This window comes from Lolium rigidum, chromosome 6 (genome assembly GCF_022539505.1).
Source record: "Lolium rigidum isolate FL_2022 chromosome 6, APGP_CSIRO_Lrig_0.1, whole genome shotgun sequence".
Taxonomy (NCBI): domain Eukaryota; kingdom Viridiplantae; phylum Streptophyta; class Magnoliopsida; order Poales; family Poaceae; genus Lolium; species Lolium rigidum.
The window spans coordinates 136,441,967-136,513,817 of record NC_061513.1 but is presented as its reverse complement, the minus strand read 5'-3'; the positions used below and the strand labels follow the sequence as shown (position 1 = coordinate 136,513,817).

General features: G+C 45.9%; 3 protein-coding genes across 4 annotated transcripts; all 3 read left to right on the top strand.

The window, feature by feature from the left end:
• The first annotated feature begins 18,384 nt into the window (after positions 1–18,384).
• Positions 18,385–19,492, top strand: LOC124663329 (LEAF RUST 10 DISEASE-RESISTANCE LOCUS RECEPTOR-LIKE PROTEIN KINASE-like 1.2). The gene is made up of 2 exons (XM_047201051.1): positions 18,385–18,475; positions 18,699–19,492. The coding sequence occupies exons 1-2, from the start codon at positions 18,385–18,387 to the stop codon at positions 19,490–19,492; spliced, it is 885 nt and encodes a 294-aa protein (XP_047057007.1).
• Positions 19,493–21,125: 1,633 nt separating this feature from the next.
• LOC124663328 (LEAF RUST 10 DISEASE-RESISTANCE LOCUS RECEPTOR-LIKE PROTEIN KINASE-like 2.1) lies at positions 21,126–27,515 on the top strand. The gene is made up of 3 exons (XM_047201050.1): positions 21,126–21,952; positions 25,574–25,600; positions 26,464–27,515. Exons 1-3 carry the CDS (start codon positions 21,217–21,219, stop codon positions 27,513–27,515), a joined length of 1,815 nt encoding a protein of 604 aa, XP_047057006.1. The 5' UTR covers positions 21,126–21,216.
• Positions 27,516–35,184: 7,669 nt separating this feature from the next.
• LOC124659030 (cysteine-rich receptor-like protein kinase 2) lies at positions 35,185–45,099 on the top strand. 2 transcript variants are annotated; one of them, XM_047196993.1, is made up of 6 exons: positions 35,185–35,401; positions 35,474–35,541; positions 35,659–35,780; positions 42,534–43,525; positions 43,731–43,766; positions 43,918–45,099. In XM_047196993.1, the coding sequence occupies exons 4-6, from the start codon at positions 42,577–42,579 to the stop codon at positions 45,003–45,005; spliced, it is 2,073 nt and encodes a 690-aa protein (XP_047052949.1). In that variant the 5' UTR covers positions 35,185–35,401; positions 35,474–35,541; positions 35,659–35,780; positions 42,534–42,576; the 3' UTR covers positions 45,006–45,099. The 2 variants fall into 2 exon arrangements, with proteins under 2 accessions (XP_047052949.1, XP_047052950.1); XM_047196994.1 differs by lacking the exon at positions 35,474–35,541 and having other exon boundaries at positions 35,587–35,780.
• The last annotated feature ends 26,752 nt before the right edge of the window (positions 45,100–71,851 follow it).

The window sequence follows — 71,851 nt, the reverse complement described above, 5'->3', positions numbered from 1 at the left end:
TATTTGATGTTCTTCTTTGGTTTTGTAAAGTTCATTTTGGAGTTCAATGGTCTTCGGTGGTTGGAGTTTGGCTTTCATTTCATATTATTCAAGCTATACAAGTGAAAAGGCAATAGTGACGATCTATGACAATCCGACTGTGGTGAGAGGTTGGTATGAACTCTATTTGTTTTCATTTTTGTACATATACTCATCCATGTGAGCATGCTTAGTTGGTTCATGTGAGGTATATGTCATTTAAGAGAGTCTAGTAGTTCATGATCTCTCATGATTAGCTCCAATTTATTAATATGAGTAGCATGTCATAAATATTTGCTTGCATTGCTTTATTCATAGATAGAAATGACATTGTGGTATCCTCCTCTAAATAATTCACTTGAATCAACTTGGCACATGCTCACGCATGCATATGACTGAACAAAAGTCAATCAAGCCTCGATGATTTACTTTACCTCAGAGTTCTTGTATCACTTTTATGCCTCCGTTAATTTATTTCGTCGCAAGCATGATTATGACGATTCTTCGCTCTCTTGATTGTCGCTTCCCGGTCTATTGCTAGCCTTCACTTGTACCGAGCGGGAACGCTGCTCGTGCTTCCAAACCCCCGAAAACCAAGTTATTCCAGAGTGTCCACCATAAATACCTATGCATGGCATTTCAAACCATTCCAAGTAAATTCTCATGTGCTACCTTTAAAACCTTCAAAATGCTTCTCAATTTGTGTTAATGTTTTATAGCTCATGAGGAAGTATGTGGTGTTTATCTTTCAATCTTGTCATTTACTCTGGACGGACTTTCACCAATGGACTAGTGGCACATCCGCTTATCCAATAATTTTGCAAAAAGAGCTGGCAACGGGGTTCCCAGCCCCAATTAATTAACTTTCATCAATAATTCTCTTCACATGCTTTGCCCTGATTTATCAGTAAGCAACTTAATTTGCAAATAGACACTCCTCCATGGTATGAGAATGTTGGAAGGCACCCGAGGATTCGGTTAGCCATGGCTTGTGTAAGCAAAGGTTGGGGGGAGTGTCATCCATAATGAAACTAAAATACATGTGTAAACAAAAGAGAAGAGGGATGATCTACCTTGCTGGTAGAGACAACGTCCTTCATGGGAGCCGCTCTTGGAAGTCTGGTTGATGAGGTAGTTAGAGTGCCCACTATCATTCGTTGACAACAACAAACACCTCTCAAAACAATTTTACTTCTGTCTTTAGAAAAATGATAAGCTCTAGCACATGTTAATCCCTGCTTCCCTCTGCGAAGGGCCAATCTTTTACTTTTATGTTGAGTCACCATCCTTTCTTTGAGCACTTTCTTGAGAGCACAACTGTCATTCTTAGTATAATATGCTTGTTCCAAAATGTGATTAATTGTGGTATAACTTTGATGCTTTTATCTTTGATAATCTCTACTTCTATCCTTTCCATGAACTTCAAAGGTGCCCGAGCATTTATGTTTTGCTGTACAAATACGGGCAAGCGAGATACCACTTTATCATATCCTTTTATGAACATTGCAATCCCGCTTGATAGACATGATTCATGATGCTTATTGTTAATTTGTTGGTACCTTTTCCATGATTGACATAGCTATTAGATGATTTTATTTGCATGTATCTTATTATGAATTGCTTAAGTACTTGCCATATCATGAGAATATTTACATCATATGAATAAATGTGTTCGTGAAAGTTCTTTTATCGCACTCAGTTGTTAACTGAATTGCTTGAGGACAAGCAATAAGCTAAGCTTGGGGGGAGTTGATACGTCCAAAACGTATCCACTTTCCCGAACACTTTTGCCATTGTTTTACCTCTAATTTGTGTATTTTGGATAAAACTAACACGGACTAACGTTGTTTTCAGCAGAATTGCCCTGGTGTCTCGTTTTTGTGCAGAAATTCAACTTTCAGGAAAATCCCCGGAATTTATGTCGAAGGGCTTATTTTTCCAGAAGATTCACGGAGCCAGAAGGGCAGGCCTGGGGGAGGCCCAGGGCCCCCACACACTAGGCCGGCACGGCCTGGAGGGGGGGGGGGCGCCGCCCTACTGTGTGGCCGCCTCGGCCAGCCTCTGACGCCCCCCTCTGGACTATTTAAGGGTTTCGATCTAAAATCGCGAGGGGAGAAGTCGAAGTCGCCAGAAACCATCCAGTACGCTGCCACCGTCGCGAAACTCCGTCTCGGGACCAGAAACTCCGTTCTGGCACTCCGTCGGGACGGGGAATTGGAGGAGATCATCGCCATCATCACCACCGACGCCTCTCCAACGACCAGCCATGTTTCCCCCATCCATGTGTGAGTAATTCCCCCGCTGTAGGCTGAAGGGGATGGTAGGGATTGGATGAGATTGGTCATGTAATAGCATAAGATTGTTAGGGCATAGTGCCTAGTATCCGTAATTGGTACTTTTATGATATTGTTGCAACTTGTTATGCTTAATGCTTGTCACTAGGGCCCGAGTGCCATGATCTCAGATCTGAACATGTTATTGTTTCATGATGATATGCATTGTTTTATGATCTTACCTGCAAGTTGTATACACGTATTGTTGTCCGGAACCCGAGGCCCCAAAGTGACAGAAATTGGGACAACCGAAGGGGAAGGCAGTGATAAGAGGATCACATGTGTTCACGGAGTGTTAATGCTTTGCTCCGGTGCTCTATTAAAAGGAGTACCTTAATTTCCAGTAGATTCCCTAGAGGCCCGGCTACCACCGTCTGGTAGGACAAAAGATGTTGTGCAAGTTTCTCATTGCGAGCACGTACGACTATATATGGAACACATGCCTATTGATTGATTAGTACTTGGATACCGCTTTATTACTATCTGCAAATGCCCTACCTTGATTGTTACATGAGTTTCTCTCATCCATCCAACGCCCGTTCATCCATCCCTGTGCCTACAGTATTTTAATCCTGCTGTTTACTATAACCACTACTACTGTCTTTGTTACTCTGCTGCTGTTATTTCACTACTGCTACTGCTATAAAACTGTTACTACTGATAAACTCTTGCGAGCAAGTCTGTTTTCAGGTGCAGCTGAATTGACAACTCCGCTGTTAAGGCTTACAAATATTCTTTGGCTCCCCTTGTGTCGAATCAATAAATTGGGTTTTACTTCCCTCGAAGACTGTTGCGATCCCCTATACTTGTGGGTTATCATTCACCCACACAACACTTGTCAAAACAATGAAGATTAATCGACTATATGAAGCGAAAGCACTAGACTAAATTCCCGTGTGTCCTCAAGAACGTTTGGTCATCATAAGTAAACAAACCGGCTTGTCCTTTTTGCTAAAAAAGATTGGGCCACTTGCTGCAATTATTATTCTCGCATTTTACTTACTTGTATTTTATTTATCTGCTATATCAAAACCTCCTGAAAACTTGTCTGTGAGCATTTACAGTGAATCCTTCATCGAAACTGCTTGTCAACTGATACGTCTCAAACGTATCCATAATTTCTTATGTTCCATGCTAGTTTTATGACAATACTCACATGTTTTATACACACTTTACATCATTATTATGCATTTTCCGGCACTAACCTATTAATGAGATGCCGAAGAGCCAGTGCCTGTTTTCTGCTATTTTTGGTTTCAGAAATCCTACAAAGGAAATATTCTCGGAATTGGACGAAATCAACGCCAGGGTCTTATTTTTTCACGGAGCTTCCAGAAGACCGAAGAGCATACGAAGTGGGGCCACGAGGGCCCGTAACCATAGGGCGGCGCGGCCAGCATGGGGCCCACGCTGGCCTATGGTGTGGGGCCCCTGCGCCGCCTCCAACTCTGCCCTTCCGCCTACTTAAACTCTCCGTCGCGAAAACCCTATTACCGAGAGCCACGATACGGAAATACTTCCAAAGATGCTGCCGCCGCCAATCCCATCTCAGGGGATTCAGGAGATCGCCTCCGGCACCCTGCCGGAGAGGGGAATCATCACCGGAGGGCTCTACATCACCATGCCCGCCTCCGGATTGATGTGTGAGTAGTTCATCCTTGGACTATGGGTCCATAGTAGTAGCTAGATGGTTGTCTTCTCCTCTTGTGCTATCATGTTTAGATCTTGTGAGCTGCCTATCATGATCAAGATCATCTATTTGTAATGCTACATGTTGTGTTTGTTGGGATCCGATGAATATTGAATACTATGTCAAGTTGATTATCAATCTATCATACACATATGTTGTTTATGTTCTTGCATGCTCTCCGTTGCTAGTAGAGGCTCTGGCCAAGTTGATACTTGTGACTCCAAGAGGGAGTATTTATGCTCGATAGTGGGTTCATGCCTCCATTGAATCCGGGACGAGTGACAAAAAGTTCTAAGGTTGTGGATGTGCTCGTTGCCACTAGGGATAAAACATCAATGCTTTGTCTAAGGATATTTGTGTTGATTACATTACGCACCATACTTAATGCAATTGTCTCGTTGTTTGCAACTTAATATCGGAAGGGTGCGGATGCTAACCCGAAGGTGGACTTTTAGGCATAGATGCATGTCTGGATAGCGGTCTATGTACTTTGTCGTAATGCCCCGATTAAATCTCATAGTAATCATCATGATATGTATGCATCTCTATTTGTCAATTGCCCAACTGTAATTTGTTCACCCAACATGCTATTTATCTTATGGGAGAGACACCACTAGTGAACTGTGGACCCCGGTCCATTCTTTTACATCTGAATACAATCTACTGCAATCATTGTTCTCTACTATTCTTCGCAAACAAACATCATCTTCCACACTATACATTTAATCCTTTGTTTACAGCAAGCTGGTGAGATTGACAACTGATACGTCTCAAACGTACCTATAATTTCTGATGTTCCATGCTTGTTTTATGACAATACCTACATGTTTTGCTCGCACTTTTATAATGTTTTTATGCGTTTTCCGGAACTAACCTATTAACAAGATGCCACGGTGCAGCTCTCGTTTTCTCGTTGTTTTTGGTTCCGTAAAGGCTGTTCGGGCAATATTCTCGGAATTCGACGAAACAAAGACACGAGTATCTTATTTTTCCCGAAGATTCCCGAACACCGAAGGGGAGACGAAGATGGGCCAGGGGGGCCCCACACAACAGGGCCGCGCGGGCTCCACCCTGGCCACGCCGGCCTATGGGGAGGGAGCCCTGGCGCCCTTCCGACTCCGCCTCTTCGCCTATAAGAGCTCTTTCGACCTAAAAACGCGATACCAATTGACGAAACTCCAGAAAGACTCCAGGGGCGCCGCCGCCATCGCGAAACTCCAATTCGGGGGACAGAATCTCTGTTCCGGCACACCGCCGGACGGGGAAGTGCCCCCGGAAGCCATCTCCATCGACGCCACCGCCTCCATCATGCTCCGTGAGTAGTTCCCCCATGGACTACGGGTTCTAGCTGTAGCTAGTTGGTACTCTCTATCCCATGTACTTCAATACAATGATCTCATGAGCTGTCTTACATGATTGAGATTCATCTGATGTAATCGGTGTTGTGTTTGTTGGGATCCGATGGATTGTTACATTATGATTAGTCTATCTATATAAGTTTGTGAAGTTATTGTTGTTGCAATCTTGTTGTGTTTAATGCTTGTCACTAGGGCCCGAGTGGCATGATCTTAGATTTAAGCTCTATACTTATTGCTTAGATTGTATCTACAAGTTGTTTGCACATGTCTATGTCCGGAACCCGAGGCCCTAGAGTGACATCAACTGGGATAACTGGAGGGGAAGGCTTAGATATGAGGATCACATGTTTTCACGGAGTGTTAATGCTTTGCTCCGGTGCTCTATTAAAAGGAGTACCTTAATTTCCAGTAGATTCCCTAGAGGCCCGGCTGCCACCGGCTGGTAGGACAAAAGATGTTATGCAAGTTTCTCATTACGAGCACGTATGAATATATATGGAAAACATGCCTACATGATTAATAATCTTGATGTTCTGTCTTAATGCTATTTCAATCCTATCAATTGCCCAACTGTAATTTGTTCACCCAACACTTGTTATTGGAGAGTTACCACTAGTGTAGATAGTCGGGAACCCCGGTCCATCTTTCATCATCATATACTCGTTCCTACATGTCATTGGAAGTAGTATCAACTATTTTCTCGGTGCCATTGCTCTCATATTACCGCTACTGCTCGCCGTGTTACTCGTTACTACTGCTCTCATATTACTGCTGCTTTCACATCACCCCCGTTACTAGTGCTTTTCCAGTGCATGACTGAATTGACAACTCAGTTGTTAAGGCTTATAAGTATTCTTTACCTCCCCTTGTGTCGAATCAATAAATTTGGGTTTTACTTCCCTCGAAGACTGTTGCGATCCCCTATACTTGTGGGTTATCAAGACTATTTTCCGGCGCCGTTGCCGGGAGGCATAGCTCTACTCATAAGTTCACCTGGGGAGTACACTCCACCTCTCTCTCTATTTTATTTTATTTTGTTTTGCTTAGTTTACTTTTGTCTAGTTTATTTGTGCTTAGTTTATTTCTGTCTAGTATTATTTTGCCTAGTTTACTTTTGTTTAGTTTGTTTTTGTTTTGTTTTACTTTTCTCATATACCCAAAAATCCATAAAAATTTGAAAAACCGAAAAATTAAAAACTGTTGTTATGGAAGAACCCACAACCTATTTGGAGCTTATAGAATTATATAATAATTATAGAGAATCAAGAACGGGAAAAGTTATGAGTGTCTGTGATAGAAAAATTGAATACAATTGCTAAAATCTTGCTTAAACGCCATGATATAAACTGTTGCTCTAAACAGGATACTAAACATCTTAAATTTCAATGTGGCTTTAGTGAGGAAGTTTTAATTAAGAACTATAATTGGAATAGCTATATTCATTTTGGGTTCGAAGAAGTAGAATAATTTGTTTTGTTTATGGGAGCCTCTGAGATAGAATCCTTCATGTCTAAAAATTATGAAACTTGTGCTGTTTGTAAGGACCTTAAAGATTATGTCTCTTCTATCCTTAATTTTTGCATAGAAAGTTACAGCAATAATCCTTATATCATTGATTATAAAGAGAGACTCATTAATGCACAAGAATGCACTCACAATTTGCAGGAACCAGTGGAAGAAGAAATTGATGAACCTGAAAGCTCATTGGATGAAAAAGAGGAGGAAATTGATGAACCCGAAAGCTCATTGGATGAAAAAGAAGAGGAGAGTGATGAACAAAAGGAGGAAGAATGGATTAGCTACCCATGCCAACCTTCTAATGAGAGTAACTCTTTATCTCTTACACTATTTGATTGTCCTCCATGCTTACCAAAGGAGGATGAATGTTATGTTCCTGTGGATTTTCTTGAAATATTCCCTATGAGTAAAACTTGTGAGAATAATTATGCTACTGTTATCTATGATAATCCATGCTACTTTGATAAATTTTATGATAGTGCTTTGTTTGTGCCTGATGTCGAAATGCATGGTACTAAAGAGTTCTGCTTAGCAAATGTTTATGATAAATCTCTAGATGATGGTCATATGTTACTTGATAATATTAATTGTACTACTAATGAAAATGGGATTGGAAAGGTCTTGACTTTATCTAGGAGTCCCATATCTCTTGAGATTGATCAATCATCTTGTTATATTATTGATAAAACTGGTTTAGAAAGTTTTGATCCTATTATTTTTGAACTTGATAAAAATTATGTGTTTGTGGATCATGAAAATTATGCTGCATGTGATAGTTATATTGTTGAGTTTATCCATGAAGCTACTGAAAATTATTATGAGAGGGGAAAATATGGTTGTAGAAATTTGCATGGTACTAAAACACCTCTCTATATGCTGAAACTTTTGAAGTTACTCTTGTTTTATCTTTCTATGCTTGTCACTTTGTTCTTCATGAATTTATTTGTGTACAAGATTCCTATGCATAGGAAGAGGGTTAGACTTAAATGTCTTTTGAACTTGCTTTTTGATGTTCTCTTTTGCTTCAGCTCTCATCCTTATGTGAGCATCATTAAAATTGCTGAGCCCATCTTAATGGCTATGAAGAAAGCACTTCTTGGGAGATAACCCATGTCTTTATTTTGCTACTGTTTTGTTGTGTCTTGGAAGTTGTTACTACTGTAGCAACATCTCCTTATCTTTATTTTATTGCAATGTTGTGCCAAGTGAAGTCTTTAATAGAAGGTTGATGCTAGATTTGGATTTCTGCGCAGAAACAGATTTCTATCTGTCACGAATTTGGGCAGGGCTCTCTGTAGGTAACTCGGAAAAATCCGCCAATTTACGTGCGTGTTCCTCGGATATGTACGCAACTTTGATTAGTTTTGAGTTTTCTCGATTTGAGCAACGGAAGTAACTCTTAAAAATTTGTCTTTACTTGGTCGTTCTGTTTTGACAGATTCTCGTCTCGTTTTTTGCATTGTCTCTTGTGGACTTTAAGTGAGGCTTTCTATACGTGGAGAGCTGTAGCTAATGTTTTATTGAGTTCTTGCAATGTGTCACTACAGGACTAAAGTGGATTAAAGTTTTTTGAGTACTAACCCCTCTAATGAAGTTTACGAGAAGTTTGGTGTGAAGGAAGTTTTCAATGGTCAAGAGAGGAGGATGATATATGATCAAGAAGAGTGAAAAGCCTAAGCTTGGGGATGCCCCCGTGGTTCATCCCTGCATATTTCAAGAAGACTCAAGCGTCTAAGCTTGGGGATGCCCAAGGCATCCCCTTCTTCATCAACTTATCAGGTCACTTCTAGTGAAACTATATTTTTATTCAGTCACATTATATGTGCTTTACTTGGAGCGTCTGTGTGTTTTTATTTTTGTTTATGTTTGAATAAATTCGGATCCTATCAATCCTTGTTTGGGAGAGAGACACGCTCCGCTTTTTCATATGAACACTCGTGTTGTTCGCTCTTACTTTTAATGTTCAATGACAAAAGTTGGAAGCTATTGCACTTATTGTTATTTGCTTGGAAACAGAAAATGCTTCATATTGTCTTGAATAATTTGATACTTGGCAATTGTTTTGAGCTCTCAAGTAGATCATGTTTAAGCTCTTGCATCATGTAGTTTAAACCTATTAGTGGAGAACTACCGTAGAGCTTGTTGAAATTGGTTTGCATGATTGGTCTCTCTAAGGTCTAGATATTTTCTGGTAAAAAGTGTTTGAGCAACAAGGAAGATAGTGTAGAGTTTTACAATGCTTGCAATATGTTCTTATGTAAGTTTTGCTGTACCGGTTCATACTTGTGTTTGCTTCAAACAACCTTTCTAGCCAAAGCCTTGTACTGAGAGGAAATGCTTCTCGTGCATCCAAAACCTTAAGCCAAAACCTATGTCATTTGTGTCCACCATATCTACCTACTATGTGGTATTTCCTACCATTCCAAGCAAATACTTCATGTGCTACCTTTAAACAATTCAAAAGCTATTATCTCTTATTTGTGTCAATGTTTTATAGCTCATGAGGAAGTATGTGGTGTTTTATCTTTCGATCTTGTCATTTACTTTTGACAGACTTTCACAATGGACTAGTGGCTTCATCCGCTTATCCAATAATTTTGCAAAAAGAGCCGGCGCGGGGTTCCCGACCCCCAATTAATCAACCTTCATTAATAATTATCTTCACATGTTTTGCTCTGATTCATCGTTAAGCAACTTAATTTTGCAAATAGACACTCCTTCATGGTATGTGAATGTTGGAAGGCACCCGAGGATTCGGTTAGCCATGGCTTGTGTAAGCAAAAGGTTGGGAGGAGTGTCATCCATAAATAATGAAACTAAAGTACATGTGTAAACAAAAGAGAAGAGGGATGATCTACCTTGCTGGTAGAGATAACGTCCTTCATGGGAGCCGCTCTTGAAAGTCTGGTTGATAAGGCAGTTAGAGTACCCATTACCATTCGTTGACAACAAAAAACACCTCTCAAAACTTTATTCGTATGCTCTTTATATGATTTCAAAACTTAAAAAGCTCTAGCACATGATTTAATCCCTGCTTCCCTCTGCGAAGGGCCTTTCTTTTACTTTGTGTTGAGTCAGTTTACCTACTTCCTTCCATCTTAGAAGCAAACACTTGTGTCAACTGTGCATTGATTCTTACATACTTGCTTATTTGCATTCATCATATTACTTTGTGTTGATAATAATCCATGAGATATGCATGTTGAAAGTTGAAAGCAACTGCTGAAACTTAAATCTTCCTCTGTGTTGCTTCAATGCCTTTACTTTGAATTTATTGCTTTATGAATTAACTCTTATGCAAGACCTTTTGATGCTTGTCTTGAAAGTACTATTCATGAAAAGTTTTGCTATATGTTATCTATTTGTTGGCAACTATAGATCATTGCCTTGAGTCATTGAATTCATCTCATATGCTTTATAATAGTATGATCAAGATTATGTAAGTAGCATGTCACTACAGAAATTATTCTTTTTATCGTTTACCTACTCGAGGGCGAGCAGGAACTAAGCTTGGGGATGCTTGATACGTCTCCAACGTACCTATAATTTCTGATGTTCCATGCTTGTTTTATGACAATACCTACATGTTTTGCTCGCACTTTTATAATGTTTTTATGCGTTTTTCGGAACTAACCTATTAACAAGATGCCACAGTGCCAGATCCTGTTTTCTGTTGTTTTTGGTTCCAGAAAGGCTGTTCGGGCAATATTCTCGGAATTCGACGAAACAAAGACCCAGTATCTTATTTTTCCCGGAAGATTCCAGAACACCGAAGGGGAGACGAAGATGGGCCGGGGGCCCCACACAACAGGGCCGCGCGGGCTCCACCCTGGCCGCGCCGGCCTATGGGGAGGGAGCCCTGGCGCCCTTCCGACTCCGCCTCTTCGCCTATAAGAGCTCTTTCGACCTAAAAACGCGATACCAATTGACGAAACTCCAGAAAGACTCCAGGAGCGCCGCCGCCATCGCGAAACTCCAATTCGGGGGATAGAATCTCTGTTCCGGCACGCCGCCGGGACGGGGAAGTGCCCCCGGAAGCCATCTCCATCGACGCCACCGCCTCCATCATGCTCCGTGAGTAGTTCCCCCATGGACTACGGGTTCTAGGCTGTAGCTAGTTGGTACTCTCTATCCCATGTACTTCAATACAATGATCTCATGAGCTGCCTTACATGATTGAGATTCATCTGATGTAATCGGTGTTGTGTTTGTTGGGATCCGATGGATTGTTACATTATGATTAGTCTATCTATATAAGTTTGTGAAGTTATTGTTGTTGCAATCTTGTTGTGTTTAATGCTTGTCACTAGGGCCCGAGTGGCATGATCTTAGATTTAAGCTCTATACTTATTGCTTAGATTGTATCTACAAGTTGTTTGCACATGTCTATGTCCGGAACCCGAGGCCCCGGAGTGACAAAGAATCGGGATAACCGGACGGGAAGGCTTAGATATGAGGATCACATGTTTTCACGGAGTGTTAATGCTTTGCTCCGGTGCTCTATTAAAAGGAGTACCGTAATTTCCAGTAGATTCCCTCGAGGCCCGGCTGGTAGGACAAAAGATGTTATGCAAGTTTCTCATTGCGAGCACGTATGACTATATATGGAAAACATGCCTACATGATTAATAATCTTGATGTTTTGTCTTAATGCTATTTCAATCCTATCAATTGCCCAACTGTAATTTGTTCACCCAACACTTATTATTGGAGAGTTACCACTAGTGTAGATAGCTGGGAACCCCGGTCCATCTTTCATCATCATATACTCGTTCCTACATGTCATAGGAAGTAGTATCAACTATTTTCTGGTGCCATTGCTCTCATATTACTGCTACCGTCGTCGTGTTACTATTACTATCGCTTCTCATATTACTCGTCGCTTTCACATCACCCCTGTTACTAGTGCTTTTCCAGGTACAGCTGAATTGACAACTCAATTGTTAAGGCTTATAAGTATTCTTTACCTCCCCTTGTGTCGAATCCATAAATTTGGGTTTTACTTCCCTCGAAGACTGTTGCGATCCCCTATACTTGTGGATTATCAACAACCTCACTGTTACGTTGGGGCAAAGTATTTTGATTGTGTTGTGCAGGTTTCACGTTGGCGCCGGAATCCCTGGTGTTGCGCCGCTCTACACTCCGTCACCAACGACCTTAACGTGGCCCTTGACTCCTACTGGTTCGATAAACCTTGGTTTCTTACTGAGGGAAACTTGCCGCTGTATGCATCACACCTTCCACTTGGAGTTCCCAACGGGCGTGTGCTTTACGCGTCATCATCAACACCTTCTGCTCCTCGTTGGGTTCGACACTCTTATTTATCGAAAGTATTACGATACACCCCCTATACTTGTGGGTCATCAAGACTATTTTCTGGCGCCGTTGCCGGGGAGTGAACTGGCTTGTCCTTAACCCTAGCAATAAAAATTGCTAACATATCAGCGACAATATTAAAAAGTATTGGGGACAAAGGATCTCCCTGGCGTATTCCTTTCCTAGTTTGAAAATTATGCCCAATAACATCATTAACGCTTATACCGACACTCCCACCTTCACAAATTGCTTTATTCTATCACACCAAATAGGATCAAATCCCTTCATACGTTGTAAAAAAGGCCATTTAACCTTACATACGCCTTTCGAAAGTCAATTTTAAAAATCAACCCATCTAGTTTTCTTCTATGCATTTCATGAATTGTTTCATGTAGAACTACCACTCTATCTAGAATCTGTCTTCCACGGATAAAAGTGGTCTGTGTAGGTCTAATTACTTTTTGGGCAACCTCATAAATACGGGTTGTCGCGAATTTTGTAAAATCTTAAAACTCACATTGAGCAAGCATATGGGCCTATATTGTTGAATCTGAGTTGCATTTTATTTTTTCGGTAGTAAAGTAATCACCCCAAAATTCAGTTTGTACAGAGGCAAATCCCCCTTCTGAAAGCTCTCAAATAAAACCATCAAATAATTTTTAATAACCCCCCAAAATTGTCGGTAGAACTCCGCATGTAAGCTATCTGGTCCAGGTGATTTATTATATTCCATCTGAAAAATCGCATCATGAACCTCCTCCATTGAGAAGTTTGCAATTAGCACTGTGTCCTCCGCCGACAACTGCGGAATATCCTCAGTTCAGCCTTCATCCAACGAGACCGAACTAGGATCTGGATTACCAAATAACTTTTAATAATACTCCGAAATGTAAACCCTTAGATTATCGTCCCCAACAATGGTACCCTCATCTTGTTCAAGTTGATAAATTTTCTTTTTTCTATATTTACCATTCGCTAAGAGGTGAAACTATTTGCTATTATCGCCCCTTTCCTGGATGTACTTTACTTTAGCCCTTTCACTACAAGGAATATGGTTAAATATGACCGTCCAAATTCGTCACTGAATGGTCACATTATTCGGCTTGTGATGTTCTGTGACGGTTTTGAAAATGTCAAAAGATGAGTGTCAGTAACGGTCAATAGTGACGGTCCCCTTGAGAATGTCACAAACGATTGTGACGTTTTACGAACGTCATAACTGTTATGACGTTTTGAAAACATCGTTGGCGCCGCTGCTATGCCACGTAGGCAATCCGACGTGGTAAAGATTGTGACGATTTGATAACATCGTTATTTGAAATCAGCCCGGTCCATTCAGTCTGTTGTATGGGCCAAGCCCAATAACGTTGAATTTTTTTTCCTTTGTTGGGCCAAGGCCTGTTACGAGCCCAATTTTTATTGGACTTTTTCATTTTTAATTTCCTTTTTTTAACCAATTGTTTTTGGGCCATGTTTTCGCTTCAATTACGCGGAAAGCCGAACAACGATCTTGTTTCGTCGCAATAGGCTGCACTAGAACGTCGTAATCCATCCCCGTTAGATTATGACGTTTTCGTTTAAGCGGCGAACGACGTTGTGCCCCAGAACGTCACTATTTTCTGACGTTTTGCCCCTCTCCAGCAGCGCACAACGGCGTGGCTCAAGAACGTCATAAAATTATGATGTTTTCCTACAACGTCACTATTAAAACGTCATATTGGACAGTTTTATTGTAGTGTTTGTGCCCACTTAATCTCTTCCTCTCGACGGAGCTTATTTCAATTTTCATTAGCTTTTTTTAACTCATTGCACTCAACCGGTGATAATGGTATTGTTTCCGCCTTAATATCCAAAGTGTTTATAATGTTCAACAGCCGTTCCTTCTCCCTCTTGTATTTTCCACTTAAATTCTTTGCCCAACCACGTAAAAATCGGCGCAAATGCCTTATTTTATTTTTCCACGTTTGAATTGGAGTCTTTCAATGGGGCCGGCTGCCCATTCATTTGCAATAAGCTCATAAAACCCCTCCACTTCTAACCATGCCAACTCAAGCGAGAAACGCAGTTTATTACCTACATGTGCATGTATCCCTGCATAAATCAAAAGCAGTGTGTGGTCAGATCCAGAGCGAGTTAAAGCCCGGGGAGTGACCAAAGGGTATTTATGTTCCCATTCAACACTTGCAAGTACCCTATCCAATTTTTCATATGTAGGATTTTCTCTTCTACTTGCCCAGGTAAATTGTCGCTCAGACAACGCAATTTCTCTTAGATTAAGATTCTCAATAATCGCATTAAAAATAAATGGCCAGCGGGGATTGAAGTTATTATTACTTTAATCCTCTGGTTTTCTCAAAATATTAAAACCCCCAGCTAATAACATAGGCATTGTTTCAGTTTCACAAGTCCTCACTAATTCTGCAAGAAACTCATATTTATTTTTCTCTTGTGCCGCACCATACACCAGCACAAGCAGCCATTGAAAACCATCTTTTTTTAGAGGTGATAGACAACTTCACACGGTAGTCTCCACTATCTACCCTATTGACCACCAAAGTGATCGTGTTAACACCTACAAGAATTCCTCCCGACCTCCCATGTGGCGGCAAACAAAATCATGCAAACTCTTTACCCGCTGCTAAATCTCGTAAAAAATGTACCGTAAAATTAGACCGTCCTGTCTCTAGCAAAGCGATGATATCTAGGTCATACCCCCTTATAGATTCTTTAACAAACAAATGTTTTACTAGATCTTTAAACCCTTCATTATTCCCCATCAGTCCTTTCAGATTTGTCATTATAATTTTGATGGTTTGATTCTAATACGGCTACTCCTTCTAACATTTTTCTTATCATACGATTTCTTTTTGCGTTGTTTTCTCTTCCTAGTAAGAACCTGAGGAATCTGCACATCGACATCACTCAGAAAGTTCTCCTCTGCTTCCAAATCATCACATAGGTCAGACGCACGTGAAACCACTAAATAAAGAGAAGCATTTTCATGGTTTTTTTCCGATTGATCATTACATTTTAACATAGTGAGCGAACTCTGTAACTCATAATCTTTTATTAACTTAGTTGACTTAATGCAGTCGGAATGAGAAACCCCCAATGACATTGATGGTGCATACTCCCCTTCCTCCGCTTACAAAGAACAATTTTTGTGGTCTCGTCAACTCCGAGATGCCCAGCTCGTTTGGAAAGGACCCTACCAAAATCATTTTTTTCATGGCTTATTACTCAAGACCATGCTTGGACTGCGGATAAGCTTGAGTGGCAGGTATGGCCCAACCGTGGGACATGCCAATTTTGTAAGCAACAAAACGAAACTGCATCTCATCTCCTCTTCAGTTCCAGATACTCTCTTAAGATATGGCGCTCGATAAAGGATGGGTTTGGGCTTATGAAGCTAAACCTAAAGAAGTAGGTGGCCTTCGGCGAGGTTAAGGATTTGTGGTCAGCGGTGTTGCAGCGCAATGGGTCACGGTAGAAGAATTTGACATCCATCATCATGCTAGTCTCGTGGGAGATTTGAAATGAGAGGAACGCTAGAGTCTCCCACAATAAGAGCTCCATGCCATCTCTAATCGTATACAAGATCAAAGGCGAGCTAAAGAATTGGGTCAAGGCCAGCGCCAAACACCATGGAGATGTAATCTCGAGAGAGTACGTAATCCCTTATATCGGTCACTATGGCCTTGGTTTGTTTTTCTTGTAAAAACTTGTGAATTTTTCTTCTTAATTAATGAGGCGAGGCAAATCTTTTTGCCACCATTTAAAAAAAAAAAGACAACTTCAGGAGATCTTGGTGTAGCTTTTGTTTGGTAAAAGTTTTTCCTTGCTCGTGTTTGTTGGCTTTGTTCTATTTTTTTTGGGTATTATATACTTTTTTCTGTATCAACAGTAATGAAGTCAGACACGCTTCCATTGACTAGTGAATAAGAGCATCCCCACTCGTCTCCCCGGTGAGGCCCCCAGGATCGTGTTTTGTCATCCGGACGGCGAAATTCGGCCCAGTCGCGCCCCCGGTTCCTCGTTTTCGTCCGGATTTGGGCCTAAATCCATCCGGCGAGCCCACGCCATCCCCGGCCCCCCGGGGAGCGCTCGGGGAGTCCGGACGAAACGAAAGCGCGGGAAATGCCGAGGAAACTTCCCGCGTGTCTGGTGGCCCCAACTTATCGGCGAGAGACACCGATCGTCGTTCTTATCGCATCGTCTTCCGCGCGCTGTAAAAGCCTGCCGCCGGTCAGTATCGCCGGCCGCGTAGCTTCCACGCGGCGAGTTAATGCCGTCGCCTCGGTTTCACGCGCGCCTACCTCTATTTATCGCCGAACTACCGCGTCGGCGTCCAGGTCCGGCGGGTCCACGTCGGTCTTCGTCAAGAAGGAGCCGGCGTCTCCGTCGACACCGGCGCACGTCCAGAAGGAGCCGGCGTCTCCACCGCCGGCTAGAGGGCGCAGCAGCGGCGCCCTCGTCATCCGCGACCAACCCTCCTCGCCGCAGCGCGGGCGGAAGAGGAAGTCGGCGAAGAAGGAGGCCGCCGCGGCCGCCGCCAACCAGCTCGCCGAGGAGGAGGCGAAGAGCGCGGAGGACGCCGCGGTGGCGGAGGCGATCGCCAGGTCGCTGAAGGACCTGATGCCCGCCGACAACAACCTCCCCATCGACGCCGCACTGGAGTGGTCCAGGCGCGACTGGGAGCGCCAGGAGGCGGAGCAGCAGCGGCGGCTGCTGGATCTGGCCGCCGCGCGTCAACTCGCCGCCCGCGCCGCCGCACCATCCGCCGGTAGGAACGCCGCGCCCAGGAATGTGGTCAAGCTCGAGGAGAGCAGCGACGACATCTACCGTCCGTCGCCGCCACGCGCCGGCGACGCTGGCCAGGGCACGAGCCGCTGGTACGAGGCGCCGCCGCCCCAGGACGACGCCGGCTCGAGCGACGACGACGACGGCGGCGACTACACGGCCTTCTACCGCCATTTCGGCATGTAGGAGGCCGCTTTTTAGTTTAAGTTTTAGTTTGTCAATCACCGAATTCAAATATATGTACGAATTCGGCCTATTTATGTACGAACTCGCCTCTATATGTTAAATATATTAAATTTCGCTTATGTTTGAACGAACTCGTCAATTTTGTCTGAATTCGCCGTATATGTTACATCCATTCTGGGCTCGCGGCTGGGAAAATGGGCCTCCCTAGGCCAAATTTTCCTCCAATTCGGACGACAATATCACCGGATTTGGGCGTGGGGAGCCCAACGGCTGGAGATGCTCTAACAATTTGCAACGAACGTGGGGAGGGGCATAGAAAGGAGGAAATGGCGTGGAATGGTCCAGCAGCCGCGTCCAGTCGTGGTCATGTGGCGCAAAATTTCCCGAAGTGACAGCTCCCCTTCGACCATATCGTGACTATGGACCGTCCCGAGCAATCTCACCGTCGGCCATCTTTACTGACCGAGAAAATCGGCACTCTACCCAGTCTCGTCTTCTTCATCACACGATGCTTCCACTGCCCCTCCTCCCCGTCCTGCTCCTCTTCGTCGTGGTGGACGGCTACCAGTGGCGAAGGACGAAAAAAAATTAAGGTCGGGCGAAATTTTGAACTTAAAAAAAATATAATGCAAAAGAATAAACTATTTCGACACATTAATAGTTTATATGATGGTAAGCATAGTCACTCAGTACTATAGCAATAGCGACATGTTCAAATATAAGTAGAACCCAGAAACGTACCGATAATGAAGCTTGATTTGGCATAACATTTCCAGTTTCCTTAGGGGTGTTTGATTTAGATTGGCTGCTACTACCAATGGGCATAAAATATCTCTTCAAACCTGCAATTGAAAACATAAAATACATTAGTAGTTTGTCTATATTACCGAGCTCACAATTCACAAATTTAAACTTTATTCAATTGACAAAAAATTTACAATTGTACCTCCCCTTTAGCTTCAGCGTTCTTCCCTTTCTTGTCCATCTTGATTCTTCTGAAACCTCAACCACAAAATCAGAGCGACAAACTGTTAGAACTTGGAATTGCGATATCTGGTAGATAACCCCGGATGATCTGCAGCCTGCAGGACAGGGCTAGAAAAATTCGGAGGGATCCGCTTGGGAGGAAGCCGTCAGGGCAGAGCGTCGGGAGGCGCGGTGAAAGATGACGAGGCCGGAGGGCCGTATCTCATCGCGGCGCGGCGTCGCCTACTCCCGCGATCGCATCGAAGACGAACAGGCAGACTATGTATACGGTATACGATTCCTGCCGCCCATCCGGCCGATCGAACTAGGACCAGGCCAGGAAAAGACCATTCGGTACACGAACATGCAGCCCAGCTAGCTACGTAGCAGCACAGGCAGTCCATTCAGCCCATTTCTCTTTTGATTTTTCGTCAGAAACGAACAGAACTTGTACAAAACTGATTGTACATCTATAGATGCATATATATATGCGATTTTTTGCAAAAATTTAAGGTAGGGCAGCTGCCATACCTTGCCCAAAGGGGAGCTCCGCCCCTGACGGCTACCCGTCCATCTGCAGCAACGCCACCTGCGGCGACCTCACCATCGCCTACCCGTTCTGGCTCAACTCCTCTACATCTTCCAGCTGCGGTTATTCCGGCCTGGGCCTCGCCTGCGAGGGCAACACCACTCTGATTCTCCTCGACCAATCGCACCACCGGTACAGAGTCTCACACATCGACTACGACACACAGACGGTGTCCCTGGTCGTCGACGCCGAAACCTTCAGCACGACCAGCTGCCCGCTCCTCCACCGCAACCTCACCATCGACACCAGCTCCCCTCTGCAGCTCACGCCCTCGGACTCCAGCATCACCTTCTTCTACAACTGCACGAAGAACGCCTCCTGGCCTTCTGCCGTGGAATTAAGTGGCTGTCCAGACTATAACAAGACTTCGTACGTGCTCATGGACGATGGTTACCCGGGCGAAGCGTCCAAGTACGGTTGCGAGGCGGCGGTGGTGGCGCCGGTGCTGGATACTCATAAGGAGGCCATGGCGGAAATGCCTCGGGAGAGAAGATATCTTGATGTTCTGATGGGCGGGTTCGAACTGAACTACAGCCCGCACTCCGGGCAGTGCGGCATCTGCGAGCGTTCCGGCGGATGGTGCGGCTACCAGCACAACCAGACGAATGGATCGTTGGGATTCACTTGCTTCTGCAATGGCGGCCCGACCACGGATCATTGTGGTACGTACGCGTCAATGCCGTCATCTCCTGACTCCTCCCTCAGTGCTTCTCTTTGAATAGTCAGTGGGTGGTGACTTGTTAGTGTCAGTGATTTACGAGCTCTCATTTTTGGCGTAAACTGAGGGGCGCTTACCGATTAGTAATAGGCTACTAGCTCTGCCCCAACCTCCGGGCTAACAAGCAACCAAACATTCTACTAAACCTGGTCAAAGTCAACATTGTTTATATTGAGCTGGGGTCGCCGAAGCCAGCGACGTGTAGCACTGGAGCGAGAATTAGCCAAATCCGTCTGCCTCCTCTCGCCAGTCGCCATGGCTCACCTACTCCGCTTGACGTCCATGCCTCCCCTCTTCCTCTCAGCACCTACGACGATTCCATGTGCTCGGAGTCGTTCAGTTGTGGCGGCGTTGACATCAGATATCCATTCTATCTGTCAAACACAACTCGAGCAAAACCCCCGATTACACGTCCAACTACTCTTGCGGCTACACCGACCCGAAGATCTTCTGCCAAGGCGAGGGGAAAGCCATGGCCCCGATCCTTCAACTCGATGGAGACAGCTACATGATTCTGAACATCTCCTACGACAAATATACCTTCATCCTCGGCGACACCGACGTGCTCCGCGCCAACGACTGCCCCAGAGTCAGCCACGACGTGTCATTCAGCCGAGACTGGCTGAACTACACCGACTCCTTGGACAGCCTGACTTTCTTCTTCGACTGCTACCTCAACCAGCCGCCTCCTGATTTACCTGATTACAAGATAAACTGCAAAGGGTTCAGTGGAGACGGTGTTTCCTTCGTGTTCACCTCTGAGAAAGTCGACGTTTCTCAAGAGTACGACCTGGCTGGCCAGGCGACTGCAGACAGAATTTCGCGGTGCCGGTATATAAATATCCTCTACTGGAAAGTGGTCCGCTCAAGTTGCCGACGGCGTACGGTGGCGTGCTTAAGCGGGGGTTCGAGCTGGAGTGGAACCAGGGCACAGAGCAACTATGCCGCCCGTGCGAGCAGTCTGGCGGACGGTGCGCCTACGCCGAGAGGAAGGAATTGCTCGGTTGCTTGTACCCCGGAGGGAAAGTGGGCGTTCAGGATTGCAACGGCAGCGGCGCGACCCCTGCTTATGCTTTATGCACACCCCTCGTCAGTCGTCAGGTAAGTTCTTGAGAACCGATCGTTCAATTTTAATCCCGTTTGAAAATAAACGCTATCTATATCACGCAAGTCCTGTAAACTACTTTTGAACTTATATAGCCGACTTATGAGTTACGAAGTAACAGCTATCTCGTCCAACCAAGTTTTCACCATACATCCCAAGTTTTGCTGCTTATAGATGTACATTTGACGATTCCAAAATATAAAATCTTCATGTGAAAAAGAATTTCAGCACCGTTGTGATCATCTAAATCAATCTAATTGAGACAGTCAACGAGAAAGATTGGAAGACAGAGACACCAGACGAATAACTACTCTGGAGCCGAGATAGAGATGACTGGCAAGAGGCCGCCAGGTAATACCGTTGAATCTTACCTCCCGTTAGTCGCCCTTCCTTCTCTGAAATTTCCTCATCGGAGACCAAGAGCCCTCGCAACATGTGAACAAAGATAGGCGGGCGGGCAGCGAACCAAAGCAGACAATATATATGGAGCAGTACCGCTAAAAACTTAGCTAGCCAAGCATCCATGCCTCTCTTGCAAAGCCACCACCTGCTGCTTCTCCTCTTGGTTGCCCTTGCCACCTCCCATGGCGATTCATCCGGTGCTACCTACAACTCCTCCATGTGCTTGAATCAAACTTACAAATGCGGAGAACTTAGTATTAGCTACCCGTTCTATCTCTACAGCGAGACAGAAGAGCTCAACGGCTACAACAATTCCTACTGCGGCTACCCTGGCATGGGGATCGTCTGCGACGACGACAAGCCCATCCTGCAACTCAACGGCACAACAGCGAACTACACGGTTAAGAGCATCAGCGGTGCGAGCGCGAACGTCTCGCTAGCCGATCCGGAGGTCGTCGAAGGCAGCTGCCCAAGAGTCGACCACAACGTGACCTTGGCACCGGGCGCATGGCTGGACTTCCCTGACAACACGGTCGATTACCTCGTCTTCTTCCTCAGCTGCTACTTCCAGCTTGGTCTCGTCAAACCGCCTACCCTCGACCCGATCACCTGCTCAGAATTCGGTGTTCCTGGAGTCTCGTTCGTGCTTCTCAATACTTCGGTGCCTCCCGGGAACTGGTCGCAGGCGTGCCGCCAGGTCATACAAGTTCCTGTGCTCAAACTCGAATATGAACAGGCCGACCCAAATGATCCTGCATGGGGAAACACTGGATACGGCGATGTCCTTCGCGAAGGCTTCCAGGTATCGTGGGACGACAACAGACCCGCCGCGTGTACGCAGTGCGAGGGATCCAATGGAAGGTGCGCCCACAACGAAACAGGAGTATTCCTGGGTTGCTTGTGCACCAACGGACAAATCAACGATAAGAACTGCACTACGTACAATTCAACTGGTAAGTACTTCTCAATCTAAATAGCAAGGGAATCGATTTTTTTTGTGAGACATATGAATATAGATTTTGAAGAACTGGTAAGCACTACGTGTACTAACCCATAAAAAGAGTCCCGAATCGATTTTAAGTAGGGAATGCGCTCACGAATCAATTTGGAAATTAATACAAAAAATATCAATGTTTTTTTAGTTGAAAGTTTTGTAGAGCTATCTGAGGTTATTTTTGCGTACCTGGAAAACTTTTCTGGGATCCAATGAACCTTTTCGAAATCATCTCAGCCTTGCATTTTTTGTGTGCGGTAAGGGAAAATGAAAATTGGGCCGGGGACTGGCTGGAATGTCCGCGTGGGCAAAGAGACTAGAGAGGAGTGTGTCTAACCACCTTCATATATATAGACATGCAAAATCATTCCAAAGACAACCAAATCGTCTAGATAAAATGGGCTACTTTTGCACCAACGGGCAAATCAATGGACCGTCTACAGTTCAATATGGTACCCATTTTCAAATGGGCTAGTTGTTAATCAGACCCTAGGTGGCAGCACGGTGTCCGATCTTAATCAAAGGCGATTATAGTATGTCCAACAATATAAAAATCCGACATACACCATTTTCTGGTAGCATACAACATCTTTCAAATTTTCACCCGCGAACTATAGAGTAAACATACAAAAACGCAGCAACACTTTAAACAAACCAACAATTATAAAAGGTCGTTGAGAATATGCAATAGAAAAACACCTTTGCAGTCTGATCACAAGTTCACAACGTTTGCAACATATTGTCGCATGTATATCAATAGGAGTTTACAACATGTCAAAACAACTTGGGCAATGTGAAACAAATCTCAAATTTGTGAACTTCTCACCATTAGACTTTGAGGTGCCCCAACCTCAAAGCCCCGGTCTCGCCAAATCCCCGTCATCGTCAATTTCCACCTTTGATACCATCTTCACCATACTCATGTCTCAAAGAATTTTTGTCTCGAGCTCCACCATGAGGTCATCCATGAGAGCGGTTTTGCGGCCTGAGGGGGTGGTGGAGGAGGGCAGGCATGACTAAAGGAAAAATGAATGAAGATATCTTCCTTTTAGGAAGAGATGGAGGAGCAAAAGGATGAAAATAATAAATTAAGACAGTTGTAGAGGCATGCCGCCTATAGGAGGCAGTGCACGTTGCACCATTTGAGCGGAATCCCTCATGCCCAACTTCAAAATAGAGCCACGTACAACATCATAAATATGGGTTACAAAGCACACACGCACGCACGCGCGCACACACACATACACAGACATAACTCGATGCATCACCATTACACAACATCGTCGACTCAAGCTCTAGCCCGGGCGTGTAGCTTCCTAATCTTTCTCAGCGCCTCGTCCAGTAGTGTCATGTCCGTCAGTCTGACCAAAAACCTCCAGTACTGCATATGAATTGACATTTGAAAGAAAACATCACCCCCAGTGTTGGGATTATGCCAAATATGATATACCACGGTAGAGGTTTAATCTAGCAAGCCCGGGTGGCCCACTTGGGTGGCGAAGCTTTTAAAATAGTTAAGTGGTCTAATTGCTGGAAGATGGAGGCCCAAACCCTGACTAAGGAAGGTCCAAGATAGATTCCATAAAGTTCTGGAAGAACGAATAGTTGTCGTATAAGTCACTGATATACTCCCTTCATTTGGAAATGTATGATGTTGAAGTATTTTGTTTGATTTAGTTTGTATCTAATCCACTTTTATGTGTAAATTCACCCATTTTATTTTGTATCTAGTCTATTTTAAAAATACCTAAAACATTTTTCGTTGATGCACAGAGGAAGTATAATAGAACTACGTAGCCGGTTAGGTCTTTACCTTCATCTACCCTAGGTCATGGCTTCTATATAAGCCGTCCTAGGGACAACCTTTAGAACACACACTCAATATGCACTCAATACGCAGAACACATCCTTGTAACTTGTATTATGTGCCATTATAGTGAATTATATCGGGACGTAGCGATCCTCCATGGAGAGAACTTGAAACTGGGTAAACCGCATGGTTACACCATCACGAGCATCCCACCGTTTAGTTTCACAAACCCTAGCCTTGAGGACCCCCTAATGGCATTTTCTCGAGGTAATGACAGTTGGCGTCCACCGTGAGGCCAGCGGCATCTGGAGCTGAGATTCGGGCGGAAGCATGTGGAGGCATCGATTATACTGTGGCTGTTGGCCGGTACGTCTACTTCGGCGGATCACCGTTTATCGCGGAGGACACGTTCATGCCGGATTGCCGGCTACGCGCCGCGTTGCCGTCTACTCAATCATGCAAAACTGAGGTGTGTCGAACTGTTTAGCATTGCAACCATAGAATGATTCATCTTTGGAAAATTATATCGTTTGTTTAGCACTGTGATCGCATCATCACTATCTTCTCATTTGCAACAATAATTAAGTTGTGACAAGTCTACTCAATCATGCAAAACTGAGGTGTGTCGAACTGTTTAGCATTGCAACCATAGAATGATTCATCTTTGGAAAATTATATCGTTTGTTTAGCACTGTGATCAATTCAGAGGTGCATCATCACTAGCTTCTTATTTGCAACAATAATTAAGTTGTGATAAGTCACTCGACAATATTGGTTACACATTGACAATGAGTATTATGGCCGGATGTAGGGAGGACACGTGAATAGTTACACCATTCTGATCTCAACCGAAATGAAATCCATCACCATCAATCCTAAAAAGGATAAGAGACTTCACGAAGGTCAAGATTTTATGGCTAGGAAGTAAGACTAACTTCAATTGAGAGTGAATTCCACTTTGCAACATGTACTCGTTAGGTGACAGGTTCCACCAGATTTCATTTTTACACCACATTGCACAAAAGTTTCAAAACATTCTACTTTGCACCGTATTTGGAGACTAGGTGAAGGCCAGGGCTGACATACGGGCAACTCCCAGCATTCAGAAGCTGCCGCAGCGGATCGTCCAAAAGACCCTGAGCCAGAGATGACGCCCCCTTATATTAGCTACTAGCAATAATGAAACATGAGGACGTTCGATCACCTGATGTTCCTGCGGGTCTTCGACGCTCTGTCGGGGTTTAGCACAGTAGCACCACAAGGAGACGCACCTCCCATGGCAAGATCAGCCGCACTGGCCAGAGCCGTCGGACACCCGCTGGTCAAACATGTGCTGCCCAGTCAGCAAAAATTGCGGACCCCGCATGTCAGCCCTACCCAAATCTCTAAATGTGGTGAAAAGTGGATCTAGCTGTTGCAACCTGTCACCCATTTACAAATACACAAAGTTGAATTCACTTTGATTGATGATCTGATCTTTGAGAAAATCAGAAATGACAGTTACACTTATCATGTATCAAATTATCTTTTTCGGATTTATACATAGAAAAAGATGGTTCTTTCATTCTTTTGAGAGGAAGATTAGTTGTTCCTGTTACACAAATTACTAATGTGATGGATGCCTGGAACCGTAGATGAAGAACAGTTAAGTTACCTTCTGTTTCAATGAGTACCGTCCGAATGATGATACTAACCGTGCAGTAAAAACTTATTTTGTGGATAAATGCATATTTCATCTACTTATGAGCCTTGATCTTAAAATCTTTGCAGGACAGAAGAAGGCCAGCATACAACTATGTAAGAAATGTCTCTCAACCACATTATTAATTCTTTTCCGTCTTCCATCTTTTACAAAACTGTTTGCTTCAATCATATGTATTTAGCAATTGCGCAGTATATTGAACTTTAAAATGACTTTGTGATGGTTTTTATCCCATTGAAAAATATTGTCGTGTTTTATCCCAAGCTGTGACCATGTGACAGATTTTACTCCATTTTATCATTTTCCCCAAATTCATAAATTGGACCCACTTGTTCGGATAACGTGGCAGCTGACAGGCTGACAACTTAGGCATGTATTTTCTGGGGGTGTATAGATTATGTTAAATGCCTATAATTCATAAATGAGGTCGAAAACAATGAAACTGCGTCAAATTATGCCAAATAGGTGCCCCTAGCTGCACCGCACTGCTCCTGCGCCACGTCTTATACACCTCTAATGTATATGTGTTCAAGTTGTCCGTACAGAGAGCTGCTACAGCTTCTGATATATACCCCGGCATGTCTTGTCAGTTTATGGGAAACGACATAATGAGGTAAAAATCATCACAATATCACAACTAGAGTTTAAAATGTGATACTTTTTAATAAGGTAATTACTGTCAAGAGTAACAACTAAAGGCAAAAGGTGGAACATACTCTAAATATATCTAGCCTTTTAGAAATACACAATACATTCGGTTTGTCAACAAGGATCTACAGTAACTTGAGTTCCATTGCTTTCTATTCGTGACACTAGAAATTGTGTTGCTTCCATATGTTCAGTCATTTATGACTTTGTCGTTATAATGCAGTAGACAAAGAGCGAAGAAACCAAATTCGTAGAAAATTTCATAAGTTTCCTCCCCTTTTGATCCTTTTCCCTCAAATTGTCTACACAGATACAATAGCAGGCATCTCAAGCATAATGGTCTGTCTGCTTTTGTTTGCATTTTGTTTGGGGTACAAGAAGTACGGACGCAACACGAAATCAAAGGAAACAGCAAGAATTGAGTCCTTCCTACAAAAGAATGGAACCATACATCCAAGAAGATACACTTATGAACAAGTGAAAAGAATGACAACATCTTTTGCTGAAAAGCTAGGTCAAGGTGGATTTGGTGCTGTTTACAGAGGCAGCTTCTCTGATGGCCGTCAGATAGCAGTGAAGATGCTAAAGGACTACAAGACTGATGGGGAGGATTTCATCAATGAGGTGGCTAGCATTAGTAGAACTTCTCATGTCAACATCGTTACTCTCACAGGATTTTGCTTGGAAGGATCCAAAAGGGCACTAATTTATGACTATATGCCTAATGGTTCACTTGAAAGGTATGCTTTCAAAGAGAACTCTAAAGGTGGAAATACTTTAGGTTGGGAAAAACTGTTCAATATAACAGTCGGCATTGCTCGGGGTCTTGAGTATCTCCACCGAGGATGCAATACTCGCATTGTGCATTTTGATATCAAACCTCACAACATTCTGTTGGATCAAGATTTTTGTCCTAAGATCTCTGATTTTGGACTAGCAAAGTTGTGCCTCAATAAGGGAAGTGCTATTTCCATTGGTGGTGCAAGAGGAACAATAGGTTATATTGCCCCCGAGGTTTATTCGAAGCAATTTGGAGTAGTAAGTACCAAATCTGATGTCTACAGTTATGGAATGATGGTTCTTGAGATGGTTGGGGCAAGGGATAAGAATATCAGTGCAAACAGTGAATCTAGCAGCCAATATTTCCCACAATGGATTTATGAAAATTTAGATGAATATTGTGTTAGTGCTTCTGAAATTAATGGCGAGATCACAGAGACTGTAAGGAAGATGATAGTGGTTGGTCTGTGGTGCATACAGTTAAGTGCCACTGACCGTCCAACAATGACTAGAGTCGTCGAGATGCTAGAAGGGAGCACAAGTGTCCTTGAATTGCCACCAAAGGTGTTGTTTAGTTGGTAATCATCATCAACCAATATGTTAATATAGATGCTGAGCACTTGCTCCAGTATTGCACCATTGTAAGGAGCTGAAAATTTCAAGATTTCCATATAATGTTGTAAATTGTGTGCAAGTCGCGTACCAAATTGTGCACTTGCTTATCAGGCCGTTGGGGCTTTATCCGTATATATGGGTCATCCTCGGCCAATAATTTCTGGACAAAAGACATGTGCTCAGCTCGGCTTTATACCCAAACTCTTTTGTGCATTAGAGAGTCAGTATTCTACTACTGTTGCTCAGGTCTAATCTTTTATTTGCCACTCCACAAATCTATACCACAGGATACTTGGATTCAGTATTAAAATTTCAGGGTTCAGGTTCAGAGCGTACCTAATTCAGAGTAGAGCAAAATGCCGAGTAATCAAGTCATGTTGCAGATTCCGGATCTCAGCGGGCCCCTAACCGTGCCCGTAGCAGGCGCACCGCGCCGGAGCGCGGGGTATCCAGCCGCTAAGATAGCGCCGGCAGGCCGCAGGCGTCTAGTGTGCCCGGCAAGGTAGGGAACACCAGGACGCGGCGACGGGCGACCGCGGCGTGACGGCGCGAGGAGAGACAGTTGAGACTAAGCGTCGATACGGATTTGCCTTCTTTTTTTTTGTGCTAGACTAGAGGAATGGTGAAAACTGTCGGCGTTCTCTGCCGATACAGCCTGGGTCCAACGGCCAGTGTCATCCGCGACGAGAAAGGGAATCGTCCTTCCATGTTTTTTAAAAAGTTAACTACTTAGTAGATATACTTATCTCCACTAATATAAAAAGAGAGAGAGCCGGAGATCCAACAAACCTCAGCCGCTTATCTGTGTAAATCTAACGATCGAGAGGGCCTCAATGTTGAACGCTCAACCCGTTGAGCGCTACACATGTTTAGAGGTCATCCCTTAATCATGTTGAGTCCGCTTTTCCCGAACCATCGCCCCGCACCAAAAAAAAAACCCTCCTCCCACATCGCCATGACCCACGAGCCCACGACGCACGAGTGCAATGCCCGCCGCCGCAGCAGTTCCCATCGCCCCGCACCGCTCCCCGCCGTCGCCCGCGACGCTCCTGCCGTGGAGCCTACGAGCTGCCTTCGACGCTCTTCACCGCCTTTCTCCCTGTCCGATGCCGCTCCTCCTAGCCTTCCAGCGCCGCCTACCGCAGGAGAGCCTGCCGGCCGCCGCGTGATCCACGACACTGCCCGACGCTGTCACACGAGTCTCCATGCCGCCAATCGGCTACACGTCGCTGCGGCCTCCACGCCACCGCCACGCGCGAGGCTGCACGCGAGGCCCCTACGCCCTGCACGCCGGCACGCGACACCCGCGCCGTCCGCCTCCTGCACATCACATGGTTCAGGTCTTCCCTGAATGTCGATAACTGGGTGCCGCACTTTCTTATGGTTCGACGTCTTCCTCTGCCTATTTCACATGCATTTGAACATCATTTGTACCAATGGATTGGGTTCAAGACTTATTCTTAAGCAATGATTAATCAGGATTAGTGGTTTACAAAACAAGGGTTTTGCTTTAGTTGGAGGCAATGAACTGAATTTAAACTGAAACAATGGCCTTTATGGCTTTCTTTTCTGAAATAGCCTTCTCAAATAGCAAAAAATGTAGATTTCTGGACCATCTGTAATCACAAGAAACAATGTACACATGTTTTCTAATACCACCACTTTATACATGTTTCAGCGAAAATGAATGATCATGAAGTCTGAGGGTTACACGGTTTCAGAAACCGGTCCAATCCAATTTCTTGTAATGCTAATTTTCAATGAAGTTTTTTTTGTCACATTAGATGCTTTCCATTTTCTTCTTACTGGACAGTGTATTACACTTTGTTATATTTTGGGGTAATAGCTAACCCAACATGGTACAACTATTCCGTTTTAGGCTAGGATATCTAAGGATAGTTGAACAATAACGGGAATGGATAATCCCTCCTGATAGAAAGGGGTGAACTGTAAGAGAATCTGAATATGCTGTGTTATGTAGGATAGTATACAGTTTAAAGGAAAGTGCAGGTGGAACCATTATGTTTTAAGGGAAAGTTCAGTGGCAAATCATCCAGAATTGGAGGTTGAATAAAACTTTCCTTTCTATTTTCTATCACTATGTTTCATAATATAAACCGTTTTGGAAAAATTTATATTATGGAAAGGAGGGAGTATACTATGGTACAACAAAAGGTTGTCAAGTGATAAATTTAGAATAACAAAAGGTTGGGCATTCACATTAAGGGAGAATGAAGTTAAATACTCTGACAGAAAAGGTTGGGTAGTTCAGATGGTTCAGTTTGATGAGGGTTTTTTTTTTGAAGGAACTAGGAAGGTTACTGAACTGGAAAAATGATTAACATGGCCAATTCTTTTGAGTTTGTATATAACCATTAAATGCTGACCATCCACAAGTTTAGCAATGGGTCAGCAGGTAATTAGTCATAGTTGTTCCACAATTTATCTTGGCTTTATGAATCTTTGTGTGACATCACCAAACCTTGGAAGATTTCTGTGGTGACAGAATGATTTACACGGCTTGTAAATTTGAGTTATTGTAGCACGTACATTGCAAGAAGAATTTGATTTTTTTTTCTTTCATGAACAGGCTCAGATACATGAAGAGCTCCCGAGTTATGCATTTTAAATATCTGATGAAGTTTCAGTTTGACAAAAGACATGGAGCTCTATATCAGCAAGGTGAGTTACTGACTGTAAATTTTGATGGTGCAATTAGTTCCATATGTTAAGAGATGGAGCCTTATTTGTACCTTCTCTTAATTTTTGGTGTTTAAGGATGGCAACTTGTAGCTTTCTAAACATCTTCTAGACATAGACTGACTCCGAAAATCCATAAATGCACACAACGGCTTATGGAAGGGAGTCTTGCCCTGTCCCTTCAATAATTGTTTCAGTCGTACATATGTTACAAGCAGATTAATATGATAGATGGAGATTAATATGCAAGGAGAATATTTCAGGAGGATAATGGTTCACGCAAGAATACAATTTCTCTATTTGAGTTAAATAGATGGTTGCAATGGAAATTGTATTGACCATTAAAGAATACGCGTAGTACACACCTAGGAGATTAGGTATACGTGTGACATAATCCAAGAGCTGAGTCAGCGGTCATTGAGGAGCAAGTCATGTACCCGCAAAGAAGAATTCTCTCTATTTGTAGCCTATCCAGTAATTTCTTTTTCTAATGATCCATACATGTATTATGTATCTGCAATTATGCTCAGCTGGTTACATACCTATGCGTTCGTATCTTTTTCCTGACCAAACAAAGTACGTATGTGATTTCTCTTAATGGCAAAATGAGCTCAGTTATTTGCTTCGCTGTTGTTTTATAATGATGGAACTTTAAAATTGTGCTACCCATTTTTTATGTCTTGCTGTCATTGTTACTTAACACTCAGGAGCTTTGTTGGCACATATATCTATTTTGATTGAAATTAGAATTCCCCTCAAGTCATTTGTGCAGTTGGTGGAGATTATTGTGTTGCTTGGATAGTTGCATATCAACGTCATCTACGATGAAGAGCTCCCGGTTCGCATTTTAAAAGCTAAATAAAATGTGGCATCTACGACAAGATCATCAACTTTGAATATAACATACATAACCTTTATACTTCCAGCAGCAGCAACAACAATAATTCATGGCGTCCTTTTTCCAAGGTACATCAGACCCCCCAAAAAATATATACTAAGCTTACATTTTTTTGAGGCATGTGTTCTTATTATTGATCTGTTGATAAGTGTACCATTAACTTTTACAATGACACCATTGTTCTGCCATATGAAAAGACCTCCATTGAGAAAATTAATTATTTTGTTTTTATGTATTACTTTTCAGAACCTTGAAGCTACAATACAGTTCGGTCTATTTTACCCGCAAACAAAAAAATACAGTTCAAAGTGAGAAGAAACATTCCAATCATGGAGAGCTAGACAGGAGATACAGCCTATATAGGTAGGTGCTTCTGGAAAGTGCAAGTATTGAACCACTTTTCATGCTCCCAACAGTTTGTGTTGATGTTTCCTACAGTTTGTATTTTCAGATCTCACTCACTTCATGGTAAGGCTTAATTAAGTCTCTTTGTGTTATCTCTGCCACTTTCCTTCCCGATGCTATTGCTCATGTTATAAAATTGTTTGCACAAATTATTTCCACGGACCGGCATAGAACATGTGGTATTTTTTTCTTAATGAAAATAGGTGGTGTTTTTTTATTTATTTTCATGGAAACATGAGAAACATATCAATACATTGATATGCCCCTAGATTCATGATACATAATTCCATGTTGCAATGAGCAAGTTCTCTACAAGAATACAACTTGACTTATTGTGTTCCCCTCATTGTGTTCTTGATTTGCAGGAAAAGGAGTTGAGACAGCTTTGTTATTTACGTATATAAATAACACTTTCAGAAATTTTTAAATAGAACAAATTTAATAATCGGTTTGGCTTTGCATCCATTTTCCGAGTGTCTGGTTGTGTGTTGTCCAACAGAATTTGTTCTCCTCAAAGTGCAAACAATGTTCGAGTGTGATTTCAAACAACTAACGAGGGTGAAATTCTATTGGATTCATGGCGATGTCCTGATCCTTTTTACATGTCCTAATAACTTAGGGCTTGTTTGATTCAAAAGAATGGTTTAGGATTTTTGCAGGAATTGGAACCATATGATTTTTTCCTACAAAGTTTGTTTGATTCATAGGATTGCAATCCTTTCGAATACCTACAAAGAATTCATTTGCACTATGTTTCATATGAAAAATGTCCTTCACTATGTACACCTTCGACGGCGCTTGCGGGGGCCACCTAGAGCGTGGGCTTGCGGGGCGCTATGTACACCTTCGACTGCGCTTCTTGGTCGTCGCCTCCTCCGGTTTGGTTCGGTCCCGCCGTTCTCTCGCCGACCCTTAGGCGCTTATGGGTGGACGGTTGCATTGGCTTGGGTCTTCCTGGAGTTGGAGTCGGCCTGCTGAGGTTCCTTCGTTTGGCTGTGACGCGGCCTAGAAGCTTAGTGCATCGCCCCCCCTCCATTCTTGGCGGGTGACGGTGCAAGGCGTGTCCCCGGTTAGCTATAGCGGGTAGTGTTGTCAACCGTGTGGTGTTGCGTTTGTATCGTGGTGCTTGTTTGGCGTTGTGTTGTATCGTGGTGCCCTTTGGGCGTTGTATCGGCTATCTTGGCCTCTTCTTCTATGTGATTGATACACCTTCCAGGGTGTATTCTCGAAAAATGTCCTTCACTCCAACTTCTTTCTACAATTCCTATGGCTTTCCTGTGCAACCAAATATTTTATAGATTTAAAATCATGTAGTTTCCCAATCCTACAGGATTAGAGAGGACATACCATTCCAATCCTGCATTTTTCCTATTCACGCGTTATGAAAATCCTGCGAATCAAACAAGTCCTTACACTTGTTTCTAAACATAATGAAACTTAAATGTGAAAATATTCAATTGAGTTATGTGTATCAGTCGACACGTGCAGTGCACGTGCTCCATTACTAGTAGGCATTAATTTTCCTTTGAGAGTACACTCACATTATATAAAAGTAGTATTTTTGCTGGATTTTGTAAGTATTTTAGGATAAAAATTAATCAGTGATCAAACTTGTGTTTTTGATGCCCAAAACAACCTCTTTTTTATATAGAAACTAAGACAGTAGAGTAGTACTACCTATGTCCAGATTTAATTGACTTCTATCAATACGTTATTTGTTCATTAGCCTTCTCTCTCCCGCGTTGATTAAATAGGAACGGAGGGAGTAGTATTTTCTTACATTCTAACAAGATAAATTCTACCTCTAATAGACTTTTTCAGTAACTGGGAAGGGGGAGGGGAGGTTTGACTCTCACCATTCTCTCACAGGGTGGAGTGTTTTTGGAGAGTGTTCTTTCTTCCGTGCACGGGAGATTAGTGCTTGAGAGAATCTTTGCATGTAGGGTTACCCTACACAAGTAATCCCTCTTCCATTGTTTAATATATAGGTTTAATTTTTAGTATGAATTTGAAATAACGATATATATTGGAATATATATCAGATTAAATTTTTAGTATGAATTTTTTCCATTATACTGTATCTTTTAAGAAATCCCGAAAACGGCTTGCTTTGATAAAGTTCAAATTTGAATTTTAAAACACATTCAAACGTGATGATAGACATAGAAACTCAATAAAACTAGATAGTCCCCAAATTGGACTCTAAGATAATTGCCAAAAAATCTAATTTTGTTGAGCTTAATTTGAAACATAGTGAAACAAAATGTTGCAAAGAAAAGTTTCGGTAAGTTTCACAAAGTATCAACATGTTTCATCAAGTTTCAAAAATCAATTTTTAAATACTGTCAAAAACTATTCAATATTGGTGTAATTTTGAAGCTCCCTTCACTAGAAACTCAAATATTCAAATGATTCATAAATTAAACTTGTAGTTCAAAATCTACAAAGGTTTTAAGATTTAAAACTAGATGTAGTAGTGCTGGTGAGAGAGAATCTAAAAGTTATAAAAAGGAACCAAAAACATGGAGAGAGAAGGTGAGCCCATCCACGGGAGGGTTGTATTTCTTAGTGTTTTTATGCTGCAAGCATACACCGATCCTTCCAAAAAAAAAAAACAGAACTACGATAATAGCGACAAGAAAGCTAAAACGGTTGTACTTGTGTTTTACTAGGAAGCAGCGCCGCGCCCGTTAGAACTGCTCGAATGCATCAAAGTTTTCTACATGCTATATAGTGAAAGTACCGATTAATGAAATATAATTTATACTCTCCATCCTTAATGTGAATGTTTGCCCTTTTTATCTTGGCTTGGCTTAGGAGGAACTACATATGTTAATCTTGTCACCAAACCGATGGCATATTTCATTTCTTAAGATAATGCACAATTAGTGTGACATACAAAAGAAGGAATGTAAAGGACACAAAGTGTGAGCAAAATCTATATGAAAACAGAGGGAAGTTCTGAGGCTCTCTGACTACTTCATGTACCTCTGTGCGTTGAGCAGTTTTGTATGTCTTTCCTGTACGTCTATATCAATGAAGCTCTCTAAAGTATATAACGAACCTTCCTTTAGCTGTTTCTTGAACTGATCTTTTTGGTTGCTTGGTATAGTCACACTTCCACGGTGTTTCCCTATGGTAAGGAAAAAAAAAGAATACCGAGGATTTGCAGAATATTAAGTGTTGGTATTGGGCCAGTAAGTAGATGCGGAATATAGTGAGGGTAAGACTGGGCCGTGGCACGTCCAGCTCAAGAGAGGAAAAATGTTTTATTCCTATGGCATTATGCTTAAAGCCCACTTATGTACTGACCCAGGTCGGCCACAGTTAATTCGTTTCCCTTACCCTAAAAAAAAAGTTAATTCGTTCCCCATTTTCTTCGCAAAGAAAAACAAAACTGTTCCCCACTCAGCTAGTCGGTCGTCGTTGTCGCTTCGTTGTTTCTGCACGCATGCTCTGCTGCTCATTCTGGGTGATTCCATGCCGGTAGACCGCTCCGGACCTCCGGTAGCTTAGGGCACAGGCCAATGGGGCAGCCACCGACATGCTACCGGTGACTCAGCGGCGGACAGGCGGAGTAGCAGTGGAGACACGCGATCCGTCGAGCGGCGAGCTCGTCCAGCAAGGCGCCCAGCGGCCACCGCCCAGGCCCCAACCCCGCTAAGTCCCCACTCCCAAGCAGGCGCATGCGAGGTAGGAGCTAGCAGCGGCGGCGATCCGACCACCCAGCCCACATCTCTTCTCTACCTTCTCCGATTTTGTTGTTGTGCGGCAACCTGCAAGTGCAAGCCTGCATCAGTGCGGCTGCTCTAATTCCTCTGCCGATCGCACGGAAAACCGCACAAGGAAGGTAATTCATTTTCCCCAAATGGCTTAGTGGCAATATCAATTTCCTTAAATTTTTCTGTTACCAATTTTGCAGCATGAATAATTCAGGCCATTGTTGTTTACAAATTGGAACTTATTTTAAACGGACAAATTGCAACTTAGGTAAGTACATGACTCATAATTACAATTATTTGTGATTTTCTTTAGGTGGTTATCCCTTTCTGCTTCTCTCGTTGTGGTGTTGTTCCTTCTGCTTCAGTAACATGACACATGGAGCAGGGCTCACTCGCTGTATGAATTGCGGTGAAGGGTGGGGATGTATCGATGTTGTAGCCCGGAGCCCTGCCCGAGCGATTGAAAGAACAACTCGAGCAAAGTGTGGATTAAGCTGATAGCAACTGGTATGTTATCTTTTGTTATGTGATTTTTCTCAAGTGATATATGCTTGAACATGCAGTCCGTATGTATATGACACCATAGAAATTATGTTTCTGTTTAGTTATGGTAGAAGCAGAGCCGTCCTAGGTTGATTTGAACGAAATTTGGGACACTGAGTAAATCAAGGATCAAAAGTTAGAGGAAAAGAACAACCAGAACACTCTGAAGCATACTTTAACTATGCATACTTTCCTTTGTTTGTCTGCTTAGTAAACAAAACCAGAGAGTTGAAAGCGGAGCAAATCTCATAGAGACAACAGATCACAATAAAGCAGCTTTTCTGGAACAATAAGAAGCAACAAACATCAAGAAATAGAAATGGAGGCTTGTGATATACGTGTTTACTACAGCCATGTACAACAGCACACAGTACACAGAACAAAACTAAAGAAGATGACCTTTAGTGCATTAGCTAAAAAACGTACAGAGAGAACATTGTCTATATGGTTCTTCAGGCAATTTAGTATTTTCCTTGCATTTAATATCCTCTTTGTTAATTCCACTAATTTTCTTATTGTGAATTGATGTACTGTGAATCAGTGAGAGAAAAGGTAACCTCACTCCACCCAAGACAGAATGAAAAAATCTGTCAATGGCAGTGAATATCTTATTTGCATGAAAGCAACCTCAGCATACAATACTCAAACGAAAATTGCATTAATATTAAGCAATTCATGTCATTTGACTGAGAGAGAGAGAGAGTACACGGGAACAAAATCTTCATATTCAGAAGAGTGATCACACATAAGTGGTCAGAGAAAAGGTTCATTCTTTCATCATTAAGAAAATCATAACTGTTAACACCGAATTGCTTGACAAAATATGGTGAAGGCAATGTTCATTAGTTCAATTATTTTTGCACAACATATCAACTTCTAGACATCACCACGTAAACATGGTTGTTAATTATTATAGTATCTCTTAATATTTATTATGGCCTAGTTGCGTTAAATTATGTTCCAATAACTAAGAAAGCAAATGATGGTACCTGATCTAATGATCTCATTGGTTTCTTATAGCTTTATCGATCTATTTTTCATCAAAGTCATAGTATTGGTGAACCAACATATCAACTCATGAATATTGTTGCTATTCTTGTCAGTTTCATACCAATGTAAGGGATGATTAGGAGCAACTACATTATGCCTGGATGAATAGTATCGCCAAATATATCTGGGGGAAAACTTGGTATTGAGATCTCTTGACATCCAAAAGTGTAACCCATGAATAAGGTGACACAATTTGTTAGAAAATAATCTATTTAGTATAGAACCATAGTTGGTATAACTTGACACCTTAAAAAGAGGAATTTCGGAAGAAGCATGCAACATGCAGGTTTCGAAGTTCAGAGCAAACCTGGTCATTAGAGCTAAAGCTACAGCAGATCTTAAACTCAGAGGATAAACAAAGACATACATATCGAATAGTGAGTATTGAAGTACTATAAAAATTGACATCCAGCGGCTTGACCACCTCTCGTATATACTCTTGTAACCATGAGGTATCGGAGTTCAGAGCAAACCTGGTCATTAGAACTCGAGATAAATCCTTACTTTTATCATAGGAGCCAAAAAAAGCTACACCTGATCTTAAACTCAGAGGATGAACACAGACATACATATCGAATAGTGAGTATGGAAGTACTATAACAATTGACATACAACGGCTTGACCGCCTCTCGTATATACTCTTGTAACCATGAGCATATTACATATTATAAGCATTTATCAGATCTTGCCTTGCTGCAACAACACATCACAGTATTCACACCATCGGTGAAAGGAAGGCAAGGGCGTGTCCACAGATCTGTAGATGCTTCCAATCTTCCAAATTGAGGTCTGCATAATTGCATCGCGTTAAAACTTTGACCTTGCACTGAAACAATAAGGAGAAGATGACAGCTATAACAATCTAGCCCTAAACCACGTCCAAACAAATATATCGTACTTGAACTTTAGGTTCAATCTGAACCACCAACGCGGCAAGAAAGATAATTGTCAAAGAGTTAAGATAGGAATATTTACCTATTCTATATAGAAATTTGAGATGATACCATTACTGAGTCAGGGAATATTGAGTTTACAATTGAGATAGAATTGCATGAAAAGAGAGACGTGCAGATGAGAAACAAAGGGAGATGCTCACCACTCTGCCATGGCTTCATCTGCTGCTGTGATTTTTGGCTCTTCGAGGTCAAAATCTTGGGAAATCATATAGCTCTAGCTTTTTCTCCATATGAACAATTTGCAATACCAATAAAATTCTCCAAATAAAAAATTTACTACAAAAATGAAGTCATCTCTCTCACCACCAAAACCATCTAATGTCCAAAGCCATGTGGATATACACATCTTTAAACCCCACAGTTGTGTAGTGTTAGTTGAAGAAAGGTCTAACCAGTAAATTAAATTGCAGATTGGCAGATTACTGTACATCTCATCTACTACATATGGGTAGCAACACCTGTCAAAATAAATAAAAAAACAACATTAATCAGAAGTATCAAGTAGAAACAATATGCCTTTCAACCGAGATTTAACAGAAGTATACATTGATAATCAATAGTACCAAGCAGAAACTATATGCCTTTCAACTGAGATGTAACAGAAAAAGTATACATTGATAATCAACAATACCAAGTAGAAGCTATATGCCTTCAACTGAGAATTGAATATTTGGGTTCACACGAAGCTCATCGATACCCAAAAAAATACTCATAGTACTATGCCTACAAAAAGTTTGCGCTCTTAGCAGGTTTTCAGATAGGATGAAGGGTGACACATAATTTGAATCGAAAATAAACACAGCTAGCCTTCGACCATACTTGCAAAACCACGATTGCTTTTGATTTTTGCATGACAATGCTTAGTGAACTCATGTTAGCCTACATTTTGCAACCATCATGCTCATGTTAGCCTACAGTTTGCAAGCATGGACTCATGATCAAACAACCTTAGGAGGCAATCATGCTCACGCTAGAACAAAATAGGAAGTTATGACTCCCAAGCCATGTTCCGAACCCTGTAGCTGGAAATAGGGTTATGTGTGACAAACCAGTTTTCATGATTATCCAAGAAAACAATGGTGGTTCCAAAGAAACATTCTTCATCATACGGTGAAAAATAAACACATTCGAAGTATAGCACCATAATAGAAAATTATGATGATCATGCAGCAAACTAAGATAATGATGGGATTACATGTACCTCTGTTAACAAATTGGATTTTACTTGTATAAAACAGAAGGTGTTATGCAATGGAAAAAATCAGTGAACCAATTCGACTCTATTGGTTATGGCAAGAAACTGAGTTAGATAAGTATACCTCCATAATTTTCCTCTTAGTTCTTCATGAATTCCTGTGCCCAGAATCCCAGATCAACCAAGATGAAACAAAAAGAAATTTTTCAGCTGAGAACTCCCTGCAACCATGGGCCCTCCCATATACTTTTCGATCAAAATTGATTGAGATGCAGAGAGAGAGAAAGCTCACATGTGAACTTCGATACATCATGCGTGGGTGCAGATGGCGTCAAAGAGAGCAACAGTTGGCTTCGGCTCCTCCCATATCACGCCTCATCAGGATATGGAGAAGATGGCGTCAAAGTCCTCCTCTATGCCACCAGGCACCAGCCAAGTCAGAAAGGAGAGATGGGATCTGCCTCCACAACATATTGCTATCCAGGACATCGCGCCGGCTCAATTCCTCCTATATTGCCCCTCCTCTGAATGGAGAAGATATCGCCAAGGTGCTCCTCTATGCCGCCAGCCATGTCGGGAAGGAGAGATGGGTGCCGCCGCCGTCAGCATCTTGCCATCCATGGCGCCGCATAGGTGGACGGTGAGCAGGGGTTCGCGTCCCCCACGGTAATGGAGTCTGCGTCCTTCGATTTATTTTCTTTCACAGAGGCGTGAACCCAGCTAGGGCACAAATCCAACGGCAAGACCGTGTGCTGGCCGCTGCGGCAACCCCAGCCGGCCATCTTCGCAGCCACGGCCAGGAACTGTCCCCTCCATCGCCACCACCAGCGACGGGATGCTTCGGATTCTCACACAGGTCCAGCAGTTTGCTTCCTCCTCCTCCGCCGCCGTCTTTCATGGTGGCGAGGAATCCTCCGCCAACCACCGCAGCAAGCTGCAGCCCATGCTCACCGACGCCATGGCTCTGCGCACCACCGCTGTGCTGCAGCAACATTTTTTTGAGTAAGAAGAATTAGAGCGGACAACCACGACAGGGAGGAAGAGAGGAAGAAGAGACGTGTATGTTCGGGCTGTTTGCCTCTGTTAGCGATTCAAGCGGTCGAGGTGATGGAGATGATGAGAAGCAACGAACTGGTCGCCGTCCTCGTCCTGCGCGGCAAGGTCATCAAGGAGAACGGATGAAGCTTCACTTTCAAGGTTCAGTATTTTCTTATCTCAAAGAGGATTTCCGTCCTGATGTGCTTGAGATTGCCTTCGGGAGAGCTCATCTGCAATCACGTTTCTTCGGGAGCTACGCCGCCCATGGCGGGGGTCGATGGGCGCACGCCGCCCCCTGCGGTGGTCGACTGGCGGTCTCCTGGCCGTGGTTGCATCTTTTGGTCGAAGGGCGGCCGATTCTTTTCCTCCTGGTCTTTGTACCACATGGGAGGCAGTGGCGCTTCATTGCGACGTCCAAGATCTATGGAAACTTAGTCGTCCCAAGTGACTTCGTTCCCGGCGGCGGCGAAGTGTGCGTGATGGAGTTGCTTTGGACCCGATTGCTTTCTCCATCGGGAGTTGGTGGTTCTTTTTGCAAAAGACAGGGACCTCTTTGTAATTTCCTGTTTTCCTTAGGTCTGGTTGTAAGATGTACTAACCTTATCATAATATAAGTGTGCTCGGGGCCCTTCGTGGCCCTTCTTGTATTCAAAAAAAAAAAAAAAAAAAAAAAGCGGTGGAGGTGGGTCCGGCCGCACCGCTTTGACCAGGTATCCAGAGAAATGCAGTTACCGGGAAGGACCATGCAAATATGCATGAAAGAAGGCTACAAATCGGTAACCGGTTACCCATGGATCAAAAAAAAAAACGAAAAATACCCAACCAGTGAATCAACGAAGGGAAAAAAAAAAAAGCAACGTGTCACACAACTGTTGGAGGGAAGAGAGGATAAATATGGCATCTACAGTGCCAAGATCATTCAGGATGCGCTAAATCGTTTCACTTTTATATAGGTAATAATGTATCCCACACTCACAAAATCGTGGAGCTATGTGTGAATTATGTTTAAGAACAAAATTAAAATCAAACTCAGTTTACTTCCTACTGTTTTCGCACTAGATTTGCAAGTTTCGTAGGAAAATTTCAAATTTCAGCCAGATTGGAAGCCTAGCGTTTAAATTATTTGTAAAAAATAAAATGAGAACATTTTTTTTTGAACAAAGACCCTAGAAGCTGCTAGTATTGCACAGGCGGTGGTACAAATTGCAGAAAGGCCCCTACAGTTCAGGGGATTTCTGGATAAGGACTGAAATATTACAGAGACGACCTCGTAAAAAGATTGAAAAAAGCAATCAGGTCCTTGTCGCTCTGCACCGTAGAAGGAAAACGCCGTCGAGTTGCTCCGCCGAACGAACACCGGCGCCGGGGACGAACCAGTCGGCGCAGCGTCGTGGCAGAAGCGGTGGCTCTTCCCCTTGGACAACTTGGTCTTTGGGAAGTCAGTTCTCCAGCAGAAGGGCCGCCAATCGGCCATAAGAAGCAGGGGCGGGACGGTGACGCCGGCACATGTCCCCCGTTGATGAGCTTCACTGGAAGAAAACCGCATCAGCAACAGCGTCGACGAAGAGGACGCAGCTCCATAGCACCTCGCAGGCACACACTTGTGGCGCCGCTTCGAGCACGGGAGAGCAGCAGCATCCATGCCGTCCTCGCCCTCGCCTCCATGGCCGGCCGAGAGGAACAACACCGATATGCTACCTCCGTACCAGAAGCAGCAAAGATACACCCTCCAAGATGCAGAGAGGATGGCGACGACGTGGATGTGCTCCTCCTCGCCTCCACGGCCGGCCAGGAGCTCGTTGTCGTCGTTGTTCCCCGGCAGGCGCATCCTTTCCCCCTCGCCTCCAAGGCCGGCCAGGAGAAGATGGCGCCCGCCGCTTCCGCGCTGCATCAGGAAGAAGTCCGCCGTTGCTTTATTGAAGGAAGCGTCGGTCTCTTGCTCCTCTCTTTCCTCCGACCACCGGAGAAGGAGAAGAAAGCAGATCAACCCTAGAGCGGGTGAGATCCAGGCGGGCAGATCTCGCCCGTCGCTTCCACTACAGGGCAACCAGCCCACTACCGGCAAGCTGCCGCTAAACCTAGGAAACCTACCTACTCCGGCGCCATCTCCCCTCCGTCTCCGGCCGGCTACTCCGGCGGAGAGGAGGAGGGAGAGGCCCGGTGAGCGAGAGAAAAGGCTCAGTAATTGTAGCAAGAAGAGAGCGAGGTGGGGGGGGGGGGATTGGGAATGAACCGAGAACCTGACCAACAGCTACCTAGACGCTCCAACGCTGCACTACAGCCAAGATCATGACATGGGAAGGATTTATATCTTTTTGAAAAAGTAATATCTCGGATTTATTCAAATTTCGATGATTTTTTTTCACTAGCTTCCATATGTGTCCTGATTACTCCATGCACAAGAGACAAGAAGACAACCTCGTCATTTGCAGTGCACCTTTATCCTACAAACTTCGCCACTCCTTCCCACGAATGCAGATATAATACACACACGCAAGTCACATTGCCACAAGAGACAGCAATGCCGGCGATGCCGCCATCTTTCACAATGCCCGCCAAGCTCGCCATCCACACGACCTTGCTCTTCACAGCGTCCGTCCCCGCCGTGGCGGCGGATGACTCCGTCAGCATAGCCATCTACTGGGGGCAGAACGTCAGCGAGGGCACGCTGAGCGACACGTGTGGCACCGGGCTCTATGCCTACGTCAACCTCGCCTTCCTCTCCACCTTCGGCGCCGGCCGGGCTCCGGTCCTCGACCTGTCCGGCCACTGCAACGCCCCCTCGGGTTCGTGCGCGACCCTCGCCGCCGACATCGCGTCCTGCCAATCTGGCGGCGTCAAGGTGCTCCTCAGCATGGGCGGTGGCGCTCTCGGGTACAACCTGTCCTCGCCCTCCGACGCGCAGGACGTGGCCACCTACCTCTGGAACAACTTCCTCGGCGGCACCGGCACCACCGCGCCCCGCCCGCTCGGCGCCGCCGTGCTGGACGGCATCGACTTCGACATGGAAGCCCCGTCCAGGTACTACGACAACCTCGCCAGGAACCTGAACTCGCTCTACGCCAGCGCCAACAGCGAGAAGAAGTACCTGCTCACCGCGGCGCCGCAGTGCCCGTTCCCGGATGCGTCCCTTGGAGGCGCGCTCGGCACGGGGCTGTTCGACCACGTGTGGGTGCAGTTCTACAACAACCCGCCGTGCCAGTTCGCGCCTGGGGATGCGAGCGCGCTGCGGAGCGCGTGGCAGCAGTGGACAGCGGCCCTGCCGTCGGTGGCCGTGTACCTCGGCCTGCCGGCGTCGCCGGAGGCCGCGGGAAGCGGATACGTCAACGCGGACACGCTCGTGTCGCAGGTGCTGCCGCTGGTGGAAGGTTCGCCCAACTACGGTGGCGTCATGCTGTGGAGCCGCTCCTACGACAAGGACGCTGGCTTCAGCGTGAAACTGCAGAGCAACCTGGAAAATCGGAACAGAGGTACCTTCTTCGTTACAGCATTGAGGCCGTATAACTCAAGTGTACAATCTGCCGGCGTCAAGGTGCTCAAGTGTACAAAGCAAGATGCAAGATCTGACGACGTATAACTCAACCGAAAAATAGCTAGATGAGAAATAGCAAAAGTAATTATTTATCGGCATGTCACGTCTCTTAAGAAGCTAATGGTTTCTTTGACAAATTGCAGGGGACGGCGCATCCACGCATTACAAAAGGAGAATCTGTGAGTGTTTTGCTCTTGTCCATTCTGATTATGTTTCCTTGCAAAAATAGCTTCTCTATCTTACCATTTACAGTGACTAACTCAAGAAATTGCAAGACTTGGTGATCTCCTTCACATTTCATTTAAATACCTATCTGTCAACTTCATGCAGATACCATAGTAGGAATCGTCGCTGGCGTATTCCTGCTGCTCCTCCTTCTTACCACTTGCTTCCTGTGCCATAAGAAATACCGTGCAGGCTTGTCACCTCCTGAAGAGGAACCAACGAGCTCTTCAAAGGAAGAAACACCTCCGCCAAAATTGGGAGCCTATCCTCCGAAAAGATACACTTATTCAGAAGTCGAAAGAATGACCAAAACATTCGCTCACAAGCTCGGCCAAGGCAGCCATGGCGACGTTTACAGAGGCAACCTGCGCGACGCACGCCAGATCACCGTGAAGGTTCTGAACAACTGCAAGGGCAGCAACAAGGATTTCGTGAGCGAGGTGGCGGGCATCGGTGGGATTTCCCATGCCAACGTTGCTCCTCTGCTGGGGTTCTGCCTGCAGGGGCCGACGAGAGCTCTGATATACGAGTACATGCCCAATGGCTCGCTCGAAAGCTACGCTCTCAGCAAGAGCGGTGACTCGGTAGACGATAATTACTCGCTATGGTTGTACTGGGAAAAATTGTTCGACATTGCGTTGGGCGTCGCGAAAGGGCTCGAGTATCTCCACGAAGAGATCAACCCCAACGGTGCGCGTATCAGCATCAAGCCCCGGAACATCCTGCTGGACCAGGAGCTGTGCCCAAAGATTTCTGATGTCGGTGTGGCAAATCTGTGTCTGTCGAAAGAGAGCAACAAGACATCTGCTCGTGTTGCCAGGGAGAGAGATGTCTATGATGCGCCTGAGGTTGTATCCAGGAAGTTCGGACCAGTCACTAGAAAGTCTGATGTATACAGCTATGGCGTGATGGTCCTTGAGATGGTCAGGGCGAAAAGGCATGTCAAGGTTGGTGCTGAGACTACCAGCAAGTATTTCGCCAAGTGGCTCTACGACCACCTGGATCAGTTCTGTAGCAGTATCACTGACATCGGCGGTGACACGAGAGAGCTTGTGAGGAAGATGATCATAGTTGGATTGTGGTGCACGCAGACGGCAGCCGCAAATCGGCCGTCAATGAGTAGAGTTGTCGAGATGTTGGAGAGTAGCAGCCGGGACCTGGACTTGCCTAGAAGAATCTCTGCAGATTCTTAGTAAGATGCTGACTATCAGACTATGGTGATAAGTGGATTGTGCATGTAATAGGTCCTATTCCTGATGTTGTTTCTACTGATTGTAAAAACTTGAGTACTGCTGCTGAATAAGATCTCTCTTTGACACCATCAAGAAAAGAAAAAAAATCTCAAAAAAAAATCAAGAAAAGAAAAATAACACAGGAGATTCAGAACGCACAAATACAAAAGGAGAGGAAAGTTCAACAGGAAACAAGGACCTGATTAAGAGGTCTTGTGTCTTGTTTTTTCACAGGAACACTCTTGAAATCCAAACGATTCAAGAAGAAAAGAACATCAACCCACAAACTAGTAAGTTTACTTAATTTACAAAACTACAAGATACTTCGATGGGTTATTTTGATACTCTTGTTGATCCAATGGCCTCGGAAGATTGTGCGTTTTTTTTTTCAAAGCTCACGAAAAACAACCCCAGTTTCTTGTCGAGATTGTAGTCCAACATTTTCTATCCTGGATCCAAGAGGACAACTGAATACTTATGATGTACAGTTTCAGAACAATCAGGTTGTCTGTAAGGGCATCTCCAACCGAGCGACCCAAACGGACGCGCTGGGCCGTCCGTTTTGGACCGTTTGGGTGGTCGAGCGGACACGCAGACAGCGGTCCGCGTCCGCGTGTCCGTTTGGGTCGCGCGCTGCGCCCAACGCGGCGATCCAAAAAGACGCCACGTGGTTCGTGTTCCTTGCGCGGCGCTGCGCCATGGCAGGCCTCGACGGGACAGCAATGGTGGGCGGTGGAACGCGCAGGAAAGTTCCCGCGCGCACCAAGGTTCCCGCGCGAAAAGGCCATTGGCGCGCGCTCACGCCCAAGTTTCCCGCCAGGCTGCCGGCTATAAAAGACGGCGGCGGTCATAGACCGCATCACACCCTCTCCGCCGTCCTCTCCCCCTCCACCTTCTCCGGTGCCCTCTCCATCGCCATGCCGCGCACCATGCAGGCCACGTGGGCCAAGCTCTCCCTCGCCGCCCGGGCCAGCTTCCCACGGACGGAGGAGGAGGAGCGCGTGGACTCGCGGTGGGTCGCCGACGATGAGGCGCTCCGCGTCGCTGCCGAGGCGGCAGCGAAGAAGGAAGGAGACGCGGAGATGGTGGAGGCGGCCGCGGACGGCTGGCACTAGACCGCGGACGGCTGGTACGAGGCCGCGGAGGAGGGGGTGGCCGCCGCGGAGGAGGAGCCCGTGAACAAGGAGGACCTCGCGCTGGCGAACATCAACGCCGCCATCGAGGAGCGTCTCGCCGACCTCACGCGCGTGACGAAGGAGCACGAGGCGACCTGCCGGGCCGGCCGCCGCCGATTAGGCGACCTCCTCGGCCAGAAGAACGAGCTGCTCGCTATGCGAGCAGCCCGCCACCTCATCCAGATGCCCTCGCCCGAGCGGCGCGCCCGGGAGGCTGCTGCGTCGGCGGAGCGCGGCCGACAAGAGCGCATGCACCGGCGGAACGGGAACCACGAGGCCCAGGCCGCCGGCCGCGTCCGCCTGGAGACGCGCACCGATGTGGAACGCGCCGCCCTGCAGGAGCTGGAGCAATGCGGGAAGCGGATGGTGCCGCCGCAGGAGGCGGAGCGCGAGCGCGCCCGAGGCGCGCGGACGGAAAGGAGGAGGATAAAGGCCCCCGCCGCGCCACCCAGCTCGTATTCTGGAGTGGAATCCTCACGCGTACAGGCCGTCCGCGTCGAGTGAAATCCACGGCCCCGACGGCGAGCCGGCGAAGAGTCGCCGGCGAGGACGCCGGCCTCGTACGTATTAGAATAGAAGTAGTAGACTAAAAAAATGTAATGGGTACTTTTTAATGAAAAAAAATAGTTATGTCTATGACAAGCGGGCCAGGGGCGGACGTGCGCCGGCCAGCCATCGGCGTCCGCGGCCACGCAAACTCGTCCCAGATTTCAGCCGGGTTTGGATCGTCCCGGACGCCACGGCCATCCGTTTTTGGGATGGGTCCGCGCGCTGGGCCGCGGTTTTGTCCGTTTCGTCCCATCCGGATGCGCGGGCACGGGATGGGTCGCCGCATTGGAGATGCCCTAACTACCAAAGCTGAAGCAACAAGGTTAAACATGCCACGGGCAGCATAAGTGCATAACATGATCCTACCCAATTGTGTTACTCCCTCCAGTTCAAATAATTGCTTAAAAATGAATGTATCTACAGATTGAACATGTCTAGGTACATTTATTTTTAGAAAAATATTTTGAAGCGGAGGAAGTATTAAATTGATTCCAGCATTTGTACATTAACTAGTAATGAATTGTAAGTACGGCAGCTAAACAGTAATAATTTGCATCAGCATTTCGCAGTCCAGCAGCTTGCAGCCACCCAACCAAAACACTAACTTAATTTGACAAGCTATTTTGAACTGACGAGTCGTGCAATTATCTGAACTAACGACCAAGAATTGCATACAGTACCGGGGCGGCAGATGGGAGATTGGGAGAGGACAGTCCGAGGGTGGAGAGGCCGGCACGGCACGGGGGAGAATTGCATACAGTACCTGGGCGGAAGATGGGCGTTCTCCCTCCGTGAGCTCGGGGCCCTGGCTGCGAGCGCCTCTCGCAGCATTCCAGCGGCCGGCGGCGCAACGGCGGCGTCGTGTTATGACCGTTGTAGAGAGGAGAACTGGAGAAGAGAGGTGAGGTTAGAATCGGGCGATTTACACAGAAATAACCCAAAAGTGAAAGAAAAGCACAGAATGACCCTCCGGCGAAACTATTTCACCAATCTAACCCTTTTGTGTGGCGCCCCTCCCACGGGCGCCACACATGCCCATGTGGCTCCCCTCCTGCCGGTGCCACGGACCCAGCCGACGTGGCCCCCTCGCCGGCCGAGCTGGTGCGCCCATCCGACGTGGCGGCATGTGTGGCGCCCCTCCCAACGGCGCCACACATGCACTTGTAATCCCCCAAAACATACCGTGAGACAATTCCTTCGGTACTTAGCCGTTTTGCGAGGCTCGATGTGTGGCGCCGATGCCACGGGCGCCACACTAGCATGTGTGGCGCCGATGCCACGGGCGCCACACATAGAGGCTCGCGAAAACGGCTAAGGACTTATCGTCCGGAGCCCCTGGATGTTTTCGACCCAATACTTGATATAAGTTGGCATGTGTGGCGCCACACAGTGCAGTGTGGCGCCAGTGTGCAGGGCGCCACACATTGACTTGTGTTAAAAACATGAAAACTCCTACCAAACTCCAACAGTTATGAATACAACATTGGACACAACAAGTAGCAATTTCATGACATACACATATAACACTTCATAGGTCACATTGTAGCACGTAGATTCAAACAACAAGTAGCATTACAGACCATGGTTCGAAATGACATAGGGTTCACAAATCGATACTTATGAAGATAGAGTTCACAACAACACGTAGCACATCCTAGTATCGTCCTCGACGTGCCGTCCTCGCGGGCTGCTTCCGGACGGCCATCCTCTTCGTCCGCTGCCGTGGCTGTTGTTGCTGCTGCTCCTGCTCCTCCTGCTCCTCCTCCTCCTCCTCATCTGAAGAGAACGGCTCGTCGTTCCTCATCCTCGACAAAGCTGATCTCCGCCGCGGCCCGTCATCCTCCTCAGTGACAACCTTCTTTCCTCGGTTGACATAATCTTCCGGAGTGTACCGGTTTGGAGCCTTGCCCCTTGGCTTGAACTGGTAAGCTGACCGTGGGGCTTGCTTCGAGGTACGCTTTGGAAGTATGCCTTGACTCAGAATTAGCTCGTCCTCAGAAATCTTCACAAACACGAACACATGAGATTACAAAAGTTGAAATTAGTAAGAACATGTTTGACAGCAACAAAATAGTCCATACCTCCCGCTCTTCTGAAGAGGAAGATGTAGCGATTTCGGCTTCCCGGCAACCTAGCAAGCTGGCTAACCGCCGCATCTTTCGTGCAGTGTTCTGCGTCATGCCGTTAATGGTTACAAAGCCACCACATCATAGTAGCGTACATTCAAAGTTGGTGATCATACCTTAATGAAATACCGCAACGGTCCGACAGGCTTGTCATCTGTCCCGCTCTGCTCCCAGATAACCTCGCACTCCTCAGCTGTTTTTTCGATCTCCTTCCGCTCTGACAAACATAGCATACACAATTGAAGCGAGCACATGGCAATATAGATGATTTACTAGTTAGTGAGAGAATAGAATACCACGAAGTTCAGCTCGGAAGCAATAGAAGTCGATCTCCCTCTGCGAGCAAAGGTATCGTGCTGACTTTGCCCAACCTCATCGAACTGGATGGGGTCGTCCAAGATCTCCTCAGGATACGCGTGCTTAACTAACTCGATACGCGTGTTCTCATGGAACCACTCGAGGTAGTTGTTGAAAGCGGCGAAGTTGTGAGGCACAATCTGCTCAGGGCCAGCATTCCGTGCCGCTTGCAAACAGTGTTGGAACGCTGCGATGTGGCCGCTATGATGGACTGGCCAATTTGTGATCTTCCTCTGCCGCTGCCTATCAAGCCTGCAAGAATCAACAAGTTAGTTTGTACCTCTTCTATCAAGAATCTTCCATCGCATGATTCCAAAAGTTTACCTATGAAGCGCCTTGTCCGTGTCTTGCCACACTGGTGGGCACTCACGATACGGCCCAAAGCTTGTCTCATCACTCTTTGCGGCTGGTGGTGTTCAACAAGCCACATGCATATGAGTGGGCAGCGCATACGCCAGAACCGCGCCTCCTCCGTGCACTTGTGGTTGAGGTCAGTCATCGACGCGCTAATACGGTAGTAGGTACCATATGGCTCCCATTCCACCTGCAGCATACAAATATCTCAGAATTTAGAACATGCCGAGTAGAATCAATGAAAACTAGGATTGCAAAAGAGTGATCGGTTACCTGCTCAGCGGTAAGAGTGTCCAACTCCGCGGTGTACTGCATGTACATGATCTTTGGATCGCCCGAGCATCTCCGAGACATTGTCCCAAAGGTATGCCCAAGTGGGCTCCCGATCAGGAAAGTGAGGGTGATGAGGCCATGGCCTCTCGTTGAGTACCCTGGGCCGCCCAACTGATAGGCGGTCCCAGCTCCATACGGAAAGTAGGAGCATGCATCCACCAATACCGCCGCTCCCAGACCTGCGACAAGCTTCGTCCAACTGCGCACATAAGACATTTGGTTAGTACTTTGTCTAGCACACTACTATAGGAAAATAGTACATAGAGCAAATCATCACCTGCCGGTAGAGGTAGGCAAGTGCCGCTGTTCCCCAACTCCAACGGTTATCCAACACCGTAAGCGCCTTCGGCCAACACCAATGGGCCAGCTTCCCCCAGCTGTCGGGAAAGAGAGTCCTCGAAATCATGTACCATAAGTACACGCGGGCGTACGTCCTCCGAGTGTCCTCGTCGGCCTCTTCCGGGCATTCTCCAAAGTTAGTCCTGATCCATTCGAAAGATGCGCCGGCGGGAGCTCTCTTCTTTGGTTCTGTTGGCAGCGGAGGAGCCCTGCCAATAAGGTCCTCCATCTGTCTCCGCCACCCATCAGAAGCTGTGTTCATACACAGTGGCTCGCCCTGAATAGGTAGTCCAAGGATCATGGAAACATCCTGGAGAGTAGGGGCCATCTCGCCGGCCCTCAAGTGGAAGGTGTGAGTCTCCGGCCTCCACCGGTCGACAAGGGCGGTGAGTGCCGAGGGGTTCATGTCTGGCCCCCCACGGCTTACAAGGGATATGAACGGCATAAGACCGGTAGGCCGGATGAACTCCGTGTACCTCTCGTCATACGGTATATCCGATGTGCCATGGTAACGAATCTTCAAAGGGTGAAGATCCGTTCCCCTCTCCGTCATATGAACAGCCCGGTGCACCCTGTCGTACTCTTCATCCAGAAGCCACACCATCCTACATGTTTACACAACCATATTATGAGTCATTCCACTAACAAAAATGAGCAACACATACATGAGAGTTCATATCCAAATCCATGAGAGTTCCATACATACACACATACATTCATATCTAGGGTTCCAACAAATATTTGGTTCAAATATGAGTTATTCCATCACAAATAATAGACATTTCAAGACATACATACATAGAATTTGAACACATACATAGCCATTTTATATCTACATAGCCAAATCTAGGGTTCATATCCAAATCCACCAACATATCCAAATCTAGGGTTCATATCCAAATCCACTAACATATCTAGGGTTCCTACACATACACATTCAACACTTACATAGCCATTTCATATCTAGGGTTCCAACAAATCTATGGTTCATATCCAAATCCACCTTCATATCCAAATCTTGCTAGGTTCAGAGCCAAATGCACTAACATATCAATGGTTCATATCTAAATCCACCAACATGAATTTCCATTTCTAGGGTTCATACCCAAATCTACCAAATCCACCAACAATAGTGGACGAATCAGAGGGAATCGAAGGGGAATACCTTGAGGAATGGAGGAGGAAGGACTTGGCCGGATAGATCTGACGAATCCTTGGTCGATTTGGTGGGGGGGACGCAGGGGAGTCGGGCGGCGGCGGCGGTTTCCTGGGAGAAGACAAGAAACAGAGAGAAGAACTAGCTGGGTCGGGCTGGGGGCGGGCGCAGGCGCCACACTTAAGTGGATGTGTGGCGCCCGTGGCATCGGCGCCACACATGCTAGTGTGGCACCCGTGGCATCGGCGCCACACATCGAGCCTCGCAAAACGGCTAAGTCCCAGAGGAATTGTCTCACAGTATGTTTTGGGGGATTACAAGTGCATGTGTGGCGCCGTTGGGAGGGGCGCCACACATGCTGCCACGTCGGATGGGCGCACCAGCTCAGCGGCGAGGGGGCCACGTCGGCTGGGTCAGTGGCGCCGGCAGGAGGGGAGCCACATGGGCATGTGTGGCGCCCGTGGGAGGGGCGCCACACAAAAGGGTTAGATTGGTGAAATAGTTTCGCCGGAGGGTCATTCTGTGCTTTTCTTTCACTTTTGGGTTATTTTTGTGTAAATTGCCTTAGAATCGAACGGGTGAGCTTCGTGTTGGGCTGATATTTTGCGGGCCGGCCCTTAGAGCATCTTAGGTGTCTCTCCGGGAAGCCCCCATGACGCTTTTTTTTTCGGATGGACGAAAATTCGCGTCTTCGGATCTTCGTTTTCATTCGAATTTGGGCTTTCATCCATCCGGGGAGCTCAGGTCATCCCGGCCCCGGGGAGCGCTCGGGGAGTACGGACGAAACGAAAGCGCGGGAACACCGAGAAAACTTCCTGCGCGGCTGGTGGCCCCGACTTGTCGGCGAGAAAGTCTGATCGTCATCCACATCGCAACGTCTTCTTTGCGCTGTAAAAGCCTGCCGTGGTCAGTCTTCACCGGACGTGTAGCTTCCACGCGGTGAGTTAATGTCGTCGCCTTGGTTTCACGCGCGTCGCCCTGTATTTATCACGGAACTACCGTGTCTGGCCGCATTCACCATGCTGTCTCCCTGTTCTCACACCACCTCTCTTACCCAATCTCATCGAGCGAGAGTTGCGATCAATGGCGAACGACGGCGCGGCGAACAACGGCTTCGGCCGCCACTCTCTCCACCAATGGGAGGGACAGCTCCTGCACGCGGCGGGCTACCCCGCGCCGCCGGACTTCCGCGTGCCCGGAGGCTAGCGACTAAGCGCGGGCGGCGTCCCGATCCCGCTGCCGCCGATGGGTCGCACCACCCTGGAGGCGGAGATCGACGCGGTGCTCGTCAACCTCAGTGACGAGCAGCGCGCGGAGGAGCGCTTCTTCCCGGAGAACTACGACGCGTGGACGGAGTTCTTCCGGTGAAGGTACGAGCGCGAACTCGCCATGTACGACGGCCCTCCTCCTCCTCCCGCTAGGAACAACGCCGTCGACCGCCGCCGCTGGTGGAGCGCGCCTAGCCGCACCCTCGAGAACGCGCTCGCGCACAACGAGGGTGGAAACTCCCTCGTTCTAGGGATGCCGCTGCCGGTGGCGCCTACCGTGTCGCGCCGGCGCGGTAGCTCCTGGACGTCGCAAAGGATGGCGACGTCCTCCTCCTCGTCTAGGTCGAGGTTGGTGTCCAGGTCCGGTGGATCGGCTCCTCCGCCTTCGACACCGTCCTTCGTCATGAAGGAGCCGACGTCTCCATCGCCGACCAGATGGCGCAACAGCGGCGCCCTCGTCATCCGCGACCAGCCTTCATCTCCCTCGCGTGGCCGCAAGAGGAAGACGTCAAAGAAGGAGGCCGCAGCCGCCGCCGCGTCCTAGCTCGCCGAGGAGGATGCCAAGCGTGCCGAGGATGCCGCGGTGGCGGAGGCGATCACCAGGTCGCTCAACGACCTAGTGAGCACCGACAACGCGCTCCCCATCGATGTCGCGCTCGACTAGTCCATGCGGGACTGGGAGCGGCAGGAGGCAGAGCAGCAGCGTCACCTGCCGGACTTGGCTACCACACGGCAACGCGCCGTCCGCGCCGCCGCACCGCCGCAGCACCGAACGTCACGCCCAAACCCGTGGCGCTGATCAAGCTCGAGGAGAGCAGCGATGACGAGCTCTACCGGCCGACGCCGCCACGCGGCAACCCTGGTGCTGGATCGAGCCGTTGGTACGAGGCGCCACCGGCCGAGGACGCCGGCAACTCGAGCGATGCCGACAGCGGCGGCGACTACACGGCCTTCTACCACCATTTCGGCATGTAGAAGGCCGTTATTAAATCTAGTTTTTGTTTCCTTGACGCCGAATTCAAATATATGTACGGTCTATATATGTATGAACTCACCTTTATATGTTAAATATCTTTAAATTCCGCTTATGTTTGAACGGATTTCGTCTTTTTTTGTCTGAATTCGTCGTTATTTTTCAAACAAAAAATCATCCATCCTGGGCTCGACACTGGAAAAATGGGCCTCCCGGGCCAAAAAGAAATTACATCCATCCGGAGCCTAAATAGTGTCGGATTTCGGTGGGGAGCCCCGCTGTAGATGCTCTTATCCTCATTTTCTTTTTTTTTGAGCAGCATCCATTCCTTTATTTATTCAGGAAAACTAGGATACAAAACGCCCTCAGGCGGCACACCAAGCCACATGTATCTCCCTACAGGAGAGCCCAACACAGACCGGGCTAGCACATGTGGTTCATTATTTGAAACTCTATTCACAGACCGGGGGGATGCTGTTGGGCTTCAGGGACAGTGTTTTCGAGGTGGGAAGGGTTTCCCTCGGGAGATACTTCATCAGCGCGTCCATTCTCTCCCGCGCTGATCGCTTCAAGCTGGAGGTAATGGGAGTGTATGGCCCGGCGGATCATGCTTTCTCTCCGGTCTTCCTGCAAGAGATTTCTGTCAAAGTGGCGGCTTCGGAGTTACCTATCCTCATGGGCGGAGACTTCAACCTGCTGCGGGATGCAGCGGATAAGAGCAATGACAGAGTGAACTGGGCTAGGATGGAGGCTTTCAACGAGAACATTGCTAACTGGGGCCTCCATGAGTTACCTCGCACGGGCGCAAGGTACACTTGGACTAATAAAAGGCTTAACCCGACCCGATGTGTGCTGGACAGGGTGTTCATCGCACCGAAATTGAGGCCCACTTCCCTCTTTGCTCCCTTTTTGCTGAGACTAGCACTGGGTTCCGATCATACCCCTTTGATCCTCGATTACGGGGACGAGGTGATTTGTAGAAGCAACAGATTCTTTTTGAAGCTGGCTGGTATGAGATTGAGAACTTTCCGGACACGCTTTCGGAGTTACGGAGTGTGTTGTCTGCCAGGGTGAGGGGAAGAGATATTTTGGACTGGTGGAACTTTATGAGTGGGGGCCTGAGACAAAGACTCAAGGGCTGGAGTGCGAACAAAACATCTGAGCTAAGGGCTAACAAACAAAACCTGCTGGAGCAGATCAAAGGGCTGGACGACAAAGCCGATTCGGTGGGACTTGACGGAGACGAATGGGCGTTCCGTTACCACCTGGAGGACCAAATCCTTTCCATCTTCAGGGCAGAGGAGGAATATTGGTGGCAACGGGGCAGAGTTCGTTGGTTGTTACAAGGGGACGCCAACACTGCATATTTCCACGCCGTAGCTAATGGCAGAAGAAGGAAGTGTAATATTCTGCGGCTGGTAACTAACCAGGGCCCTATCACTGAGAAAAGCCTCATTCAAGAGCATATTTACGACTTCTACCGCCAGCTGCTGGGCTCCACCGAGGCTAGGGTGTGCTCGCTGGACCCTAATGCTTGGGGTGAGGAGACAAGGGTCTCGTTGGATGAAAATGCAGAGGTGATGCGCACATACTCGGAGGCTGAACTCGACTGCCTGCTGCAAGATATGAAGACTGACACGGCCCCGGGCCCTGACGGCTTCCCGGTTAGCTTCTTCAAGAAGTTCTGGCCACTGGTCAAGTTGGGGGTTTTGCATATCATCAATGATTTCCTCCTTGGCAGGATTGACATTGCTCGTCTCAACTTTGGGGTGCTTTCTCTGATTCCAAAGGTCCCCGGGGCGGACCAGATCACTCAATTCCGTCCAATCGCTCTTATCAATGTGATTTTCAAATTTGTCTCTAAGGCGGTGGCTACTAAGCTGGACCCCATTGCGAACAGAGTCATTAGTCCCAACCAAACAGCGTTTATCAAGGGTCGCTTTATCCTTGATGGGGTGTTGGCCCTGCACGAACTGGTTCACGAAGTTAAGTCAAAGAAAGAGGCGTGTGTGCTGCTTAAGCTAGATTTCGAGAAAGCCTACGACGGGGTTAATTGGGATTTCCTCACGGAGGTGCTGCGTTGCAAAGGTTTTGATGCTGGGGTGGTTCACCGCATCTCCCAGCTGGTGGCGGGAGGCCAGACTGCGATCTCGATCAATGGGGAGATCGGGCCCTTCTTCCGGAACAAGCGGGGAGTGCGGCAGGGAGACCCACTCTCCCCGCTTCTTTTTAACTTCATGGCGGAGGCGCTCTCAGTTATTTTGTCCAAGGCAAACGAAGCTGGGCACATTGCCGGGATCGCCCCTCACCTGATTCCTGGGGGAATCACGCATCTCCAATACGCCGATGATACTATCATCATGATCCAAGACGACGACGTGCAATTGGCTAACCTTAAGTTCATCTTGCTCTGCTTCGAAGACATGTCGGGACTCAAGATTAATTACCACAAATCCGAGGTGATAGTCATGGGGACTTCCCGGAGCGCCCGACAGATCGTGGCAGATAAGCTGAATTGCAAGTTGGGTGAGTTCCCTTTTATCTACCTTGGGCTCCCGATTTCGGATAGGAGGCTGACGATGGAACAGTGGTTGTTCCTCGTTAGAAAGCTGGCGGCTAGAGTGGAACCCTGGTGGGGTAAGTTTATGTCGTCGGGGGCGTCTAATCTTATCCAACACCCGCTTAGACAACCTCCCCACGTTTGCCATGGGACTTTTTTGCTCCAAGACGGTATTCACGCCAAATTCGACACTCATAGAGCCAAATTCTCTCGGGAAGGGGTGGGCACCAAAAGGAAGTACCACCTTGTCAATTGGCCGGCTGTTTGCGGACCCAAGGCGGTCGGAGGCTTGGGGCTGGTCAACTCGAGACTCAAGAATATTGCCACGATGCTCAAGTGGGTGTGGAAATTGTACCAAGGGGGCGATCAACTCGGAAAAGGATCATCAACGCTAAGTACCTAAGATCGAACGATATCTACGCCTCCACGGGAGTGAGGGGCTCCCAGTTCTGGCGTAGCTTACACAGAATCAAACATTTGTTCAAACTTGGGGCCAGACACTGCGTCCGTGATGGCACACGCACGAGCTTCTGGATGGACAGATGGGCGGGTGACGGGCCTCCGAAAGACGGGTTCCCAGCCCTGTTTAGTATCGCTCTAGATCGGATGGAGTCCGTTGCTCGGGTGTGTACCGAGGATGGAGCCGATGCGTTTCCGTAGACAACTGCCTCTGGAGCTCACGGGTGACCACGGCGAGCTTATTGCCTTGATTGGATCAACCACTCTCTCCCAGGGCCAGGATACGGTTTCGTGGCTCTTGGAGGAGAATGGGATTTACTCGGTGAAATCCATGTATGCCCGATTGTCGCGCGGGGCGACGATTGCTCATTTCAAGGATGTTTGGGCCGCTAAGATTCCGCTAAAGATCCGCATCTTCTCCTGGCAGTTGGTGCTTGACCGCCTCCCTTCTAGCTCCAACATCCTATCCAGACATGGTCCGGGTAATGGAAAGTGCGCCCTGTGTGGAGAGATGGAGACTGCAGACCATATTTTCTTCGGGTGCTCTCTGGCGAGGTTCGCCTGGAGCGTCATTAGGGAGATCCTGGGTTGTAGCTGGTGCCCAGCCTCTTTTCCCCAATTCTTTGCGATTATCTCCAACTTTGCTTGGTAGAGCTAGGCGGACGATCTGGTGCCTGTTCATTGCACAATCTTGGGCCTTATGGGTGATTAGAAATAAGCTTACTATGGAGTCTAAACTTATCCGACACCCAGCTGATGTTACCTTTAAAACTATGTTATTTATGCAGCACTGGCTCGGCGTGGCAAAGCCAGCGGACCGTCCCTGGCTTAGGTGGTTGATCGCGGCGCTAAGAAGCATCCATGCCCAGCTCATTCCTGCGGATCCGTGAAGCTCGAATCGTGAAGCTGGTGCCGGACATCTACCCTTGTCTAGTCGTTTTGGGTTCTCGGTCTGTTAGGGGAGGCCGACCCCGTTATGTTCCTTCTTTGGCTAAGCTGTATGCCGCAGCATGTATTAACTTTGTCTGAACCTTGCGGGGCTTTATTAATTTAAAGTCGGGCACCTAGTGCCTTTTATCTAAAAAAAGAGAATTCAAAAAAAGCTACCGAAGAAGAGGATATTTCATGTAAGATGTGACTATACCGCCCCAGATTTTCCTGCTTCCATGCCTTAACCACTGACAGACAATCTGAAGTCACCAAGATCTTTGAAGCTGCAATGTCAAGCGCCAGGTTCTGGCCCTCTCGAACCGCTATCGCCTCCAGCACCTCCGGGTCCGAGATACCTGTTATGAGAACGGCCGACGCCCCCAGATATTGTCCTGTCGCCGTTCGTGCCACTGCTGCAGCAACCCCATGGTCCTTGTTTCGCGCCACTGCTGCATCCACGTTCACCTTCACCACTCCAACCGGAGAGGGAATCCAAGCCGCTGGTCTAGGTTTCGGCGCTGCCGCCTTCCTCATCCCCACCACAGCTGCTTTCACCGATTTCCCTGACTGCTCCATATCAGCCAGAAAACTCTCAATAAAATGATGAGTGCTCAAAGGGCTCTGGAAGATGCCCTCATGAATTGCCTTTCGCCTTGCATGCCATATCGCCCAGGCAGTAACACAAAGCCGAACAAGTTGCTCATGAGGAACTGTGTCGAACATCGTGAAAAGCCATCTGCGAGCTTCCGGCTCCTGGACTTGGCTCATATGTTCCGTAATATCAGCATCCGCCAAAGCCCATACACATCTTGACATCGTACAGTCAAGCAAAGAATGGCGCCATGAGTCTTCCGCGCCACATAGGCCACATGCACTCGACAGAGAGATGTATCTCCGATGCAGCGTGTCCGAGGTTGGCAGGGAATGTCTAGCCAACCGCCATAAGAAAATCTTCAGCTTAGAGGGAACTGGAATATGCCATAGCTTCGTCCAACTATTATCCTTCCCCTGCTGATCAGAGCTAGTGGGTCAGTCCAGCGGGTCAGTGGGCCGAACCGGTCCCCTTGTATCTTGAGGCCTTGTTTGGTGTTAGTGGTTTTGTGTGTTTTGGGAAATGTTTTGAGGAGTGTTTTGGGTGAAAACACCAACCAGCCAAAACACTAATCAAAACACTATAAAACTCCTTTCACCGAAAACACTTGTCAAAACACTTGTTTCGAGCACTGATTTTACAAACTAGTGTATTCAAGTGTTTTCAACATAAATTGATAAAAGGACAATTTTGTTTAACAGTTTAGACTAAACTTGTATCACAAATAAAAATCTGATCTTTTTAGCACACTAGAAGATCATATCTTGCATTCAGTACATAAATGCATTACAGCAACAATAACATCTCTTCAACACAGCTACAACCATAAAAGGTTATTTGCATGGAGATTAGAGCTAGCACACACGGTAGTCCAATACTTGTTTTGTTTTTCGTCGCCCCTTTTTTTGTATTTCACCGACTTTCCTCTGTTTTTATTTCTCAAGCCAATGATGAGATTCTTAAACCATATTCAAACTACAGGAAGATAAGATAAATTCAATTTCTCAAGCCAATAAAAATGCATATTTTAAAATTCTTGAACAAGTGTCAATGGATATAAAAAGAATGCAGAGGGTTCAGATGGGGGACAAAAGAAAAAAAGTTCCAAAATCAGACTTATGAGGATATATTTGGATGTGGAAAAAACATCACAACGGAAGAAAAATTTACACTAAGAAGCCTACCTTTACAAACAAAGGGGAGGCTGAATGGTGCAGCAACTGATAAAGCCTCCATTGGACTTGACTAATTTCATTAATCTCCGTTGTCTGCACATTCAGTATTCCACCTTCCTTTACAATCAGTATTATTTGTTTAACACTTACCTTACATGTTGATGATGCACATTCTCTCATGAAACAATGCTAATTCAGCTTAGTTACAGAAACAATACCAACTCAGCAAAGAACAGATGCAAAGTTCAGCCTGATGCAAGATATAAGCTGCTAGATACCAGAATCTTAGCGTTGGCTTCCCTCATACAAAATTGATTATCGGTGGCAACAAATCTCACTTGGATACGTTGCATACTAATTCGTGAAGCTAATTATTGGTGCCAGGAAAGAAGAACAAAGAAAGATTAGACTACTGCACCATCATCCCCTTCCCAGCAGCACCAAAAACCTCAGCCCAGACCGCAGCAGCGCCATCAGACATGAGTGGGGACAGCAGCTACGCACCAGCTGCGAGACGTCCGCGAGCAGCACGCCCCACCTCCTGCAAAGACGCCGGCCGCTAGGGACGTCAGCGGCGGCCGGAATCGACGGCCAGGTCGGAGACAACAGAGCACCACCGTCGTTCCTCGGCTCCGAGGAGACGCGTGGCTCCTGGAAAGCCCGTCGCAGACGACGTCTCCCCGTGGCTCCCCCGTCGCCCCTGCCGCCACATCCTGGTGGCTGGAGACACCTTGCCGGCTTGGTGGCAGCGCACAGATAACCCTACGCCAAGCTGCAACCCGGTCCGGTCTGGAGGGACGACGTCGAACGGGAGAGAGGGCGCTGGAGGGACGACGTCGAGTGGGAGAGAGGGCGGCGGACGGAAGAGGTTCTGCGGCAATCGCCCTCGCTACGGGAAAATCAGGCGCTGCCGTGCAGCCTATCTTTGCCGTGAGCTGCTTCTTTGCCGTGCGCAGCAAGCAGACCGCACGGCAACGTCAATACGCACGGCAAAGTCTGGGAGTAGCGCACGGCAAAGAAACCTAGCACGGCAAAGAAAGACTTGGCGCACGGCAAAGCAATATCTCACGGCAAAGTCTGGGAGCAGCGCACGGCAATGATAGTCGGACGGCAAAGTCCCTGCAAGCCCCACGGCAAAGAAACAATGCACGGCAAAGGCCTGGGCACTGCCGTGTCTCGCCCCTTTGCCGTGCAGACAGACCAGTTGCACGACAAAGGATCCTTTGCCGTGAGCTGCTCCCTTTGCCGTGCGCCAATATACATTTGATTTGTTTTTCTAACTATTTCATTTCATCTACTACTTATATTTATTTTTTTAATTAGTTTTTCTTTTTGATGACTATTTATTACACTATGTGCAATACAAAATTAGTCTCCATGTTCATCCCCCACATATATCAGGGTTCCGATGCTCCGGCGGCCGTCCCCCTCCTTCCCCCAAAAACAGCGGGACGGCGGGTCTACCCCCGTAGATTTCTCCGCGCGAGGGTGCAAAATGTACTTTTTCATTATTTTAGGTTTGTTAGGGTTAGGTTTTAGGTCCACTTGCAAGTTTTGGTGGCATTCCGGTGCTCCGGGGTCATTCCCCCTAAAAACGGTCGTCTGTGGGCCCCGGATGGTCTACCCCCTAGATTTCTCCGCGCGAGGTTCCACCAATATACCTTTTCATAGGTTTAGGTTTGTTTAGTCCATGGACATATGGAAAACCATGTGTGGCACCCTTTGGCACAGTCTAGCCCCTGATATACCCGCGGCGGGACACTTCACCGTACACGTCCAGGAATCTGTTAAGTGTTATCGCCCGAAGGTGAGGAATGTCAGACTGGGGATCCATGCCATGCACCATTTGGTGAATCACACCTTGCACCATACTTTCACACATAGCATAGGCCCACATGCAAGATTTGGTGGGGTTCCGGTGCTCGGGCGGTCGTTCTCCCCCTCCTCCCCCAAAACAACGGAACGTGTGCCCTGGCGGGTCTACCCCCCTAGATTTCTCCGCGCGAGGGTGCACAAATGTACTTTTTCATTCTTTTAGGTTTGTTTAGGACATATACACATGGATAACCAAGATTGGGACCCTTTGGCACATACACCTGCAGCTCGAGCCATTATCACACGATCGACGGTGTGCACGATCTCTCGGTTAGGGTTCGGCGTAGGGTTAGGGCTAGGGTCTAGGGTTTAGGGGAGCTACTTTTGCACAATTACACCTTTAATCACACTTTGACACATAGCATGGGCCCACATGCAAGATTTGGTGGGGTTCCGGTGCTCCGGCGGTCGTTCTCCCCCTCCTCCCCCCAAAAGAGCGGAACGTGTGCCCCGGCGGGTCTACCCCCCTAGATTTCTCCGCGCGAGGGTGCACAAATGTACTTTTTCATTCTTTTAGGTTTGTTTAGGACATATACACATGGAGAACCAAGATTGGGACCCTTTGGCACATACACCCGCAGCTCGAGCCATTATCACACGATCGACGGTGAGCCTGATCTACTGGTTAGGGTTCGACGTAGGGTTAGGGCTAGGGTCTAGGGTTTAGGGGAGCTACTTTGCACCATTACAACTTGAACCACACTTTGACACATAGCATAGGCCCACATGCAAGATTTGGTGGGGTTCCGGTGCTCCGACGGTCGTTCTCCCCCTCCTCCCCCCAAAACAGCAGAACGTGTGCCCCGACGGGTCTACCCCCCTAGATTTCTCCGCGCGAGGGTGCAAAAATGTACATTTTAATTTTTTTAGGTTTGTTTAGGACATATACACATGTAGAACCAAGATTGGGACCCTTTGGCACATACACCCGCAGCTCGAGCCATTATCACACGATCGACGGTGAGCCTGATCGACTGGTTAGGGTTCGGCGTAGGGTTAGGGCTAGGGTCTAGGGTTTAGGGGAGCTACTTTGCACCATTACACCTTGAACCACACTTTGACACATAGCATAGGCCCACATGCAAGATTTGGTGGGGTTCCGGTGCTCCGACGGTTGTTCTCCCCCTCCTCCCCCCAAAACAGCGGAACGTGTGCCCCGGCGGGTCTACCCCCCTAGATTTCTCCACGCGAGGGTGCACCAATGTACTTTTTCATTCTTTTAGGTTTGTTTAGGACATATACACATGGAGAACCAATATTGGGACCCTTTGGCACATACACCCGCAGCTCGAGCCATTATCACAGGATCGACGGTGAGCCTGATCTACTGGTTAGGGTTCGGCGTAGGGTTAGGGCTAGGGTCTAGGGTTTAGGGGAGCTACTTTTGCACCATTACACCTTGCACCACACTTTGACACATATCATAGGACCACATGCAAGATTTGGTGGGGTTCCGGTGCTCCGACGGTCGTTCTCCCCTCCTCCCCCCAAAACAACGGTATGCGTGCCCCGGCGGGTCTACCCCCCTAGATTTCTCCGCGCGAGGGTGCACCAATGTACTGTTTCATTCTTTTAGGCTTGCTTAGGACATATACACATGGAGAACCAAGATTGGGACCCTTTGGCACATACACCCGCAGCTTGAGCCATTATCACACGATCGACGGTGTGCTTGATCTACTGGTTAGGGTTCGGCGCGGCGTAGGGTTAGGGCTAGGTCTAGGGTTTAGGGGAGCTACTTTTGCACCATTACACCTTGCACCACACTTTGACACATAGCATAGGCCTACATGCAAGATTTGGTGGGGTTCCGGTGTTCCGGCGGTCGTTCTCCCCCTCCTCCCCCAAAAGAGCGGAACGTGTGCCCCTGCGGGTCTATGATACGTCCAATTTGCATCACTATTTTATATCATAATTTGCTGTTATTCATTGATATATTTCATATTGGGACACAATACTTATGTTATTTCATCTATTTTGCATGTTTCATCATTATTGGGAGATCAAGCACCGGAGCCAGGATTCTGCTGGAAAAAGCACCGTCAGAACGCAATATTTCGGAAGATCAACTGTGGAAGGAAATTATACCAAAAATCCTATTTTTCAAGATGACGAAGGAAGCCGAAGGAGGAGCCGGGAGCAGCCGGGGTGGGCCCACACCCTAGGGCGGCGCGGCCCGAGCCCCGGCCGCGCCGGCCTGTGGTGCGGGGGCCCACGACCCCTTTCGCCTCCTTTTCTTCGCCAAACCCTTCGTCCCGAAGACCTAAGCCAGAAGGGGTACCTCGCGGAGAGTTACGGCCGCCTCGCGGGGCGGAGAACACCGAGAGAGAAAGAGCTCTCCGGCGGGCGAGGAATCCGCCGGGGAAATTCCCCTCCGGGAGGGGGAAATCGACGCCATCGTCACCGTCATCGAGCTGGACATCATCGCCATCACCATCATCATCATCTCCACCATCATCACCGCCGTCATCACCGCTGGACACCGTCACCGCCGTAGCAATTTGGGTTTGATCTTGATTGTTTGATAGGGGAAACTCTCCCGGTATCGATTCCTACTTGTTGTTGATGCTATTGAGTGAAACCATTGAACCAAGTTTATGTTCAGATTGTTATTCATCATCATATCACCTCTGATCATGTTCCATATGATGTCTCGTGAGTAGTTCGTTTAGTTCTTGAGGACATGGGTGAAGTCTAAATGTTAGTAGTGAACTATGGTTGAGTAATATTCAATGGTGTGATATTTAAGTTGTGGTGTTATTCTTCTAGTGGTGTCATGTGAACGTCGACTACATGACACTTCACCATTTATGGGCCTAGGGGAATGCATCTTGTATTCGTTTGCTAATTGCGGGGTTGCCGGAGTGACAGAAACCTAAACCCCCGTTGGTATATCGATGCGGGGAGGGATCGCGGGATCTCGAGTTTAAGGTCTGTGGTTAGATTTATTCTTAATTACTTTCTTGTAGTTGCGGATGCTTGCAAGGGGTATAATCACAAGTATGTATTAGTCCTAGGAAGGGCGGTACATTAGCATAGGTTCACCCACACAACACTTATCACAACAATGAAGATTATTTAGCCGTATGTAGCGAAAGCACTAGACTAAAATCCCGTGTGTCCTCGAGAACGTTTGGTCATTATAAGTAAACAAACCGGCTTGTCCTTTGTGCTAAAAAGGATTGGGCCACTCGCTGCAATTATTACTCTCGCACTTTACATACTCGTACTTTATTCAACTGTTACATCAAAACCCCCTGAATACTTGTCTGTGAGCATTTACAGTGAATCCTTCATCGAAACTGCTTGTCAATACCTTCTGCTCCTCGTTGGGATCGACATTCTTACTTATCGAAGATACTACGATACACCCCCTATACTTGTGGGTCATCAGTCTACCCCCTAGATTTCTCCGCGCGAGGGTGCAACAATGTACATTTTCATTCTTTTAGGTTTGTTTAGGACATATACACATGGAGAACCAAGATTGGGACCCTTTGGCACATACACCCGCAACTCGAGCCATTATCACACGATCGACGGTGTGCCTGATCTACTGGTTAGGGTTCGACGCGGCGTAGGGTTAGGGCTAGTGTCTAGGGTTTAGGGGAGCTACTTTTGCACAATTACACCTTGCATCACACTTTCACACATACCATAGGCCCACATGCAAGATTTGGTGGGGTTCCGGTGTTCCGGCGGTCGTTCTCCCCCTCCTCCCCCCAAAACAGCGGAACGTGTGCCCCGGCGGGTCTACCCCCCTAGATTTCTCCGCGCGAGGGTGCACAAATGTACTTTTTCATTCTTTTAGGTTTGTTTAGAACATATACACATGGAGAACCAAGATTGGGACCCTTTGGCACATACACCCGCAGCTCGAGCCATTATCACACGATCGACGGTGTGCCTGATCTACTGGTTAGGGTTCGACGTAGGGTTAGGGCTAGGGTCTAGGGTTTAGGGGAGCTACTTTTGCACAATTACACCTTGCATCATACTTTCACACATACCATAGGCCCACATGCAAGATGAAGTGAGGAAGAAACTATTCTCTTTATCGCTGTCCGGTAAGGCGGCGCATTGGTATAAATTACTGGATAATGGGGATTCTCTTGAATGGAATGATATTGTGCCCCGGTTTTATTCTAAGTTCTATCCTCCAAGTGAAATTCATAAGGATCGGAATCGCATATATAATTTTTGGCCTCATGATGGAGGGAGTATTGCCCAAGCTTGGGGGAGATTGAAGTCTTTAATGCTCAAATGCCCCATTCATGAGCTTCCTGGTAATGTTATTATTGATAATTTCTATGCAAGACTTTCTTTTCAAGACAAGACCTTGCTTTGGATACTTCTTGTTCTGGATCATTTACACGCAACAAAGAAGAGTTTAAAAGGGACCTTCTTGATCGGATCCAAGAAAATACTGAAGGATGGGAGAACGACAAGGATAGAGAATCAGGTATAATTTACGATTATAAATGCATTGAAGCTTTTATGGATACTGATTTATTTCGTAATATGAGTGCTACATATGGTCTTGATTCTCAAGTTGCTGTAAATCTTTATAAAGCTTTTGCCTCTCATTATGAATTGCCAAAGAAGAATTTTGATAAGTATCATGAACCGTATAAAGATAAAATTGATTCATCTATTAATAAATGTGTTGTAGTTGAAACTGCTGATCGTGTTATTCCTGAAGTTTATATTGAAAAAACTCCTTTCCCTGCCAAAATGAAAGAGTACTCTGTTATAAATAGTGCGGTTCATAAAAGTGAAAAGAAACACCGTAGAACACGAAGAACAAATAAAAATTGAACTCTCATGTTGCAATAGTTAAAGATCTTGTGATCGAAAATGTGGAGGATGGTCATATTATTTTCTGTGAAGATGCTTCTAATATTGTTTCACATCCTAATAAACCCAAACAAGCTAGTGTTCCTATGATGTCTGTTAGAATTGGTGATCATTGCTATTATGGATTATGTGATATTGGTGCAAGTGTTAGTGCTATTCCGTATGAGCTTTACACGGAGATTATGCACGAAATTGATTCTTGTGAACTTGAAGATATTGATGTGGTTATTCAGCTGGCTAATAGAGAAACTATTTCTCCAATTGGTATTGTTCGAGATGTGGAAGTTTTATGCGGTAAGATTAAATATCCTGCTGACTTTTTGGTACTTGGTTCTGCTGCTAGTGATTATTGTCCTATTATTTTTGGTAGACCTTTTCTAAATACTTGTGGAGCTATTATAGATTGCAAGAAAGAGAAAATTTTGACTAAATTTGCTTGGTGAATCTTATGAGTTTAACTTCTCTAAATTTACTAAAACTCCTTATAAAGCTGATTTGCCTAGTAATGATATTAAAATGGAGCAATGTGCATCTATTGTTCTTGTTCCTAATAATCCTTTGCAGCAACATTTGGAGGATAGCGAGAGCGAAATTTTTAGGAAAGAAAGAGATGAGCTTGAGGAAATTTTTCTTCGCCAACCTATTCTCAAGCATGATTTACCGGTGGAAGATTTGGGTACAACACCGCCACCAAAGGAAGATCCTATTTTTGATTTAAAACCTTTACCTGATAATCTTAAATATGCTCATATTGATGATAAGAAAATATATCCTGTTATTATTAGTTCTAAGCTTTCAGAGATTGAGGAAGAAAGGTTATTGGAAATATTGAAGAAGCATCGAGGCGCTATTGGTTACACTCTTGATGATTTGAAGGGGATTTCTCCTTCTATTTGCCAACATGCTATTAATATGGAAGATGATGCAAAGCCTATTGTTGAACCTCAGCGTCGTCTAATTCCAAAGATGAAGGAAGTGGTAAGGAATGAGGTATTACGACTCCTTGAAGCTGGTATTATATATCCTATTGCTGATAGTAGATGGGTTAGTCCTGTGCCTTTGTGTTCCCAAGAAAGGAGGTATGACTGTTGTGCCTAATGATAATGATGAGCTCATTCCTCAAAGAGTAGTTGTAGGGTATAGAATGTGCATTGATTTTCGAAAAGTTAATAAAGTTACTAAGAAAGATCATTACCCTTTACCATTTATTGATCAAATGCTAGAAAGATTATCTAAAAATACTCATTTTTGCTTTCTTGATGGTTATTACGGGTTTTCACAAATTGCTTGTTAAAGCTAAAGATCAAGAGAAAACCACCTTTACTTGTCCTTATGGAACTTATGCTTATAGACGCATGCCTTTTGGTTTATGTAATGCTCCTGCTACTTTTCAAAGATGCATGTACTGCTATTTTTCATGGTTTTTGTGAAAGTATTGTAGAGGTATTCATGGATGATTTTTCTGTCTATGGGAATTCTTTTGATAGTTGCTTGCGAAACCTTGATAAAGTTTTGCGAGAGATGTGAAGAAACTAACCTTGTTCTTAATTGGGAGAAATGCCACTTTATGGTTAATGAAGGAATTGTATTGGGACATAAAATTTCGAGAGAGGTATTGAAGTTGATAGAGCTAAAGTTGAAGCAATTGAGAAGATGCCCTATCCTAGGGATGTAAAAGGTATTCGTAGTGTTCTTGGTCATGCTGGGTTTTATAGGAGATTTATTAAAGATTTCTCCAAGATTTCAAAGCCTCTTACTAATCTTCTTCAAAAAGATGTACCATTTGTTTTTGATGATGATTGTAAGGAAGCTTTTGAAACTCTTAAGAAAGCCTTAACAAGCTGCTCCTATAGTTGAACCTCCTGATTGGAACTTACCCTTTGAAATTATGTGTGATGCTAGTGATTTTCTTTGTAGGCGTTGTTCTTGGACAGCGGGTAGATAAAAAGCTGAATGTTATTCATTATGCTAGTAAAACTCTTGATGCTGCTCAAAGAAATTATGCTACAACTGAAAAAGAATTATTAGCTGTAGTCTTTGCTTGTGATAAATTTAGATCTTATATTGTTGATTCAAAAGTTACTATTCATACTGATCATGCTGCAATTAGATACCTAATGACAAAGAAAGATGCTAAGCCTAGGCTTATTAGATGGGTGCTTCTTTTGCAAGAATTTGATTTACATATTGTAGATAGGAAAGGTGCTGATAATCCTGTTGCTGATAATTTGTCTAGATTGGAAAATATTGCTTATGATCCTGTTCTCGTTAATGATAGTTTTCCAAATGAACAATTGGCTGTAATAAAGGTGAGCTCGCGAGACAGGTCCTTGGTATGCTTGATTATGCTAACTTTATTGTTTCCAAGTACTTGCCTCCAACCTTTTCAGCTCGAGCAAAGGAGGAAATTCTTTTATGACTTGAGGCATTATTTACTGGGATGACCCACACTTATATAAAGAAGGAGTGGATGGTATTATGCGAAGATGTGTTCCCGAATATGAACAACAGGAGATATTGAGTAAATGTCATGGTAGTGCTTATGGAGGACATCACGCCGGAGAAAGAACCGCGCAAAAGGTTCTACAATCAGGTTTTTATTGGCCAACTCTCTTCAAAGATGCAAGGAAGTTTATTTTATCTTGTGATGAATGCCAAAGGGTTGGTAATATCTCCAGACGCAATGAAATGCCTATGAATTATACTCTTGTTATTGAACCGTTTGATTGTTGGGGATTTGACTTCATGGGACCTTTTCCGTCTTCAGAAGGTAACACTCATATACTCGTTGCTGTTGATTATGTTACTAAATGGGTGGAAGCTATACCTACAAAAAGTGCTGATGGTGAGACCTCTTTAAGAATGCTCTTAGAAATTATTTTTCCTAGATTTGGAGTACCTAGATATATTATGACCGATGGAGGTTCTCATTTTATTCATGGAGGTTTTAGAAAAACTCTTGCTAGGTATGGTATTAATCATAGAATTGCTTCTGCTTATCATCCTCAAACTAGTGGTCAAGTAGAATTATCAAATAGAGAGATTAAATCTATTTTGCAAAAGACCGTTAATAAAACTAGAAAGAATTGGGCTAGTAAATTGAAGGATGCACTTTGGGCTTATAGAACTGCTTATAAGAATCCCATGGGAATGTCACCTTATAAAATGGTTTATGGGAAAGCTTGTCATTTACCTTTAGAACTAGAGCACAAAGCTTATTGGGCTGTTAGAGAATTAAATAAAGATCCTAAACTTGCTAGGTGATAAGAGGTTGTTGCAATTGAGTTCTCTAGATGAATGGAGAAGTGAAGCTTATGAAAATGCTAAGCTCTTTAAAGAGAAAGTTAAAAAATGGCATGATAGAAGGATTATCAAAAGAGAATTTAATATTGGGGATAAAGTCCTATTGTATCGGTCTCGTCTCAGATTCTTTGCAGGGAAATTACTCTCGAAATGGGAAGGACCATATGTTGTCGAGGAGGTGTATCGTTCAGGGGCAATCAAAATTAGCTCTCTCCAAGGCAATGCTACGCAAGTGGTGAATGGACAAAGACTCAAGCATTATATCTCAGGTGATTCCTATAATGTTGATGTTGATATTATTCAAGTGGAAACACCGGAGGATTTCATCAAAGGGCAAATTGACAATCCGCCAGAACTCGACTTTGAATAGGTAACAGTACTGGTAATGAAAAGTACGCAATTTACTTTCCGAACTATATTTTTGCTGTTTTTGGAAAATATGAGAAATTACGAGTTCGAAACGGAGTGGAAAGGACGCACGAGGGCGCGGCACCATAGGCCGGCGCGGCCAAGCCTGGGCCCGCGCCGACCTATGGTTTGGCCGCCCCGTCGCCTCTTTCCGACTCTGGTTCGATCTGGTACTTTCCTTTTGTCGAGAAATTTTTTGCTATATAATCCCCCGGACCCCTGGAGGTCCGTATATCGTGTTTTCGACGTGCTTTGTTTCGAGCTGTTTCTGCCAGGATCTGTTTTCAGTTTAGAAGCACCATGGTTTCCAAGAACAAGGGCAAGGAGTTTCCGGATGAAGATGATCGAGATCTTGGGTGGAAAGAGGAAGACAAGGACGTCAAGAAAGAAGATGAAGAAGAGGAGGAGGAAGACTCGCACGCACACCCGCGTGCTACCATCGCAAGCATCAAGGTGGTGGACAACCCTTTTAGTGCAAACAAGAGCGCAAGAATTCGCACTGGAGGAGCAGTCCCACGTCACTACCTAGCTCCGAAAATATCTCCATCAGGCACTCATCACCCCTTCCACAATCTAATTTTCAATAATCAAATTGAAGGGACTCCCAAGGCGGCATTGCCTAGCCAGTGGGATATAGATCACTCTAACACTGCAGGAGAGAAGGAGCCTGAGGCTGAAGAGTGGGGAAATAACTCCAGGAGCTGGGACTCGCCATCAGATAGACTCTTTAACCGCGTCGAGCACAACTCAGAGATGATTCGCAATCTCATACACAGGATTGACGAGCTTCAGGAGCTTATTGAGAAGCTTGTCAGGAATTCATCACCACCATCGCCAAAGGAGTAATTCATCATCGGTATTGGCATCCCCTTGGTTTGTTCCAAGCTTGGGGGAGTGCCGCGGTATCACATTAGCACTACCTTTTACTTTTATTGTCAAGTAGTGTCATATCATGAGTAGGGAAGTTATCGTATAAGATGGGTTGCAGTTGGAAGTATCTCTCCTTTAGTTGGTTATCTATGTATCCCTTGGTGTGAGTTATCGTTATGGAATATTAATGAGAAGTCTTATCATTTACATATTGCACATCTTATTTTAGTTCGCAATCTCTATGATTCATCTTGTTGTTAGTATTGGTATCACTTTGGGGGCATTGAATAAATCTATTTGGTTTTGGCAAACTTAGCATTGGTCAATAGCAACAACACTTTGAGATTTAAATAGAAAAGAGAAATACATGTAGATGTTTCATTGTCTTTCTTGTTAGCTCATAGCTTATTATTCTGAAGTTAAAATTGTTTGTGCTTATAAGGAAGATGCATGATTGTTTCTATCATATGTATATTTGTTTGTTTCCCTCGACTCTTATGCTTGCTAATTAACCTTGCTAGCCAAAGACCTGTCTTGAGAGGGAATACTTCTCGTGCATCCAAACCTTAACCCAAACCTATGCCATTTGTGTCCACCATACCTACCTACTACATGGTATTTTACTGCCATTCCAAGTAAATACTTCATGTGCTACCTTTAAACAATTCAAAACTTAGTATCTCTTATTTGTGTTAATGTTTCATAGCTCATGAGGAAGTATGTGGTGTTTTATCTTTCAATCTTGTTGGGCAACTTCCACCAATGGACTAGTGGCTTCATCCGCTTATCCAATAATTTTGCGAAAAGAAGTGGCAATGGGATTCCCGGTCCCAAATTAATTAAACTAAATAGACACTCCTCCGTGGTATGTGATTGATGGACGGCACCCGAGGATTCGGTTAGCCATGGCTTGTGTAAGCAAAGGTTGGGGGAGTGTCATCATCATAATAAAGCTAAAATAAAAAGGCACTCCTTCATGGTATGAGATTGTTGGCGAGCACCGAGGGATTCGGTTAGCCATGGTTTGTGAAAGAAAGGTTGGAAGGAGTGCCACACAAAATAAAATAATATGGGAGCCGCTCTTAGGAGGTTGTACGGCAAGGGGGTTAGAGTACCCGCTACCGATCGTTGACAACAACAAACACCTC

What these genes read in the sequence shown, in the direction of transcription:
- LOC124663329 (XM_047201051.1), top strand. Translation starts at nt 18,385, where the DNA reads ATGACGAGGCCGGAGGGCCGTATCTCATCGCGGCGCGGCGTCGCCTAC. An exon ending in ACAGGCAGACTATGTATACG is followed by an intron (nt 18,476 to 18,698) that starts GTATACGATTCC and finishes CAAAAATTTAAG; the next exon opens with GTAGGGCAGCTGCCATACCT.
- LOC124663328 (XM_047201050.1), top strand. Translation starts at nt 21,217, where the DNA reads ATGTGCTTGAATCAAACTTACAAATGCGGAGAACTTAGTATTAGCTAC. An exon ending in CACTACGTACAATTCAACTG is followed by an intron (nt 21,953 to 25,573) that starts GTAAGTACTTCT and finishes AAATCTTTGCAG; the next exon opens with GACAGAAGAAGGCCAGCATA. An exon ending in GAAGGCCAGCATACAACTAT is followed by an intron (nt 25,601 to 26,463) that starts GTAAGAAATGTC and finishes TTGTCTACACAG; the next exon opens with ATACAATAGCAGGCATCTCA.
- LOC124659030 (XM_047196994.1), top strand. Translation starts at nt 42,577, where the DNA reads ATGCCGGCGATGCCGCCATCTTTCACAATGCCCGCCAAGCTCGCCATC. An exon ending in CCTGGAAAATCGGAACAGAG is followed by an intron (nt 43,526 to 43,730) that starts GTACCTTCTTCG and finishes GACAAATTGCAG; the next exon opens with GGGACGGCGCATCCACGCAT. An exon ending in GCATTACAAAAGGAGAATCT is followed by an intron (nt 43,767 to 43,917) that starts GTGAGTGTTTTG and finishes AACTTCATGCAG; the next exon opens with ATACCATAGTAGGAATCGTC.